General features: G+C 42.5%; 4 protein-coding genes across 4 annotated transcripts; 1 reads left to right on the forward strand and 3 right to left on the reverse strand.

Moving 5' to 3' along the window:
* Nucleotides 1-21,109: 21,109 nt before the first annotated feature.
* LOC308313038 (uncharacterized protein) lies at nucleotides 21,110-29,965 on the reverse strand. Its single transcript, XM_080759907.1, has 5 exons — nucleotides 29,646-29,965; nucleotides 26,680-26,813; nucleotides 25,114-25,198; nucleotides 23,714-24,055; nucleotides 21,110-21,707 (listed from the first exon to the last, which is right to left on the reverse strand). Exons 1-5 carry the CDS (start codon nucleotides 29,836-29,838, stop codon nucleotides 21,226-21,228), a joined length of 1,236 nt encoding a protein of 411 aa, XP_080616033.1. The 5' UTR covers nucleotides 29,839-29,965; the 3' UTR covers nucleotides 21,110-21,225.
* A 704-nt stretch (nucleotides 29,966-30,669) lies between these two features.
* On the reverse strand, nucleotides 30,670-57,827 carry unc93b1 (unc-93 homolog B1, TLR signaling regulator; the record flags this gene model as incomplete). The annotated part of the gene is made up of 16 exons (XM_080759044.1): nucleotides 57,664-57,827; nucleotides 57,476-57,532; nucleotides 55,389-55,592; nucleotides 55,025-55,166; nucleotides 52,366-52,519; nucleotides 51,328-51,489; nucleotides 49,781-49,910; nucleotides 47,547-47,640; nucleotides 45,245-45,369; nucleotides 41,870-42,052; nucleotides 40,535-40,808; nucleotides 39,638-39,762; nucleotides 38,093-38,215; nucleotides 36,680-36,805; nucleotides 34,165-34,408; nucleotides 30,670-30,725 (listed from the first exon to the last, which is right to left on the reverse strand). Exons 1-16 carry the CDS (start codon nucleotides 57,664-57,666, stop codon nucleotides 30,670-30,672), a joined length of 2,202 nt encoding a protein of 733 aa, XP_080615170.1. The 5' UTR covers nucleotides 57,667-57,827.
* A 3,246-nt stretch (nucleotides 57,828-61,073) lies between these two features.
* Nucleotides 61,074-62,580, reverse strand: timm10 (translocase of inner mitochondrial membrane 10 homolog (yeast)). The gene is made up of 2 exons (XM_080756846.1): nucleotides 62,395-62,580; nucleotides 61,074-61,357 (listed from the first exon to the last, which is right to left on the reverse strand). Exons 1-2 carry the CDS (start codon nucleotides 62,463-62,465, stop codon nucleotides 61,162-61,164), a joined length of 267 nt encoding a protein of 88 aa, XP_080612972.1. The 5' UTR covers nucleotides 62,466-62,580; the 3' UTR covers nucleotides 61,074-61,161.
* Nucleotides 62,581-63,334: 754 nt separating this feature from the next.
* LOC308312439 (mitochondrial import inner membrane translocase subunit Tim29-like) lies at nucleotides 63,335-64,057 on the forward strand (the record flags this gene model as incomplete). The annotated part of the gene is made up of 1 exon (XM_080759045.1): nucleotides 63,335-64,057. The coding sequence occupies one exon, from the start codon at nucleotides 63,335-63,337 to the stop codon at nucleotides 64,055-64,057; it is 723 nt and encodes a 240-aa protein (XP_080615171.1).
* Nucleotides 64,058-72,089: the final 8,032 nt, after the last annotated feature.

The following is a 72,089-nucleotide window of genomic DNA, read 5'->3' on the forward strand; positions in this document are numbered from 1 at the left end:
ATGGGCTATATCCCATGGTCCAAAATGATGAGAAACGAGTCTAACTTTTTTTTTCAAATTTTCAAAAACATGGGCTATAACCCATCGTTTTTGTCATTTCGTCATTTTTTTCAAATCCTCAAAAATGATGAAAAACGGCGCGCTATAGTATGCCGTACGATATGGGCTATAGCCCATGGTCCAAAATGATGAGAAACGAGGCTAACTTTTTTTTTCAAAATTTCAAAAACATGGGCTATAACCCATCGTTTTTGTCATTTCGTCATTTTTTTCAAATCCTCAAAAATGATGAAAAACGGCGCGCTATAGTATGCCGTACGATATGGGCTATAGCCCATGGTCCAAAATGATGAGAAACGAGGCTAACTTTTTTTTTCAAAATTTCAAAAACATGGGCTATAACCCATCGTTTTTGTCATTTCGTCATTTTTTTCAAATCTTCAAAAATGATGAAAAACGGCGCGCTATAGTATGCCGTACGATATGGGCTATAGCCCATGGTCCAAAATGATGAGAAACGAGGCTAACCTTTTTTTTCAAAATTTCAAAAACATGGGCTATAACCCATCGTTTTTGTCATTTCGTCATTTTTTTCAAATCCTCAAAAATGATGAAAAACGGCGCGCTATAGTATGCCGTACGATATGGGCTATAGCCCATGGTCCAAAATGATGAGAAACGAGGCTAACTTTTTTTTTCAAAATTTCAAAAACATGGGCTATAACCCATCGTTTTTGTCATTTCGTCATTTTTTTCAAATCCTCAAAAATGATTAAAAACGGCGCGCTATAGTATGCCGTACGATATGGGCTATAGCCCATGGTCCAAAATGATGAGAAACGAGGCTAACTTTTTTTTCCAAAATTTCAAAAACATGGGCTATAACCCATCGTTTTTGTCATTTCGTCATTTTTTTCAAATCCTCAAAAATGATGAAAAACGGCGCGCTATAGTATGCCGTACGATATGGGCTATAGCCCATGGTCCAAAATGATGAGAAACGAGGCTAACTTTTTTTTTCAAAATTTCAAAAACATGGGCTATAACCCATCGTTTTTGTCATTTCGTCATTTTTTTCAAATCCTCAAAAATGATGAAAAACGGCGCGCTATAGTATGCCGTACGATATGGGCTATATCCCATGGTCCAAAATGATGAGAAACGAGTCTAACTTTTTTTTTCAAATTTTCAAAAACATGGGCTATAACCCATCGTTTTTGTCATTTCGTCATTTTTTTCAAATCCTCAAAAATGATGAAAAACGGCGCGCTATAGTATGCCGTACGATATGGGCTATAGCCCATGGTCCAAAATGATGAGAAACGAGGCTAACTTTTTTTTTCAAAATTTCAAAAACATGGGCTATAACCCATCGTTTTTGTCATTTCGTCATTTTTTTCAAATCCTCAAAAATGATGAAAAACGGCGCGCTATAGTATGCCGTACGATATGGGCTATAGCCCATGGTCCAAAATGATGAGAAACGAGGCTAACTTTTTTTTTCAAAATTTCAAAAACATGGGCTATAACCCATCGTTTTTGTCATTTCGTCATTTTTTTAAAATCCTCAAAAATGATGAAAAACGGCGCGCTATAGTATGCCGTACGATATGGGCTATAGCCCATGGTCCAAAATGATGAGAAACGAGGCTAACTTTTTTTTTCAAAATTTCAAAAACATGGGCTATAACCCATCGTTTTTGTCATTTCGTCATTTTTTTCAAATCCTCAAAAATGATGAAAAACGGCGCGCTATAGTATGCCGTACGATATGGGCTATAGCCCATGGTCCAAAATGATGAGAAACGAGGCTAACTTTTTTTTTCAAAATTTCAAAAACATGGGCTATAACCCATCGTTTTTGTCATTTCGTCATTTTTTTCAAATCCTCAAAAATGATGAAAAACGGCGCGCTATAGTATGCCGTACGATATGGGCTATAGCCCATGGTCCAAAATGATGAGAAACGAGGCTAACTTTTTTTTTCAAAATTTCAAAAACATGGGCTATAACCCATCGTTTTTGTCATTTCGTCATTTTTTTCAAATCCTCAAAAATGATGAAAAACGGCGCGCTATAGTATGCCGTACGATATGGGCTATAGCCCATGGTCCAAAATGATGAGAAACGAGGCTAACTTTTTTTTTCAAAATTTCAAAAACATGGGCTATAACCCATCGTTTTTGTCATTTCGTCATTTTTTTCAAATCCTCAAAAATGATGAAAAACGGCGCGCTATAGTATGCCGTACGATATGGGCTATAGCCCATGGTCCAAAATGATGAGAAACGAGGCTAACTTTTTTTTCCAAAATTTCAAAAACATGGGCTATAACCCATCGTTTTTGTCATTTCGTCATTTTTTTCAAATCCTCAAAAATGATGAAAAACGGCGCGCTATAGTATGCCGTACGATATGGGCTATAGCCCATGGTCCAAAATGATGAGAAACGAGGCTAACTTTTTTTTTCAAAATTTCAAAAACATGGGCTATAACCCATCGTTTTTGTCATTTCGTCATTTTTTTCAAATCCTCAAAAATGATGAAAAACGGCGCGCTATAGTATGCCGTACGATATGGGCTATAGCCCATGGTCCAAAATGATGAGAAACGAGGCTAACTTTTTTTTTCAAAATTTCAAAAACATGGGCTATAACCCATCGTTTTTGTCATTTCGTCATTTTTTTCAAATCCTCAAAAATGATGAAAAACGGCGCTCTATAGTATGCCGTACGATATGGGCTATATCCCATGGTCCAAAATGATGAGAAACGAGGCTAACTTTTTTTTTCAAAATTTCAAAAACATGGGCTATAACCCATCGTTTTTGTCATTTCGTCATTTTTTTCAAATCCTCAAAAATGATGAAAAACGGCGCGCTATAGTATGCCGTACGATATGGGCTATAGCCCATGGTCCAAAATGATGAGAAACGAGGCTAACTTTTTTTTTCAAAATTTCAAAAACATGGGCTATAACCCATCGTTTTTGTCATTTCGTCATTTTTTTCAAATCCTCAAAAATGATGAAAAACGGCGCGCTATAGTCTGCCGTACGATATGGGCTATAGCCCATGGTCCAAAATGATGAGAAACGAGGCTAACTTTTTTTTTCAAAATTTCAAAAACATGGGCTATAACCCATCGTTTTTGTCATTTCGTCATTTTTTTCAAATCCTCAAAAATGATGAAAAACGGCGCGCTATAGTATGCCGTACGATATGGGCTATAGCCCATGGTCCAAAATGATGAGAAACGAGGCTAACTTTTTTTTTTTAAATTTCAAAAACATGGGCTATAACCCATCGTTTTTGTCATTTCGTCATTTTTTTCAAATCCTCAAAAATGATGAAAAACGGCGCGCTATAGTATGCCGTACGATATGGGCTATAGCCCATGGTCCAAAATGATGAGAAACGAGGCTAACTTTTTTTTTCAAAATTTCAAAAACATGGGCTATAACCCATCGTTTTTGTCATTTCGTCATTTTTTTCAAATCCTCAAAAATGATGAAAAACGGCGCTCTATAGTATGCCGTACGATAGGGGCTATATCCCATGGTCCAAAATGATGAGAAACGAGGCTAACTTTTTTTTTCAAAATTTCAAAAACATGGGCTATAACCCATCGTTTTTGTCATTTCGTCATTTTTTTCAAATCCTCAAAAATGATGAAAAACGGCGCGCTATAGTATGCCGTACGATATGGGCTATAGCCCATGGTCCAAAATGATGAGAAACGAGGCTAACTTTTTTTTTTCAAAATTTCAAAAACATGGGCTATAACCCATCGTTTTTGTCATTTCGTCATTTTTTTCAAATCCTCAAAAATGATGAAAAACGGCGCGCTATAGTATGCCGTACGATATGGGCTATAGCCCATGGTCCAAAATGATGAGAAACGAGGCTAACTTTTTTTTTCAAAATTTCAAAAACATGGGCTATAACCCATCGTTTTTGTCATTTCGTCATTTTTTTCAAATCCTCAAAAATGATGAAAAACGGCGCGCTATAGTATGCCGTACGATATGGGCTATAGCCCATGGTCCAAAATGATGAGAAACGAGGCTAACTTTTTTTTTCAAAATTTCAAAAACATGGGCTATAACCCATCGTTTTTGTCATTTTGTCATTTTTTTCAAATCCTCAAAAATGATGAAAAACGGCGCGCTATAGTATGCCGTACGATATGGGCTATAGCCCATGGTCCAAAATGATGAGAAACGAGGCTAACCTTTTTTTTCAAAATTTCAAAAAACATGGGCTATAACCCATCGTTTTTGTCATTTTGTCATTTTTTTCAAATCCTCAAAAATGATGAAAAACGGCGTGCTATAGTATGCCGTACGATATGGGCTATAGCCCATGGTCCAAAATGATGAGAAACGAGGCAAACTTTTTTTTTCAAAATTTCAAAAAACATGGGCTATAACCCATCGTTTTTGTCATTTTGTCATTTTTTTCAAATCCTCAAAAATGATGAAAAACGGCTCGCTATAGTATGCCGTACGATATGGGCTATAGCCCATGGTCCAAAATGATGAGAAACGAGGCAAACTTTTTTTTTCAAAATTTCAAAAAACATGGGCTATAACCCATCGTTTTTGTCATTTTGTCATTTTTTTCAAATCCTCAAAAATGATGAAAAACGGCGCGCTATAGTATGTAAGTTAGCCTCGTTTATCATCATTTTGGACCATATCGTACGGCATACTATAGCGCGCCGTTTCTCATCATTTTTGAGGATTTGAAAAAAATGACGAAATGACAAAAACGATGGGTTATAGCCCATGTTTTTGAAATTTTGGAAAAAAAAGTTAGCCTCGTTTCTCATCATTTTGGACCATGGGCTATAGCCCATATCGTACGGCATACTATAGCGCGCCGTTTTTCATCATTTTTGAGGATTTGAAAAAAATGACAAAATGACAAAAACGATGGGTTATAGCCCATGTTTTTGAAATTTTGAAAAAAAAAGTTAGCCTCGTTTCTCATCATTTTGGACCATGGGCTATAGCCCATATCGTACGGCATACTATAGAGCGCCGTTTTTCATCATTTTTGAGGATTTGAAAAAAATGACGAAATGACAAAAACGATGGGTTATAGCCCATGTTTTTGAAATTTTGAAAAAAAAAGTTAGCCTCGTTTCTCATCATTTTGGACCATGGGCTATAGCCCATATCGTACGGCATACTATAGCGCGCCGTTTTTCATCATTTTTGAGGATTTGAAAAAAATGACAAAATGACAAAAACGATGGGTTATAGCCCATGTTTTTGAAATTTTGAAAAAAAAAGTTTGCCTCGTTTCTCATCATTTTGGACCATGGGCTATAGCCCATATCGTACGGCATACTATAGCGCGCCGTTTTTCATCATTTTTGAGGATTTGAAAAAAATGACGAAATGACAAAAACGATGGGTTATAGCCCATGTTTTTGAAATTTTGAAAAAAGAAGTTAGCCTCGTTTCTCATCATTTTGGACCATGGGCTATAGCCCATATCGTACGGCATACTATAGCGCGCCGTTTTTCATCATTTTTGAGGATTTGAAAAAAATGACGAAATGACAAAAACGATGGGTTATAGCCCATGTTTTTGAAATTTTGAAAAAAAAAGTTAGCCTCGTTTCTCATCATTTTGGACCATGGGCTTTAGCCCATATCGTACGGCATACTATAGCGCGCCGTTTTTCATCATTTTTGAGGATTTGAAAAAAATGACGAAATGACAAAAACGATGGGTTATAGCCCATGTTTTTGAAATTTTGAAAAAAAAAGTTAGCCTCGTTTCTCATCATTTTGGACCATGGGCTATAGCCCATATCGTACGGCATACTATAGCGCGCCGTTTTTCATCATTTTTGAGGATTTGAAAAAAATGACGAAATGACAAAAACGATGGGTTATAGCCCATGTTTTTGAAATTTTGGAAAAAAAAGTTAGCCTCGTTTCTCATCATTTTGGACCATGGGCTATAGCCCATATCGTACGGCATACTATAGCGCGCCGTTTTTCATCATTTTTGAGGATTTGAAAAAAATGACGAAATGACAAAAACGATGGGTTATAGCCCATGTTTTTGAAATTTTGAAAAAAAAAGTTAGCCTCGTTTCTCATCATTTTGGACCATGGGCTATAGCCCATATCGTACGGCATACTATAGAGCGCCGTTTTTCATCATTTTTGAGGATTTGAAAAAAATGACGAAATGACAAAAACGATGGGTTATAGCCCATGTTTTTGAAATTTTGAAAAAAAAAGTTAGCCTCGTTTCTCATCATTTTGGACCATGGGCTATAGCCCATATCGTACGGCATACTATAGCGCGCCGTTTTTCATCATTTTTGAGGATTTGAAAAAAATGACAAAATGACAAAAACGATGGGTTATAGCCCATGTTTTTGAAAATTTGAAAAAAAAAGTTAGCCTCGTTTCTCATCATTTTGGACCATGGGCTATAGCCCATATCGTACGGCATACTATAGCGCGCCGTTTTTCATCATTTTTGAGGATTTGAAAAAAATGACGAAATGACAAAAACGATGGGTTATAGCCCATGTTTTTGAAATTTTGAAAAAAAAAGTTAGCCTCGTTTCTCATCATTTTGGACCATGGGCTATAGCCCATATCGTACGGCATACTATAGCGCGCCGTTTTTCATCATTTTTGAGGATTTGAAAAAAATGACGAAATGACAAAAACGATGGGTTATAGCCCATGTTTTTGAAATTTTGAAAAAGAAAGTTAGCCTCGTTTCTCATCATTTTGGACCATGGGCTATAGCCCATATCGTACGGCATACTATAGCGCGCCGTTTTTCATCATTTTTGAGGATTTGAAAAAAATGACGAAATGACAAAAACGATGGGTTATAGCCCATGTTTTTGAAATTTTGAAAAAAAAAGTTAGCCTCGTTTCTCATCATTTTGGACCATGGGCTATAGCCCATATCGTACGGCATACTATAGCGCGCCGTTTCTCATCATTTTTGAGGATTTGAAAAAAATGACGAAATGACAAAAACGATGGGTTATAGCCCATGTTTTTGAAATTTTGGAAAAAAAAGTTAGCCTCGTTTCTCATCATTTTGGACCATGGGCTATAGCCCATATCGTACGGCATACTATAGCGCGCCGTTTTTCATCATTTTTGAGGATTTGAAAAAAATGACGAAATGACAAAAACGATGGGTTATAGCCCATGTTTTTGAAATTTTGAAAAAAAAAGTTAGCCTCGTTTATCATCATTTTGGACCATGGGCTATAGCCCATATCGTACGGCATACTATAGCGCGCCGTTTTTCATCATTTTTGAGGATTTGAAAAAAATGACGAAATGACAAAAACGATGGGTTATAGCCCATGTTTTTGAAATTTTGAAAAAAAAAGTTAGCCTCGTTTCTCATCATTTTGGACCATGGGCTATAGCCCATATCGTACGGCATACTATAGCGCGCCGTTTCTCATCATTTTTGAGGATTTGAAAAAAATGACGAAATGACAAAAACGATGGGTTATAGCCCATGTTTTTGAAATTTTGGAAAAAAAAGTTAGCCTCGTTTCTCATCATTTTGGACCATGGGCTATAGCCCATATCGTACGGCATACTATAGAGCGCCGTTTTTCATCATTTTTGAGGATTTGAAAAAAATGACGAAATGACAAAAACGATGGGTTATAGCCCATGTTTTTGAAATTTTGAAAAAAAAAGTTAGCCTCGTTTCTCATTATTTTGGACCATGGGCTATAGCCCATATCGTACGGCATACTATAGCGCGCCGTTTTTCATCATTTTTGAGGATTTGAAAAAAATGACAAAATGACAAAAACGATGGGTTATAGCCCATGTTTTTGAAATTTTGAAAAAAAAAGTTAGCCTCGTTTCTCATTATTTTGGACCATGGGCTATAGCCCATATCGTACGGCATACTATAGCGCGCCGTTTTTCATCATTTTTGAGGATTTGAAATAAATGACGAAATGACAAAAAAGATGGGTTATAGCCCATGTTTTTGAAATTTTGAAAAAAAAAGTTAGCCTCGTTTCTCATCATTTTGGACCATGGGCTATAGCCCATATCGTACGGCATACTATAGCGCGCCGTTTCTCATCATTTTTGAGGATTTGAAAAAAATGACGAAATGACAAAAACGATGGGTTATAGCCCATGTTTTTGAAATTTTGGAAAAAAAAGTTAGCCTCGTTTCTCATCATTTTGGACCATGGGCTATAGCCCATATCGTACGGCATACTATAGCGCGCCGTTTTTCATCATTTTTGAGGATTTGAAAAAAATGACAAAATGACAAAAACGATGGGTTATAGCCCATGTTTTTGAAATTTTGAAAAAAAAAGTTAGCCTCGTTTCTCATCATTTTGGACCATGGGCTATAGCCCATATCGTACGGCATACTATAGCGCGCCGTTTTTCATCATTTTTGAGGATTTGAAAAAAATGACAAAATGACAAAAACGATGGGTTATAGCCCATGTTTTTGAAATTTTGAAAAAAAAAGTTTGCCTCGTTTCTCATCATTTTGGACCATGGGCTATAGCCCATATCGTACGGCATACTATAGCGCGCCGTTTTTCATCATTTTTGAGGATTTGAAAAAAATGACGAAATGACAAAAACGATGGGTTATAGCCCATGTTTTTGAAATTTTGAAAAAAAAAGTTAGCCTCGTTTCTCATCATTTTGGACCATGGGCTATAGCCCATATCGTACGGCATACTATAGCGCGCCGTTTTTCATCATTTTTGAGGATTTGAAAAAAATGACGAAATGACAAAAACGATGGGTTATAGCCCATGTTTTTGAAATTTTGAAAAAAGAAGTTAGCCTCGTTTCTCATCATTTTGGACCATGGGCTATAGCCCATATCGTACGGCATACTATAGCGCGCCGTTTTTCATCATTTTTAAGGATTTGAAAAAAATGACGAAATGACAAAAACGATGGGTTATAGCCCATGTTTTTGAAATTTTGAAAAAAAAAGTTAGCCTCGTTTCTCATCATTTTGGACCATGGGCTTTAGCCCATATCGTACAGCATACTATAGCGCGCCGTTTTTCATCATTTTTGAGGATTTGAAAAAAATGACGAAATGACAAAAACGATGGGTTATAGCCCATGTTTTTGAAATTTTGGAAAAAAAAGTTAGCCTCGTTTCTCATCATTTTGGACCATGGGCTATAGCCCATATCGTACGGCATACTATAGCGCGCCGTTTTTCATCATTTTTGAGGATTTGAAAAAAATGACGAAATGACAAAAACGATGGGTTATAGCCCATGTTTTTGAAATTTTGAAAAAAAAAGTTAGCCTCGTTTCTCATCATTTTGGACCATGGGCTATAGCCCATATCGTACGGCATACTATAGAGCGCCATTTTTCATCATTTTTGAGGATTTGAAAAAAATGACGAAATGACAAAAACGATGGGTTATAGCCCATGTTTTTGAAATTTTGAAAAAAAAAGTTAGCCTCGTTTCTCATCATTTTGGACCATGGGCTATAGCCCATATCGTACGGCATACTATAGCGCGCCGTTTTTCATCATTTTTGAGGATTTGAAAAAAATGACAAAATGACAAAAACGATGGGTTATAGCCCATGTTTTTGAAATTTTGAAAAAAAAAGTTAGCCTCGTTTCTCATCATTTTGGACCATGGGCTATAGCCCATATCGTACGGCATACTATAGCGCGCCGTTTTTCATCATTTTTGAGGATTTGAAAAAAATGACGAAATGACAAAAACGATGGGTTATAGCCCATGTTTTTGAAATTTTGAAAAAAAAAGTTAGCCTCGTTTCTCATCATTTTGGACCATGGGCTATAGCCCATATCGTACGGCATACTATAGCGCGCCGTTTTTCATCATTTTTGAGGATTTGAAAAAAATGACGAAATGACAAAAACGATGGGTTATAGCCCATGTTTTTGAAATTTTGAAAAAGAAAGTTAGCCTCGTTTCTCATCATTTTGGACCATGGGCTATAGCCCATATCGTACGGCATACTATAGCGCGCCGTTTTTCATCATTTTTGAGGATTTGAAAAAAATGACAAATGACATAAACGATGGGTTATAGCCCATGTTTTTGAAATTTTGAAAAAAAAAGTTAGCCTCGTTTCTCATCATTTTGGACCATGGGCTATAGCCCATATCGTACGGCATACTATAGCGCGCCGTTTCTCATCATTTTTGAGGATTTGAAAAAAATGACGAAATGACAAAAACGATGGGTTATAGCCCATGTTTTTGAAATTTTGGAAAAAAAAGTTAGCCTCGTTTCTCATCATTTTGGACCATGGGCTATAGCCCATATCGTACGGCATACTATAGCGCGCCGTTTTTCATCATTTTTGAGGATTTGAAAAAAATGACGAAATGACAAAAACGATGGGTTATAGCCCATGTTTTTGAAATTTTGAAAAAAAAAGTTAGCCTCGTTTATCATCATTTTGGACCATGGGCTATAGCCCATATCGTACGGCATACTATAGAGCGCCGTTTTTCATCATTTTTGAGGATTTGAAAAAAATGACGAAATGACAAAAACGATGGGTTATAGCCCATGTTTTTGAAATTTTGAAAAAAAAAGTTAGCCTCGTTTCTCATCATTTTGGACCATGGGCTATAGCCCATATCGTACGGCATACTATAGCGCGCCGTTTTTCATCATTTTTGAGGATTTGAAATAAATGACGAAATGACAAAAACGATGGGTTATAGCCCATGTTTTTGAAATTTTGAAAAGAAAAGTTAGCCTCGTTTCTCATCATTTTGGACCATGGGCTATAGCCCATATCGTACGGCATACTATAGCGCGCCGTTTCTCATCATTTTTGAGGATTTGAAAAAAATGACGAAATGACAAAAACGATGGGTTATAGCCCATGTTTTTGAAATTTTGGAAAAAAAAGTTAGCCTCGTTTCTCATCATTTTGGACCATGGGCTATAGCCCATATCGTACGGCATACTATAGCGCGCCGTTTTTCATCATTTTTGAGGATTTGAAAAAAATGACAAAATGACAAAAACGATGGGTTATAGCCCATGTTTTTGAAATTTTGAAAAAAAAAGTTAGCCTCGTTTCTCATCATTTTGGACCATGGGCTATAGCCCATATCGTACGGCATACTATAGAGCGCCGTTTTTCATCATTTTTGAGGATTTGAAAAAAATGACGAAATGACAAAAACGATGGGTTATAGCCCATGTTTTTGAAATTTTGAAAAAAAAAGTTAGCCTCGTTTCTCATCATTTTGGACCATGGGCTATAGCCCATATCGTACGGCATACTATAGCGCGCCGTTTTTCATCATTTTTGAGGATTTGAAAAAAATGACAAAATGACAAAAACGATGGGTTATAGCCCATGTTTTTGAAATTTTGAAAAAAAAAGTTAGCCTCGTTTCTCATCATTTTGGACCATGGGCTATAGCCCATATCGTACGGCATACTATAGCGCGCCGTTTTTCATCATTTTTGAGGATTTGAAAAAAATGACAAAATGACAAAAACGATGGGTTATAGCCCATGTTTTTGAAATTTTGGGAAAAAAAGTTAGCCTCGTTTCTCATCATTTTGGACCATGGGCTATAGCCCATATCGTACGGCATACTATAGCGCGCCGTTTTTCATCATTTTTGAGGATTTGAAAAAAATGACGAAATGACAAAAACGATGGGTTATAGCCCATGTTTTTGAAATTTTGAAAAAAAAAGTTAGCCTCGTTTCTCATCATTTTGGACCATGGGCTATAGCCCATATCGTACGGCATACTATAGCGCGCCGTTTTTCATCATTTTTGAGGATTTGAAAAAAATGACAAAATGACAAAAACGATGGGTTATAGCCAGGGGGGCAGTCAGACAGATATTTTGTGAAGCCACTAAGGAAATGAAAGTTCATATAATGGCCTGTTGTGGCGCTGTCATTGGGCTCAAAAAAACCCATAGCCCCATAGAAGTCCATGTATTTGGGCCCAACTTCACCTAGACTGTATTACCTTAATAAACATGGTCATGAATACTTTTTTCTTCCAGTCACTAGTTTAAAGTCTCATTTCTAATGTCATAATATTCTTTTTGGATAATTATGGTCCCATTTATAAAAAAAATGACTATAAAGTCGCGCATGTTCTGAGGGGCGTGGCTACCGTTACAGTCTATGAACGGGATCCCCCACCCACTCGAGTCAAAATAAAAACCAACGAAGAAGAAGGGGGGAAGTCCCGCCTCGTTGTCTGGGCCAGCCAATGGCCAGCTGGGCCCAAACGGATCTAGAAAGATGGCGACTTCCATTGCAAGGACTGACAGGCTTCATTTTACGTTCATGTTAGACCCGCGGAACGCTTTGTCCATATTTTTTACAGTCTATGGTTATAGCCCATGTTTTTGAAATTTTGAAAAAAAAAGTTAGCCTCGTTTCTCATCATTTTGGACCATGGGCTATAGCCCATATCGTACGGCATACTATAGCGCGCCGTTTTTCATCATTTTTGAGGATTTGAAAAAAATGACGAAATGACAAAAACGATGGGTTATAGCCCATGTTTTTGAAATTTTGAAAAAAAAAGTTAGCCTCGTTTCTCATCATTTTGGACCATGGGCTATAGCCCATATCGTACGGCATACTATAGCGCGCCGTTTTTCATCATTTTTGAGGATTTGAAAAAAAAGACGAAATGACAAAAACGATGGGTTATAGCCCATGTTTTTGAAATTTTGGAAAAAAAAGTTAGCCTCGTTTCTCATCATTTTGGACCATGGGCTATAGCCCATATCGTACGGCATACTATAGCGCGCCGTTTTTCATCATTTTTGAGGATTTGAAAAAAATGACGAAATGACAAAAACGATGGGTTATAGCCCATGTTTTTGAAATTTTGAAAAAAAAAGTTAGCCTCGTTTCTCATCATTTTGGACCATGGGCTATAGCCCATATCGTACGGCATACTATAGCGCGCCGTTTTTCATCATTTTTGAGGATTTGAAAAAAATGACGAAATGACAAAAACGATGGGTTATAGCCCATGTTTTTGAAATTTTGAAAAAAAAAGTTAGCCTCGTTTCTCATCATTTTGGACCATGGGCTATAGCCCATATCGTACGGCATACTATAGCGCGCCGTTTTTCATCATTTTTGAGGATTTGAAAAAAATGACAAAATGACAAAAACGATGGGTTATAGCCCATGTTTTTGAAATTTTGAAAAAAAAAGTTAGCCTCGTTTCTCATCATTTTGGACCATGGGCTATAGCCCATATCGTACGGCATACTATAGCGCGCCGTTTTTCATCATTTTTGAGGATTTGAAAAAAATGACAAAATGACAAAAACGATGGGTTATAGACCATGTTTTTGAAATTTTGAAAAAAAAAGTTAGCCTCGTTTCTCATCATTTTGGACCATGGGCTATAGCCCATATCGTACGGCATACTATAGCGCGCCGTTTTTCATCATTTTTGAGGATTTGAAAAAAATGACGAAATGACAAAAACGATGGGTTATAGCCCATGTTTTTGAAATTTTGAAAAGAAAAGTTAGCCTCGTTTCTCATCATTTTGGACCATGGGCTATAGCCCATATCGTACGGCATACTATAGCGCGCCGTTTTTCATCATTTTTGAGGATTTGAAAAAAATGACGAAATGACAAAAACGATGGGTTATAGCCCATGTTTTTGAAATTTTGAAAAAAAAAGTTAGCCTCGTTTCTCATCATTTTGGACCATGGGCTATAGCCCATATCGTACGGCATACTATAGCGCGCCGTTTTTCATCATTTTTGAGGATTTGAAAAAAATGACAAAATGACAAAAACGATGGGTTATAGCCCATGTTTTTGAAATTTTGAAAAAAAAAGTTAGCCTCGTTTCTCATCATTTTGGACCATGGGCTATAGCCCATATCGTACGGCATACTATAGAGCGCCGTTTTTCATCATTTTTGAGGATTTGAAAAAAATGACGAAATGACAAAAACGATGGGTTATAGCCCATGTTTTTGAAATTTTGAAAAAAAAAGTTAGCCTCGTTTCTCATCATTTTGGACCATGGGCTATAGCCCATATCGTACGGCATACTATAGCGCGCCGTTTTTCATCATTTTTGAGGATTTGAAAAAAATGACAAAATGACAAAAACGATGGGTTATAGCCCATGTTTTTGAAATTTTGAAAAAAAAAGTTAGCCTCGTTTCTCATCATTTTGGACCATGGGCTATAGCCCATATCGTACGGCATACTATAGCGCGCCGTTTTTCATCATTTTTGAGGATTTGAAAAAAATGACGAAATGACAAAAACGATGGGTTATAGCCCATGTTTTTGAAATTTTGAAAAAAAAAGTTAGCCTCGTTTCTCATCATTTTGGACCATGGGCTATAGCCCATATCGTACGGCATACTATAGCGCGCCGTTTTTCATCATTTTTGAGGATTTGAAAAAAATGACGAAATGACAAAAACGATGGGTTATAGCCCATGTTTTTGAAATTTTGAAAAAAAAAGTTAGCCTCGTTTCTCATCATTTTGGACCATGGGCTATAGCCCATATCGTACGGCATACTATAGCGCGCCGTTTTTCATCATTTTTGAGGATTTGAAAAAAATGACGAAATGACAAAAACGATGGGTTATAGCCCATGTTTTTGAAATTTTGAAAAAAAAAGTTAGCCTCGTTTCTCATCATTTTGGACCATGGGCTATAGCCCATATCGTACGGCATACTATAGCGCGCCGTTTTTCATCATTTTTGAGGATTTGAAAAAAATGACAAAATGACAAAAACGATGGGTTATAGCCCATGTTTTTGAAATTTTGAAAAAAAAAGTTAGCCTCGTTTCTCATCATTTTGGACCATGGGCTATAGCCCATATCGTACGGCATACTATAGCGTGCCGTTTTTCATCATTTTTGAGGATTTGAAAAAAATGACGAAATGACAAAAATGATGGGTTATAGCCCATGTTTTTGAAATTTTGAAAAAAATAGTTAGCCTCGTTTCTCATCATTTTGGACCATGGGCTATAGCCCATATCGTACGGCATACTATAGCCCGCCGTTTTTCATCATTTTTGAGGATTTGAAAAAAATGACGAAATGACAAAAACGATGGGTTATAGCCCATGTTTTTGAAATTTTGAAAAAAAAAGTTAGCCTCGTTTCTCATCATTTTGGACCATGGGCTATAGCCCATATCGTACGGCATACTATAGCGCGCCGTTTTTCATCATTTTTGAGGATTTGAAAAAAATGACGAAATGACAAAAACGATGGGTTATAGCCCATGTTTTTGAAATTTTGAAAAAAAAAGTTAGCCTCGTTTCTCATCATTTTGGACCATGGGCTATAGCCCATATCGTACGGCATACTATAGCGCGCCGTTTTTCATCATTTTTGAGGATTTGAAAAAAATGACGAAATGACAAAAACGATGGGTTATAGCCCATGTTTTTGAAATTTTGAAAAAAAAAGTTAGCCTCGTTTCTCATCATTTTGGACCATGGGCTATAGCCCATATCGTACGGCATACTATAGCGCGCCGTTTTTCATCATTTTTGAGGATTTGAAAAAAATGACGAAATGACAAAAACGATGGGTTATAGCCCATGTTTTTGAAATTTTGAAAAAAAAAGTTAGCCTCGTTTCTCATCATTTTGGACCATGGGATATAGCCCATATCGTACGGCATACTATAGAGCGCCGTTTTTCATCATTTTTGAGGATTTGAAAAAAATGACGAAATGACAAAAACGATGGGTTATAGCCCATGTTTTTGAAATTTTGAAAAAAAAAGTTAGCCTCGTTTCTCATCATTTTGGACCATGGGCTATAGCCCATATCGTACGGCATACTATAGCGCGCCGTTTTTCATCATTTTTGAGGATTTGAAAAAAATGATGAAATGACAAAAACGATGGGTTATAGCCCATGTTTTTGAAATTTTGAAAAAAAAAGTTAGCCTCGTTTCTCATCATTTTGGACCATGGGCTATAGCCCATATCGTACGGCATACTATAGCGCGCCGTTTTTCATCATTTTTGAGGATTTGAAAAAAATGACGAAATGACAAAAACGATGGGTTATAGCCCATGTTTTTGAAATTTTGGAAAAAAAAGTTAGCCTCGTTTCTCATCATTTTGGACCATGGGCTATAGCCCATATCGTACGGCATACTATAGCGCGCCGTTTTTCATCATTTTTGAGGATTTGAAAAAAATGACGAAATGACAAAAACGATGGGTTATAGCCCATGTTTTTGAAATTTTGAAAAAAAAAGTTAGCCTCGTTTCTCATCATTTTGGACCATGGGCTATAGCCCATATCGTACGGCATACTATAGCGCGCCGTTTTTCATCATTTTTGAGGATTTGAAAAAAATGACGAAATGACAAAAACGATGGGTTATAGCCCATGTTTTTGAAATTTTGAAAAAAAAAGTTAGCCTCGTTTCTCATCATTTTGGACCATGGGCTATAGCCCATATCGTACGGCATACTATAGCGCGCCGTTTTTCATCATTTTTGAGGATTTGAAAAAAATGACGAAATGACAAAAACGATGGGTTATAGCCCATGTTTTTGAAATTTTGAAAAAAAAAGTTAGCCTCGTTTCTCATCATTTTGGACCATGGGCTATAGCCCATATCGTACGGCATACTATAGCGCGCCGTTTTTCATCATTTTTGAGGATTTGAAAAAAATGACGAAATGACAAAAACGATGGGTTATAGCCCATGTTTTTGAAATTTTGAAAAAAAAAGTTAGCCTCGTTTCTCATCATTTTGGACCATGGGCTATAGCCCATATCGTACGGCATACTATAGCGCGCCGTTTTTCATCATTTTTGAGGATTTGAAAAAAATGACGAAATGACAAAAACGATGGGTTATAGCCCATGTTTTTGAAATTTTGAAAAAAAAAGTTAGCCTCGTTTCTCATCATTTTGGACCATGGGATATAGCCCATATCGTACGGCATACTATAGAGCGCCGTTTTTCATCATTTTTGAGGATTTGAAAAAAATGACGAAATGACAAAAACGATGGGTTATAGCCCATGTTTTTGAAATTTTGAAAAAAAAAGTTAGCCTCGTTTCTCATCATTTTGGACCATGGGCTATAGCCCATATCGTACGGCATACTATAGCGCGCCGTTTTTCATCATTTTTGAGGATTTGAAAAAAATGATGAAATGACAAAAACGATGGGTTATAGCCCATGTTTTTGAAATTTTGAAAAAAAAAGTTAGCCTCGTTTCTCATCATTTTGGACCATGGGCTATAGCCCATATCGTACGGCATACTATAGCGCGCCGTTTTTCATCATTTTTGAGGATTTGAAAAAAATGACGAAATGACAAAAACGATGGGTTATAGCCCATGTTTTTGAAATTTTGGAAAAAAAAGTTAGCCTCGTTTCTCATCATTTTGGACCATGGGCTATAGCCCATATCGTACGGCATACTATAGCGCGCCGTTTTTCATCATTTTTGAGGATTTGAAAAAAATGACGAAATGACAAAAACGATGGGTTATAGCCCATGTTTTTGAAATTTTGAAAAAAAAAGTTAGCCTCGTTTCTCATCATTTTGGACCATGGGCTATAGCCCATATCGTACGGCATACTATAGCGCGCCGTTTTTCATCATTTTTGAGGATTTGAAAAAAATGACGAAATGACAAAAACGATGGGTTATAGCCCATGTTTTTGAAATTTTGAAAAAAAAAGTTAGCCTCGTTTCTCATCATTTTGGACCATGGGCTATAGCCCATATCGTACGGCATACTATAGCGCGCCGTTTTTCATCATTTTTGAGGATTTGAAAAAAATGACGAAATGACAAAAACGATGGGTTATAGCCCATGTTTTTGAAATTAAAAAAAAAAAAGTTAGCCTCGTTTCTCATCATTTTGGACCATGGGCTATAGCCCATATCGTACGGCATACTATAGCGCGCCGTTTTTCATCATTTTTGAGGATTTGAAAAAAATGACGAAATGACAAAAACGATGGGTTATAGCCCATGTTTTTGAAATATTGGAAAAAAAAGTTAGCCTCGTTTCTTATCATTTTGGACCATGGGCTATAGCCCATATCGTACGGCATACTATAACGCGCCGTTTTTCATCATTTTTGAGGATTTGAAAAAAATGACGAAATGACAAAAACGATGGGTTATAGCCCATGTTTTTGAAATTTTGGAAAAAAAAGTTAGCCTCGTTTCTCATCATTTTGGACCATGGGCTATAGCCCATATCGTACGGCATACTATAGCGCGCCGTTTTTCATCATTTTTGAGGATTTGAAAAAAATGAAAAATTTAAAAAAACGATGGGTTATAGCCCATGTTTTTTGAAATTTTGGAAAAAAAAGTTTGCCTCGTTTCTCATCATTTTGGACCATGGGCTATAGCCCATATCGTACGGCATACTATGGCACGCCGTTTTTCATCATTTTTGAGGATTTGAAAAAAAAGAAAAAAAAACGATGGGTTATAGCCCATCTTTTTTGAAATTTTGAAAAAAAAAGTTAGCCTCGTTTCTCATCATTTTGGACCATTGGCTATAGCCCATATCGTACGGCATACTATAGCGCGCCGTTTTTCATCATTTTTGATTTTCCAAGACGAACATTTGACAAGTAATGATAATTCCACTATGATAATGAATTATCTTTTAATGCCCTGGCTGCCATCAGTCAGTTTTAGTTTCAGACTAATGAAAACATATTGCTTATTTTACTGTCCATTGAATGACATGAAAGGGACGGACTCCACAAAAAGACCAACCCCCAAAAATCTTTCTTTCACTGCAAAACTAAACTCAAACTCAACCCAACTTTATTGACACATCACAGGCTCACAAAGTGGGTTACAATCTTTGTTGTACACAAGCTGCTCAATCAGTTGCCATTTCAAGAAAGGTAGAAAGCGATAAAGGAACAAACAGTACACACACACACACACACATGTAATATATACAGTATATTTGAGGACATGAATATGCAACAACACTGTTACATTTCAGTTCATGTAATGGGGGCAATAAAATACCCAATAACGTGGGCCAATAATATGCAAATAAACTATCATACAATACTATCGTACAATATATATTTAAAAAACTTAAAAAAAAAGGTTTCACATAGAATATTTAATTACAAAAAGAAAACATTGTATTAACAGTACTGTGTTGTACATCCATGACACAACATCTTGTCATGGTTCATTCAACCAACATTTCCCCAGTCCAAAGTACCTTGAGAGTGAAATAAAACAAACTAAATGTTTGACTGTTTACAGTACCAATGCAATACCAGTTGGTACAAAACTACATTTGTTTTCTGCTTAAGGTTGCCCATTAAAATCTGTTACAGCTATTCACCCAGATTGAATTACATTGAATCCTATACATTTTAAAAGTTACTTCCCACCAAAAGGAAAACTTGCTGAAACCAATAATACAAAATACGTGTAGTACATCATTCGCAAACTTGTCCCCTGTTCAACTGGGGAGGAAGCCATTTGGAAAACCTTTTTTTCCACCTGTTTAAGGCAATTTTGTCTGTCTATAAAGTATTAACTTCCTGGACACATCAACAGCTAAATAAAACGTTTCATAACATTCAGTCACGACAGGAGGTGGGTTACTTACAGTAAATTTGAGATTATGGCAAAATGTATTCTGAAATAGAAGTTTGTTGACCAAGGAATCACATTTGCAACTTTGCATTAAAAAATATAGACAACCTTAAAGTGGCTGCAATAGTACACTTAGGCTAGAAAGAGTCTGAATGCATACAAACTTTATACTGTATGCGCGCAGTGACAGTCACTGAAATGTTCACTGTTTGTTAAATGTTTAAGGTTTACTAAGCCTTATTTTGTCGAACCGAACACACACACAGTCACACACAGTCACACACACACACAGTCACACACACACACACACACACACACACACACACACACACACACACACACACACACACACACACACACACACACACACACACACACACACACACACACAGTCACACACACGTGTCTCAGGGTAGTTACAGTACATTATAGCTATTTGTAATGTTATCACGACACATAAATCACTCCTTGGCTCATATTCTTGTAAAATGTGACACAACTATAGTTACTGTCACCGACTAGTCAATACATTCAAATGTTTTGTTTTCTTTTCTCAATCATAAAAAAAACGAACCAATTTAGGAGCAAAAGCTGATCTTGAATCACAGTTTTCCAAAACCAAGTCATAGCAGAACCGATACTCTGGGGTAGAGCTAGGCCAGATGGTAACCGCCAGGTTCCCAGTTCGATCCCTGTGGGCTCCCCCAGAGTCAGTGTCGAAGTGTCCTTGAGCAAGACACTGAACCCCCTAATTGCTCCAGATGAGGTTCCTTGCATGGTTTCCTCCGCCATCGGTGTGTGAATGTGTATTTGAACGTTTATGTAAAGCGCTTTGGATGAAGGCGCTAAATAAATGCACCGTTTCACATGGCTCCCGGACAGAGAATAGACCATTGCTACAAGTGTTGTTTTTGGCAGCGAATTTCTATTTTAGTTTTAGTCGGTGTCTCTTGAATAGTTTTCACTTAGTTTTAGTCACATTTTTGTCGACTGGAATGTTCTAGTGTTTAAGTCTAGTCTTAGTCGACTAAATGTCATACGATTTTAGTAGACTAAATCTACAGTTGATTTAGTCGACTAAAATGTGTTTTGACAGGCCTTGATGTCGTTGTAATGACATATTTTACACTTTGGTTGCATGCTGAAAATAGCAGATATACAATCTCTGTATATCTGCTATTTTCAGCATGCAACCCAGCATAAAACTGGATCTCTTGTCCACTGGTCCCTTAATACAGATAATTCTGGAGGTCCTCGACCTCGTGAACATTTTTTGAGAACCACCGGACATAGAAACGTGTTTTTTTTGTGTCAGCATTTTTAAGAAGTCATTTTGTGGAATCGCAAACAGCTTTAGCTATTGAAAAACAGCAGATCTACAAGCTCGTAGCGCACCACTCGGTGGCGCGCTACGAGCTTGTAGATCTGTTGTTTTTTCGAAGATAACGGCTGACATTTTTAGAATCTGATCTCAGGTACCAGAATGGGTTAATCAGACCAGCAGTGTATGTGTCCAGTCAGTGGAAACCTCATCGTATGAATCTGATCTCAGGTCAGAAGAACGGGTTAATTAACACAGGTGCGTCTTCATGTGCCTCTCGAGGTGCGAGGTGCGCGAGAAGCGGCGGTAGCAGACGGGGCAGGTGAAGGGGCGGAAGCCCGTGTGCAGCAGCTTGTGGCGCAGCAGGTGGCTGCGGCGGATGAAGCTCTTGCCGCACTGCTCGCAGTGCTGCGTGCGCTCGCCCGTGTGCGTGACAGCGTGCCGCTTCAGCTCGCTCTGGTAGGAGAAGCCTTTGCCGCAGAACTCGCAGACCACCTTGAACGGAGCGCCAGCGCCGCCGTCGCCGTTGTTGTTGTTGTTGTTGTTGCTGCTCCGTTGCGCCCCCTGGTGGTGGTGGTGGTGGTGCTGGAGGCCGAAGATGATGCCTTCGTCCGAGGCGTGATGGTGTCCTCCTCCTCCTCCTCCTCTCCGCAGCAGAGACAGGTCGGGCAGCATGTCGCACGCCCCTCCGTAGTCGCCCCCGGGGTACATTTGGTGGCCCGCGGCACCTCCTAGTGCAAATGGATGGGTGTCAAGTGTTTGATTTAGGGCCGATTCATACTCCTATTTTACCGCTGTTTCGGCGCTGTAGTGCCGAAATGATTTCGGCTCGTCAGAAATTTTCAGTAGCACCGAAGAGTCGACTTTAGGACGGTACCCCCACCCCCCCCCCCCGAACCTCAAATGACGTCACATTGTAGGCTCTACAGAGCCAAATGACGTCACGTTGTAGGCTCTACAGAGCCAAATGACGTCACATTGTAGGCTCTAGAGCCTACAATGTGACGTCATTTGGCTCTGTAGAGCCTACAATGTGACGTCATTTGGCTCTAGCCAAATGACGTCACATTGTAGGCTCTACAGAGCCAAATGACATCACATTGTAGTCTACAGAGCCAAATGACGTCACGTTGTAGGCTCTACAGAGCCAAATGACGTCACGTTGTAGGCTCTACAGAGCCAAATGACGTCACGTTGTAGGCTCTACAGAGCCAAATGACGTCACATTGTAGGCTCTACAGAGCCAAATGACATCACATTGTAGTCTACAGAGCCAAATGACGTCACATTGTAGGCTCTACAGAGCCAAAATGACGTCACATTGTAGGCTCGAGTCTACAGCACCGAACAGACTTTTATTCGGCTCTAAAATAGAGCTCATGGGGCTATATCTTGCGCAATCCCTTAAAGGAGAATTCCATGCTAGAAGGCTTTCTTACCTTTATTTGTAGTTGTTACGTCCCCACCAAAGAGGTCCAGGTGTTTTTTGTGAAAAAGCTCCATATTGGCTATTTCCCCTACCATAAGCCCTCAATGAATTGCATTGAATGGGAATTGAATGGGGCTATGGGGTGTTATGCTAGTTCGCTTATTTCCATCGAAATAAGTAGTAAAGTGTGCCACTTGGGATATTATTTACATTATGAAGAGAGGATATATACAAATAAATTATAATTTTGAGCGATGGAAATAAGCGAATTAGCACAACACCCCATAGCCCCATTCAATTCAATGCAATTCATTTAGGGCTTATGGTAGGGGAAACAGCCAATAAGGAGCTTTTGCACAAAACAAAACCTGGACCTCTTTGGTGGGGACGTAACAACTACAAAGAAAGGTAAGAAAGCCTTTTAGTATGGAATTCTCCTTTAACTCTTATTCCTAAACTAATTTGCCATTTTTTCTTTTTACCATTAAAAAAAACCCTTAGTTCAAATGTCTCGATGTAGATCGGCTAGTTGAACTATTTTAATATGTTTTTAAAAAGAAACTTAAATCTTTGGAATAAAACTTGATTTAGTTTTTTTTAGTCTTAGTTTTAGTTGCTAGTCTAGGTTTAGTCGACTAAATATATGATCTTTTTAGTCGACTACAGCTGCAGATGTTTTTTTGTCGGCAAGAATGCGTTTTTGATGCCGTCGTATAAATATGGCTGATTTTTACACTCGCTGAAAATAGCCCCCAATAGCAACCAAGTGTAAAATTACTTATACTGGATCTCTTGCCCACTAACTAGTCCCTTCCTAACATTTTAGTCTAGTTTTTATGTGTCGACGAAATTGTCAATATAATTAGTCTCAGCTTTAGTCATCATAGCTCAGTTTTCATTTAGTTTTCAGTGAAAAAAAAAGGTAGTCGAAGAACATTTTAATATACCTGGATTAGAGGTGTCCGATCGGCCCTTATTTGGTCATATCGGTTCATATCTGTATCGGCGAATATGCCAGTCTAACCAGTGATCCGACACAGGGGTAAGCCAAGGGGTCGACACTATGGCAGGTAAATACAAATTTGGGGCATGTGGAGTTTGCTTTCGAGTTGCCCAAACTGCAAGTGCACATTTGACACATATGTAGGTAGGTGGTTGAACGAACACATAGGTAGGTAGGTAGGTGGGCGAACGAACACATAGGTAGGTGAACGCGGACATTGCTGTTCCTTGGAGTGGCCGCAGCACCACATCATAAAGGGGTCGTCATCCCTAACCTGGATGGATAAAGGGGTCGTCATCCCTAACCTGGATGATGCAGCTGGAAGGCCAGATGTACGGCTGCATCGTCCGTATCCTCCCGGGAGGACGGCGGGTCCAGGTCGATGCTCTCCGGCTCCCTCTTGATGAGGACGCCCACGTCGTCGTCGTCGTCGTCGCCGAGCTGGTCGAGACACGCCTCGATGTTGAGCTGCTGCTGATGGCGGTCGTCTGGATGGTGGTCTGGATGGCGGTGGTCTGGATGGTGCTGCTCTTTGCTCTCCTCCGGCAGGTGGAAGTGCCACTCTGCCGGGGAGCCCCCCATGCTCAGCTCGGCTGGGTGGTGGTGGTGGTGCGGCTGGGATACCAGCGGAGAGGCACAGGGTTGTGCTGCAGAAAAGGGAGATGATTTTTTTTATCCCACGATTTTTGTAACCCATTTTTCACCCCTGTGTCAATCATCTACTGTGATCCTGGGCTCTACACACCCTCCACCAACCTAGTCCCCTTATATGGGGGCCAAGGGGAGAGCAACGGACTTGAACTCATGCTTCCTTCATGCCTGAGTGTCCAAGTTGCTCCTTTACACCTGACAGGGGGGGGAGTTTCCCTGGTTGGACGTAGCGCGTGGAAGGAACACGTTATTCCAACCAGTTCCTTTCCCCTCCATCAGGCGCCCCGGCTGGCCAGGGGGAAGCAGTTTAGTGACCAGGATTACTGCATGTTTTTTGTGAGGGTACCTACCCTAGGGGACACGGGGAGAACATGCTAACTCCACACAGAAAGGCCACACGGAAAAGGGAGATGATTGATTGATGACGGTGATCAGAAAATCATGGCTATTCTGACAGAGATAGTAATCAGAAACATGGTAAGGTAATGTTCATCTGGCAGTTCATGACCTGGTTTAAAATCTATTCTGACCTGAGATCAGATTCTAAAAATGTCTTCTAAATCCTTGACAGTTTAAAACAAATAGCAGACCTACAAGCTCGTAGCGCGCCACTCGGTGGCGCGCTACGAGCTTGTAGGTCTGCAAAAAAAAAGTTTTCTATGTCAGCGGTGCTCAACCTTTTTCATGCCAAGGACCGCCAGAATTTTCTGAATTTGGCCGTGGACCCCCATCTGAATATATGTTGTTTCAAGGACCCGTCCCCAGAAACAAAGATTTGAGTTAAAAACGTCTTTGAATATACATTCAAAGACTTGCATTTTTTCATTTTCACATTTTCACGATTTTTTATCAATAGCTAAAAATGGGATAAAACGAAAATAAGACGTCTATTAGACCAAGAAATGCTCAGTGGGAATGCTTAAAACACCCAAAAGGGGTTAAACATGATGATCGTCAGTGATGCGAATGACTGGATATGGACAACAATAACAATATTGGATAATAATAATAATAATAAGCCATGTTTGAAATGGCTCCTCCTCTCCGTTCACACCTTTCTCCGCTGCCTTGTTGCCTCGAAGTCGCTCATTTTTTACGCTTCCCAGTTCAGTTTTATAGTCCGACCGCGTCACACTTCCCTGCAGCACACAAAACAAACAAACAAACAAGTGCAATATTGAGCATGCACAACTTAGACATTCTATTAATTCATTTTGACCCGGGAACGATTCTATGAATTTCTTCTAAATCCTGACAGTTTTCTGAAAAAGCTATGTTTCTATGTCGTTCTTCCTATAGAGGCAGCAGTGGCCGAACGGTTTGCAAAGCGGTCTTGATATCGTGAAGGTCGCTATAGTTCGTATCTCCGGACCGGCACGTTAAAATTATTATTGAAGGGTAACAAGACTACTCGCCCCGTTTCTGTTTTCCTCCCAGTATTTTCCCCAGTGAGGGGTGGGAGAGGCTGGACAGCAGACGGCTGGACTTTGAATTTGAACTATAAACTTTCATTACAGCAGAACAAATATAATTTATGAAAAGCTACTACAGTGAAGTCTGTACACAGAAGTTGTTGTAGGATAATGTGGGGATTATCTGACGAGGTACCATTTGAGTGGGCAAAACCTTACATATACTAAATAATACTAAATTGTTTATAGGTTCAATATAATGGGTTCATTCATTGTGCGTAGAGTAGAATAGAGTAGAGCTTGATACCCGATAAAACAACCTCATTGAGAACCCGAAATCAATAATCTATGGGCTTATCAAGCCCGTTTTCGAGCATATAGCGGCCCATGACGTCATGTTTAAACAATCAAGACAAGAGGCGATCAAGAAATAAATGTAATCCTCCACGCTGGCACAAACATGTCTGTCTAAAAGTGCAGTGATCACAAAAAACATGCAGTAATCCTGGTCTCTAAACTGCCTCCCCCTGGCCAGCCGGGGCGCCTGATGGAGGGGAAAGGAACTGGTTGGAATAACGTGTTCCTTCCACACGCTACGTCCAACCAGGGAAACTCCCCCCCTGTCAGGTGTAAAGGAGCAACTTGGACACTCAGGCATGAAGGAAGCATGAGTTCAAGTCCATTGCTCTCCCCAGGTTGGCGGAGGGTGTGTAGAGCCCAGGATCACATTAGATGATTGACACAGGGGTGGAAAATGGGTTACAAAATTGTGGGATAAAAAATATATTTAAAAAACAAAAAGTGCATTAATACGCCTGCCAACCAGCACTGTAGGGGGGGGGGGGGGGGGGGATTTTAAAGTGACGGTACACATATTAACCCGTTTATTAACAGTTTCTTTAATATTATTTTACTGGTAAAGAGATCAATTGCCTTTGTTAGAAAAGTTCAATCCGTATGTATTTGAAGGCCCAAAAATAATATACTGGTTCTGTTCAGAATGTATCGTCTCTCGTCTTTCCACAGAATAATAGAAAATGCTCGATAAGTGGGCTCGATAAGAACCCGGCTCGATAAGCCTGATCCATGAGGTGCTCCTTATCAATTATAAGGAGCTCCATCCCCACTCATAGGTAACCCATCATTATGATATTCATAACATAAAACATAATGATAAATCAATCAAATTAATTAACGGTAGAACATACATCCTCTTCTGGCTCCTCTTCGGTTTGCGTTGCGGCCACCGCCTTGTTATGGCGCCAGCCAGCAGGGGGCGCTGGGGGACAGCGAGCTGCGCTGCTTTGTGTCAACGCTGCCAGTAGACCTGCTTCATTGTTCCCTATGACAGAGACAGTGATGGAGAGAGGTTTACAATGTCGCCCAGGGGGGGTCTCTATGGAGAATAACATGGGGTGATCTTAATATCGTCTACTATAAGCGTTGTGGTCCAAAAATAAACAAGCTGTCTCTGCGTTATTGTTTTTTTTTTTTTTTTATATATTTTTTATCCCACGATTTTGTAACCCATTTTTCACCCCTGTGCCAATAATCTACTGTGATCCTGGGCTCTACACACCCTCCGCCAACCTGGGGAGAGCAACGGACTTAACTCATGCTCCCTTCATGCCCGAGTGTCCAAGTTGCTCCTTTACACCTGACAGGGGGGGGTTTCCCTGGTTGGACGTAGCGCGTGGAAGGAACACGTTATTCCAACCAGTTCCTTTCCCCTCCATCAGGCGACCCGGCTGGCCAGGGGGAGGCAGTTTAGAGACCAGGATTACTGCATGTTTTTTGTGAGGGTAACTACCCTAGGGGACACGGGGAGAACATGCAAACTCCACACAGAAAGGCCCTTTCGCCAACCCCGCCTTCGGGTATGGGCACTGATGACGCGGAGGAGGAAACACGCCGCCAGCACCCACAGTGCCCCGAGTGGGAATCGAACCCAGGACCTTCTAGCTGTGAGGCGACAGCACTACCAACTGTGCCACCGTGCCCCTTCTCTGCGTTATTGTTAGGGAGGTGTCTCTGTATCGTTTGAGACCGTCAGTCACTCATATAATGATACAGTCTGTTTCTAGCGATAATGTAACTAATTCGACAGCAGTAACAATAGCGTTTTCTCTCAGTCAGTTGATTCTTCATATCCATATGAGTGAAGCGGCCGGGGTGACATGTTTATTTTTCAAACACAGTTCTTATATGAGGCGATCTAAAATCTCCCCTATGGGGATTACAATGCAAATAAAAAGTACATGAACCCGTCGCCCTCTACCAATATTGACATCAAGACTTCGGTGCTCTATTTGCATCACTGCATGCAGTGGTGGGGAAAAGTACTCAAAGAGGTCTTGAAAACGTGTAAAGAGACATTCTGCATAACTTCCATGCCAATACATTTGACATACTTTTAGTCAAGTACACAATATTGGAAGAACAGGTTAAACCGGCTTTGTAAATAATGAGGAAAGGGCATGATGTTGGCTAACTTCAGGCGTTAAGATGGACTTTAATCTCTGCCCGGGCTGGTCGTGACGCATACTGGACTCTGTCCTGGCTATTTATTGACTGACGCATGGAACAGATAGACATGTTGATTGATTGATTGATTGAATGATTGAATTATGGTATTTGTAAAGACATGATCATAATGAACATAAAAAGCTAAAATAGTTTTATTTCATTTTACATACAAGTTACATCCCTTGGACTTCAAAACTCCCGCAATTTGACCTTGATTGCAGTTTGTACGGACGTGCGGTTTACAAAGATTGTTGAAAGTTTGTGTATTCAATTCATTAAGATGCCATGCATATTTAGTGAGAGCCATTCATCAGTACTGTATATACATTCAGAGGCATTTCCAGCTAAAACGGCAGTGCCTTTGTTTATTACATTGCACTTTCAAATGACATGACTTCATTTACATGGATATTTGTGTCTCGAAAAGACATTTTATATATATATAGGCCTAGGTAATAGTAAAAATGAGTTACTGTATGTAAGACAAACTTTAAGTTAGCCTGCATGTTTGAATATCGTTACGGTTTACTTAAAAGCCAAATAGTGGTGGCAGCGTCTGCGACTCAACTGCCATACCACCCATTTTGGGGCGGGAACCCCTTTTGGCGTTTTAAACATTATGTTATAATTTAGCTTTTGAAAAATAGCAGATCTACAAGCTCATAGCGCGCCACCGAGTGGTGCGCTACGAGCTTGTAGGTCTGCTATTTTTGAAAAATCGAAGAGCGACTGACATAGAAGACATTTTTTAGAATCTGATCTCAGGTCAGAATGAAAACTCAGGATGTAGAAGACATTTTTAGAATCTGATCTCAGGTCAGAATGGGTTAACAGTGAAGTTCTCCACAGGATGACCACTCCACACATTTCACAGAGAAGACCAAATCAGACTATAGGTTTAAAACAGCTCTGTTATCATGAGTGGTTTTAAAAGTGGACTCCCGAGATCCCCACAGCCACAGTGTCCTTGAGAGGATTCCCCAGCTAAATGAATTCATATATTTTAGCATAAAAACTAAATCTACTGTAAATCAGTTATTTGAAAATAACCTAAGTATATCTACAAGCTCATTGTCAATACATGCAGGTGTGGTAGCTATAGCCTTGGATCAACCATCATTGATTGATTGATTGAACATTTTATGAAATGACCAGGGTATACATTTCAAGCCAAACACATCTACTCGAGGATAGACCCAGAAAAGGCACAAAGACTATACCTACATTTTCAATTCATCATGGATGCATTTGATCAAGTATGACTTTTGCTTTAGTATCATAGATACGGATGCCAAAAGTCAGACTTGTATTGATTACAATTATGAAAGTCTGGATCCATGCAGAGGGGGGGCTATATATTCATAATAATCACAGCACACACACACACACACACACACTTTTGATTGATTGAAATATGTATTAACAGTTTGCAGAATTACAGTACATTTCAAGCACAACTCAATACAAAGACTGTTAACTGTGAGGATACACACACACACACACACACACACACACACACACACACACACACACGAAAACGTGTGCTTTTGCATGTCCTGCTGCATTATAGCTGCTCTTACAACCAGGCTTATTGCTACACAGTTTATTACTATTATTATTATTATGAATTGGTGTAATAATAGCCTACCTATCGCGGCGTTCCTGTGCGCCTCTTCGTGGGCAGGCTGGTGCACTGAGTGGTATCTGGTCTTCAGCTGGTCCTTCAGGATGACAGCAGCACAATAGTCACTGACCAGTTTGTTGATCTCCGTCACAGCAGAGATCACCAGCTTCTCCATGATGGAGGACAGCTGCGAGTGGAAGATCAGCGTCTCTGACATGGTTGCAGAAACAGACAAATATATAACGGAACACCAGAAGAAAACCCAAATAACAGACCCGATAACAGCAATTAACTGTAGTTTTATTTTATTTATTATTATTATTTTAGGGGTAAAACACGATGCGCCGCCGCGGCCTGTGAGGTAAACACAGCCAGACTGCCTGGGAAATATGGCTTCTTGTTCTTTTGGAGTTGTACTACTAACGGTTGGCAAAGCAGTTAGATGCGCATTACCGCCACCACATGGCTGGAGACAGGTAGTGTCGGTGATGTCTGAGAGGGAAAGGGAAGGAAAGGAAAGGAAAGGAAAGGAAAGGAAAGGAAAGGAAAGGAAAGGAAAGGAAAGGAAAGGAAAGGAAAGGAAAGGAAAGAAAAGAAAAGAAAAGAAAAGAAAAGAAAAGAAAAGAAAAGAAAAGGAAAGGAAAGGAAAGGAAAGGAAAGGAAAGGAAAGGAAAGGAAAGGAAAGGGTAATCGAATGCAATGCAATGAGATTTTATAAGAATTAAGATTCAGAATAATCTTATATTGTCACAGACCAATTGGTTATTGTTAAGTAAGTAAGTAAGCTGTTGTTAAAGATGTTAACGATTGTTAAAGATGTTTATTTTATTGCTTTTATTACTTACTTGTTTCTCTGGCAGCAAACACAGCATCGCTGACTGACTGACTGTTGACCTGGATGTGACGTCATAAATGCAGAGACACTGAACCGAGGAGGATTTGAACCCACATCCTTCAGATCACAGTCAGCCTGGACTTCAGATCACAGTCAGCCTGGACTTCAGATCACAGTCACACAGTCTGGGCACACCTGAACTTCAGATCACAGTCACACAGCCAGGGCACACCTGAACTTCAGATCACAGTCACACAGCCTGGGCACACCTGAACTTCAGATCACAGTCACACAGCCTGGGCACACCTGAACTTCCATGCACGGCCAAAAGAAGCTGCCTGCCGGTGTCTCTTCCGGGTTTTTAGACAGCTGCTGACAGTGAGCCTGAGTCACCATGATGCATATTCGGCCTGATTCATCCCAATTCTCTTTCTCCTTTAACTCAGAACAAACAACACCGGTACAAACAAAATACACATCAAAATATGCTGTTGATTGTGTGGAGATGTTTGATTTAGTTAACAATTAATTTGGCTTTGTGATGCACAGCTCTCAGTGTTAATGCCATCTGCATGATCCAAAGGTCAATTAACACAGCTGTGGCTCTCCGCTCCAAGAGATCAGAAAGAGAACACATTTCACTGCGGACGGTAACGTGTGGGTCTTGATTTTGGTCCCCGAGTTCAAATCCTGACAAATAGCGGACCTGAATTGTGAACGGATCCCACTCTATATAAACTTGTTTACTTTGAAATTGAAATAACAAATGTTATGGATTTCCCTCGCTACATTGGACCTATAGCTCTCACACATGCTCAGAGACTTCAGAGCAGCATTATCTGAGCACAATACATTTACAGTTACGTACCTCTTGGTATTAGCACTTATACGGGACCCCTTGAACCATCAGTATATCTGGTTTAATTTCTGTAAAAACATGTATAATTTTAATTCAGTAATTTGATTGGAAATTTTAGGAAATAAAGATATGACACTCTCTCAAAGATCTATACATTATTAAACCATAACTTCAAAATGGCAATCAAAAACAAATCATCACAAAATATTAGATCGTAAAGAAAAAATACAACTTTTTTTTTTATTGTTTCGAGATGCATCAATCTCATTTCTCCCTCTCCTGTGCAAAAAATACAATTATCTTGCATAATAGAAATATATATTTCCTCAATCAATTTTGTAGCAAAACAAACAAGCAGATACATCCAGAAGTATTGGCACCCTTTCATAATAATTAATATTAATTATGAATGAATGAATTAATATTAATTATTGGCACCCTTTCATAATGATGAACCTGAGACTGTCTAACAAAAAATGCATGATTAACCCATTTAGGATTGACATCAAAATTAAAAAAATCTTTTTAAAATGTATTTTCTTTCCTGAATAACCTCATGTTTCCATATCAGTGGTTCTCAAAAATGATATGTAATAGAGCACCGAAGTCTGACGTTACTTTCAGTAGAGGGCGTCAGTCCCCAGGTTCATGTATAGGGGTATTTTAGATCGCTTCATATAAGAACTGTGTTTGAAAAATATACCGACCATCCCGGCCTTTCTGTCAGGGGGGTGGCTGTGCGTCGTTAATGATGTCCATTAATATTTGATACAGCCAGTTTCTGGAGAACATGGAATTAATGTGGCCGCAAAAGCCTTGAAACTACATATAAAGGCAATGTCGCTGCTAATAATACGTCACGCCCAGCTGTCAACACATTGCGTTCCTGAGATTCCTCATTGACGTAAGCTCAGCTGGTGGTGACTCAACTCGTACTAACCACGAAACATTACATATCAATAAAATAAAAATAAACGTAATTAACATTACATTTCTGTTGTGCGACGGGCAGATGCAGCCACCCGCCTATACCCGGAAATGTAGTCTCTGGGTTGTTTGACTCATTTCTAACGCTTATTTTGTTACTCTTTGGGTATATCTGTACATTTCCAACTTCAGTCGATGCTTCATATCCATATGAGTGAAAAGGCCGGGATGGTCGGTTCTTATATGAAGAGATCTAAAATCCCCCCATGGGGATTATAATGCAAATAAAAAATACATGAACCTGGGGACTGACGCCCTCTTCCGACAGTGACGTCAGGACTTCGGTGCTCTATTGGCCAGGGACCTCCCCAGAAGGGTTTGAGTTAAAAACTGAAACTCTGAAACTGAAATAATTCAAAGATTTAGGCACATTTTCACGATTTTTCAAAAATAGCAAACCTACAAGTTCATAGCACGCCACTCGGTGGCACGCTATGAGCTTGTAGATCTGCTATTTTTCAATAGCTAAAGCATGACATAATGCTAACACCAAAAGGGGTTCCCGCCCAAAATGGGTTGATAATAAGCAATACAGGTAAGATTGTCAGAAGTGCTGCTTAAAGCATATTAAAAAAGGATTTGCTTTCACAGCAATTTATTTTATTTTATCGCAGCTTCATTTAAATTAAATTAATTTAACAATTCCCTTGTTGTTTGGTATACTTCCTTGGCTTTCATTGTGTTCAGTAGCATCAAATACTTCCTGATTTATTGAAATATTTCCAATTGTTTTATTTGTTTTAACTTTACTGGAGTATTTACTCCACTTACTTCTACTCCACTACATCTCAGAGGCGAATATTGCACTTTTACTCCAATTACAATTATTTGACAACATCAGTTACTAGTTAATTATTATAACAAAACATGCATTAACCTCTTCAGCCCTATTTAAACTTTCGCCATTTGAAAATAGCCTACCTACAAGCTCGCATCGCGTCGCGTTGTGAGCTTGTTGTAGGTAGGCTATTTTCAAATTAGAGCTGCTATTTTCAAAAGATCTTTACATGTAAAATGACGTGTATTTGGCCGGGGTTATTTAATCCATTAAAAAAATGTGCCCATCGTTTATGGCGACGGTTACCGACGGACCGGATGTTGTTGTGAATGTGTGTACAGTAGCAGCTACTGTAACAATAGCCACAACACTATCGATGCGATCGACAACTATAACGAGACTGTAGCGACTGGACAGCGGAGGGCCCGTCAAACACAGGATGTTTTTTCATAATTAGACGGGATGATTTAGATCGCGAGTTATTATTAATTAACGTTTTAAGATTTTCGCTGTCGTCGGCTAAACAAGGGAGGGAACATTTTACATTTTCGATGACGTGTCACTGTTGTGCAGTCACTTGGAAATGACTGAAGACATGATGTTTACTGTGATTAGGGTATAAGCTTACATTTTCATGTCACAAAAACACCACCGATTTTTGGAAATATGAATCGATTTTGAAATCGTTCATAACGGGAATGGCGATTCTAATTCGAATGGATTCTTTTTGACACCCCTAGTACTCAACGGGCTGTATTTTGCGTGTCTTAAGTACCAGGTCTTATTCCCTAACTTGAGTAAACTAAAGACCTGGGAGGCGTGATCAATGCCATTTGGCTATTCTATGAGTGGCCAAAGAGCATTGATCACGCCTCCAGGTCTTTAGTTCACTCAAGTTAGGGAATAAGACCTGGTACTTAAAAGACACGCAAAATACAGCCCAATATGTCTGGGTTCACAACGGGGCTCAACTAGACTACTACTGCATCTACTGCATATTCTCCTCCTTCTCCTCCTCCTCCTCCTTCCTCTTCTCTCTCCCCCTCCCTCTCCTCATGCCAGCGGGTGTCCCCCTGTTTCTGACGTCTCCGACGACGACCGCCCCCCCTAGCCCCCCCTCCATCACCCCCCCCACCCCCCCCACCGCCGCCCCTTCTGGGGGCTCTGGGTGAATCATCAGAAGCCTGGCTGGACCCTTCGCCGTCCGGAGGGGGCGAATCCTGTCCGTTCGCCGCGTCTCTCTCGTCCTCCCACCGCGGCTGCTGACGTCGCCTCCTCCTCCTCCTCCTCTTCCTCCTCCTCCTTCCTCCTCCTCCTCCTCCCTCGTGCTATAGTGTTTGTTTTATTTGACAAAGCACATTTAGATTTTTAGTTTTGAATAGTTTTCGTTTAGTTTTAGTCACATTTTGGTCACCTGGCTGGAATGTTTTAGTGTTAGTCTAGTTTTAGTCGACCAAATGTCACGAGGTTTTAGTCGATTCAAATGTGTTTCGGCGTGCCCTCGATTGTAACGGCTCATTTTACACCTGCTGAAAATAGCCGATCTACAAGCTTGTAGATCGGCTATTTTCAGCATGCAACCAAGCGTAAAATGACTCGTCTTTTAGTTCTACTGGAACTCTCGTCCACTAGTCCACGATCTGTTGCCGAAATTGTCAATACATTTGTGACCAGATTTGACTGAGAGCCTGCCATCGCCCAAAGTCCAGCTTTTCACCAAAATGAGTTGATAGCACAGGCAGACTCGTCACATACTAGAGCATGTCTGAAATAAGTGTCAGAGCTGAAATTGACATGTAAATATGAAATAAATGCTTAAACATGTAGCTAGGTGTAATGTTAGAGTCCACAGAAGACATGTAAATATGAAATAAATGCTTAAACATGTAGCTATAGGTGTAATGTTAGAGTCCACAGAAGACATGTAAATATAAAATAAATGCTTAAACCTGTAGCTAGGTGTAATGTTAGAGACCACAGAAGACATGAAAATATGAAATAAATGCTTAAACATGTAGCTAGGTGTAATGTTAGAGTCCACAGAAGACATGTACATATGAAATAAATGCTTAAACATGAAGCTAGGTGTAATGTTAGAGTCCACAGAAGACATGTAAATATTAAATAAATGCTTAAACATGTAGCTATAAGTGTAATGTTAGAGTCCACAGAAGACATGTAAATATGAAATAAATGCTTAAACATGTAGCTAGGTGTAATGTTAGAGTCCACAGAAGACATGTAAATATGAAATAAATATAAATGCTTAAACATGTAGCTAGGTGTAATGTTAGAGTCCACAGAAGACATGTAAATATGAAATAAATGCTTAAACATGTAGCTAGGTGTAATGTTAGAGACCACAGAAGTGAACCTTTCAAGCCTGTTTTCTCAACTCGCTGTTTCTTTGCAAGCCATATCTCCAAAACTGGTGGGTCAAACTGAACAACCAAAATGTCAATGTGAAGCTATGATTCTCTGCTTTCATATGACGAAAAAAAAATGAATCCAATGGCAGCCCCTCAGTCAAATTTAGTCACATTTAGTCATAATTGTAGTCATCATGCCTTAGTTTTTATTTTGTTTTCCTCTGTGAAAAAAGGTAGTCGATGTATAGTCAGGGCCTTGACATTAAGGCTTGTCCTGTTGTCCGGGACCACTAATAAATCTTTCCAAATTGTACTTGGTCCGTTGGTTTCATGTTTTCTAAGCCAACAAAATAGTGTCATTTTGTCAATAGTGACATTATTATGAATAGTACTGATCTATGCCTGTGTATTTGTAATACATGAAATGTATGTAAGATCACAGACATAACATTATAGGGCTATTAACTTGTTAAACTGAGAATATTCATCTAATATCCAAACCAAAAATCCATATCACCAAAACCAACTTACAGTTTAGTTGATTTAAAATGTAGCTGTGTGCTCGTGCTTCGGAACAAGGGAGATTTGTGTCCGGGAACAAGTGAATGGGAAATTATAAGGTGCCTCAAAACGTTAATGTTAAGCCCTGACCAGGGGGGCAGTCAGACAGATATTTTGTGAAGCCACTGAGGAAATCGGGATTTCCTGAAAGTTCATATAATGGCCTGTTGTGGCGCTGTCTGTCATTGGACCCAGAAAAACCCATAGCCCCATAGAAGTCCATGTATTTGGGCCCAACTTCACCTAGACTGTATTACCTTAATAAACATGGTATTCATGTACTTTCTGCTTCCAGTCACTAGTTTAAAGTCTCATTTCTAATGTCATAATATTCTTTTTGGAAAGTTATGGTCCCGTTTATAAAATAAATGACCATAAAGTCGCGTATGTTCTGAGGGGCGTGGCTACCGTTACAGTCTATGATCGGGATTCCCCTCCCACTCGAGTCAAAATAAAAACCAACGGAGAAGAAGGGGGGAAAGTCCCGCCTCGTTGTCTGGGCCAGCCAATGGGCCAGCTGGGCCAAAACGGATCTAGAAAGATGGCGACTTACAATACAAGGACTGACTGGCTTCATTTTACGTTCATGTTAGACCCGGAGAACGCTTTGTCCATATTTTTTACAGTCTATGGCCCTGACAGTTTTAGTCGACGAACACTAGCCTATACCTCGTACTGCCTGTCCTCCTCTTCGTCCTCGTCCGTGGAGCTGTCCTCGTCCGTGGAGGAGCTGTCCTCGTCTTCAGAGTCGGACTCATCAGAGTCGTCCTCTTCCAGGTAGCGGTAGCCTTTGATCTTTGTAAGGAAACAAATCAAAATGGTGACCAGGGCTGTCCGTCAGCACGGCCGCCAAACGTTATCGTGTCTGTGACGACTTATCATCGTCACACTAATAATAATGTTTTTTCTTTTGGCCTTGAACCTTGGAACATGTTACGTACGTGACCACCACAAAACTATTATACTTATTACAGAAGAGAGCAGTGAGCAAAAACATTACCAGTTCATTTACAAGAGCTATCCGAACCCAGTTCAGAAAGTGGGGATAGTTAAATTTGATTTTAAACATAAATTTGCACGGACCACTCAAAGACTGATGTGTAAATAACCATTTAAGAGCTATCTTGAGTATGAAGTGTTGTTTTCCATAAGTGGCTACAGTTACTCAGTTACTCATCCTGGCCAGAGGAGGGCGCTGGCGCCTTTTGGGACAATCTAGGCTTTGGACCTTCAACGTTATGCTGGACTCTGGCTTACTGAGAGACCGGAAGGAAGTGGTTCAGTAAGAGTACTGTTTGGCGCGATATGACAGAGCGATATGACAGAGCAATGTAAACAACTGCGCCAACAAAGGAACATTTCAGTGTTTACAACACAACCAAACGTTTATTATGTTTGCTTTTACTGTAAGCAACCCTGGCTTTTTAAAGGATGGACTTTCAAACTGGTGTTACCAGACTTAAACATTCTACATCATCAGTTTGAAAGTCCATCCTTTAAAAAGCCAGGGTTGCTTACATGATGTGTCCTTCGATAACAGGAATCCCAACGTGGAATTCTCTGGATGACAATTTAAAAGGGTTGTACAAATATTTGCCAATTTAAAATAAATTACAAAAAACCTAATATTTAGGCAATATGAAGCCGACGAATAGGTCATCTATCATTTCTTGCACGTGTCATCATTGCTCAACTTCTTGATTGTTTTGTTTTACTTTTTTGTTTCAAAAATGTTTTGTGCTGGCCGAGGGGAGATTCTCCAGCGCTTTGGCCCGGTGCTGGCCGTTCTCAAATCTTCTATGAACGTCTAGGTGTGCTGTCATGGCCCTTTGAGCACAGCATGAGAGATTATTTCAACCCATTGCCTGTAGTATAATATTAAATATTATACTTCACTCCTACTTTTGTTTTCTTCGCTTGTCTTAATTGGCACGGTGCCAAGATATTTTAGGTATGGTGCGTGACACCGGGGCAAAAAAGGTCTCTCCACCATATTTACTGCGCAAAAAACCCCAAATACAATCCGTTTTCCAGCAGAGGTTTTTGTCATTGTTTAGTTTGTCTGAGATTGTGATTGGTTACCTTGTGCCGTGGGCGGGGGATACGAGGCAGCCTGAATTTCTGATTCCTGGCCAGGCGACGTTCCATCTCCCAATAGCAGTAGCAGGCCAGCAACAGAGTGACCAATAGGATGGAGAGCTTGGCCTATAAGGAGGCGGGTACAAAGAGTGCAAAAGAGCCAATGACACGAGAGCAAAATTAATTTCATGCCACTAAAATGTGGAACGCCCTACCAACAGCCATTAAGAAATGTGAATCCCCAGACTCCTTAAAACCCATTCTGACCTGAGATCAGATTCTAAAAATGTCTTCTACATCCTGACAGTTTTCTGAAAAAGCTATGTTTCTATGTCAGTCGTTCTTCGATTTTTCAAAAATAGCAGACCTACAAGCTCATAGCGCGCCACTCGGTGGCGCGCTATGAGCTCATACAAGCTCATAGCGCGCCACTCGGTGGCGCGCTATGAGCTTGTAGATCTGCTATTTTTCAATAGCTAAAGTATAACATAATGCTAACTTTCGGTATAATACGGTATATGATGAGTTCATTTTCTTCCTCATAGAAGAGTATATCTGTGCGTCTTTAACCCATTCTGACCTGAGATCAGATTCATACGAGGTTTCCACTGGACACACACTGGTCTGATGAACCCATTCTGACCTGAGATCAGATTAAAAAAATGTCAGTAGTACAAAAAATAGCAGACCTACAAGCTCGTAGTGCACCACTCGGTGGCGCGCTATGAGCTTGTAGATCTGCTATTTTTCAATAGCTAAAGCATAACATGATGCTAACACCAAAATGGGTTCCCGTTCAGAATGGGTTAAATGTTCTGATGAATTGAAAATGGAGGACCCTCATGATATAAACTAGTCTTTTTTCCTGGTTTTATCCTCGTAGCAGTTTTATAGTATTGACCTGTATACTTTCGTTGGAACTTTACCCAGTCTGTAAACTGTGAATACAACTTTCAATCAATCAATCAATCAATCAATCAATCTTCTCAGACACATTGTAAGCACACACACAAAATGTCTATTTATCAAATTGCACTACAATTATGGGGACATAGAAGTATGTAAACAAACACGTACGGTCGCACCTTAGAGTATATATGAATAGAGACGGCACCCGAGTTCTCCTCCCGTCCACTTGCATTAAGTTGCTCAAAAGCGCATGAGGCGATTTCACTCCTCCTTGAAGGGTAGGAACAGAGTGCATTCTGGGAAGGATTGGGCCAAATCTTGAACGCGCTGTGCCGCTGACTATCATTGCACGCGTTCACGTGTGAAACAGCGTTCACGTGTCATCATGAACGTTGCGCAATGAGAGTCAACGCCAACGGACCAGAATTGGCACAGCGCTGCAATACCAAATTTGGCCACTATATGTCCATTTCGCCTCAGGGTTTTCCTCCGGGTGCCGTCTCTATTCATATACAGTATACTCTAAGGGTCGCACACACACACACACACACACACACACACACACACACACACACACACACACACACACACGCGCACACGCACCCACACACACACACACACACACACGCATACACGCACCCTCATGGGCATGTAGGGCCCGGACCAGAGGTAGACTATGAAGATGGCGATGGCCTGCCACCAGTGGTAGATGGTGTAGACGAAGTCCAGGCGCTCCTTATCCTCGTACAGCATACCTAACAGGACTGAACAGCAGCACACGGTGCTCAGGTGTTTAGATAGAAGTGTGTGTGCGTGTGTGTGTGTGTGTGTGTGTGGCATTCACTTCTAGTCATTTTTACTAGTTGACTAGTTGCCTAGTTTACTAGTCGACTAGTTTAACTACATATTATGTAAAAAACTGTGTACATTGGTGACTATAACTATAATCTACCTGATCTTGAGGCCTACAAAATCGGGAAAAAAAATATTTTATTTTAAAAATTAACCTTTTTTTTCTCCTTATCAACCAGTCAACCAGTACTAAATCACCTGTAAATCACCTGTAGATTTAGTCGACTAAAATGGCGGGCCTTGTAGCCGTCATAATAACTGATTTTACACGTGCAGAAAATAGCCGATCTACAAGCTCACAACGCGTCGCAATAAATAAATAAAAATCGTGAATGGAAATGGCTGCTTCCGTTACTCAGCTCATGGGGGCTGTAGTCCCAGACCGTTACTCAGCTCATGGGGGCTGTAGTCCCAGACCGTTACTCAGCTCATGGGGCTGTAGTCCCAGACCTTTACTCGGCTCATGGGGGCTGTAGTCCCAGACCGTTACTCAGCTCATGGGGGCTGTAGTCCCAGACCGTTACTCGGCTCATGGGGGCTGTAGTCCCAGACTATTCGGAGATTGTGGAATAGTTGTCTGTTGTCTGCACGAGAGACGAGACTATAGCCAATCCAACCGATGGATTGCTATAGGACTGTCCTAGCGCATTTCCATCAAACGAGAGAATAAACAAACACACTCACTGCTGAGGCCGGTCTTGTTCAGGGCGGTGCCGAGTCCCCAGAGCACGGAGAGCACCAGCAGGGGGCCCAGGAGGTGGGGCGCACGCGGGCTCGGGGACCACCACAGCAGCACCACCAGCAGCGCCAGGTGCACGGCGGCGCCCCCTAGCAGGCCCGCGCAGCGCGGCAGGCGCAGCAGGGACAGGGACAGGCTGGAGAACACGGACGCAGACAGGCCGTACGTCAGCACCAGCAGCCACAGCTTCTCCAGGCCCAGCGCACACACGCCATAGGACTGGGGAGAGAACACACACGCCATAGGACTGAGGAGAGAACAGAACACACGCCATAGGACTGAGGAGAGAACACACACGCCATAGGACTGAGGAGAGAACAGAAAGATCAACAACAATGTAACCCGATACGGTGTAAAACCTCACGTCAATTTCCAGGCTTTCCACCTCGAAGGAAAGCCTGGTCTGTGTTACTAAATTGCGTTCCGGAGCCACATTGACATATTACTGTCGTAGATCTACAAGCTTAAAGGGACACTTCACCCTTTTTGTAAAAAGATATATGTTAATGACGTTTAGAAGCTTTAGAACACTTTCCTGGGGGTCTTTATGTGGGTAATATGTGGTTTTAGATATTTTAAATTGTAGCAGTGAGCCCGGTGTCTCTGATGTCATGGACACTGGGCTCACTTCCTTCCTGGACTACATGTTGTCTCAGTAAGACAGCTCTCCCCCTATCCACAATGAGGAGCAGTGCACCAAATAATTATGGGAATTGTAGTCCAGGAAGGTAGTGAGACCAGTGTCCCTTTAAAAAACGCACTGCAGTGCGACACATTTTGAGCTTGTATAGATCGGCTATTTTTGCTATATTTGAATTGAAAACGTGAATCATTTTTTGCTATTTATTTTATTGGAATCCTGAAAAGTAACGTTGTTATTGAATTTCAAATGCATTTAGTTATAGTTATGTTAACTTTATGAAGACAATAACATTTTAATTATATAGTCAAGTACTAGTCATTTAATACTAGTCATGAAGTAATTGAAGCGGGTTTGGAATCTGAAAACATCTGAAATCAATACTATATCAATATCAATACTATCAGGGCCAAAACCCATTTTGGGCGGGAACCACTTTTGGTGTTAGCATTATGCTATGCTTAAGCTATTGCAAAATAGCAGATCTACAAGCTCATAGCGCGCCACTCGGTGGCGCGCTATGAGCTTGTAGATCTGCTATTTTTGAAAAATCGAAGAAAGAATCTGATCTCAGGTCAAAATGGGTTAGGTGAAGGTGTGCCAGCCAGTCAGCCCAACCCCTGATACGGTAGGTTCATACCAGGGAGAGTCCGGTGATGGCGAAGATCATCTCGAAGCCGCTGTACACAAAGAACGGGCAGAGCAGACGCAGACGGTAGTCTCTGAGATGTTTGAACGGAAGCTGGAAGATGTTCCCCCAGCCGATGCTGCGCAGGTCGATCTCCTCTGTCGGCCGGTACGCAGCACCGCACAGGAACAGGAACTATTGGACAGAGAACAGGAACTATTGGACAGAGAACAGGGACTATTGGACAGAGAACAGGAACTATTGGTCAGAGAACAGGAACTATTGGACAGAGAACAGGGACTATTGGACAGAGAACAGGAACTATTGGTCAGAGAACAGGAACTATTGGTCAGAGAACAGGAACTATTGGACAGAGAACAGGGACTATTGGACAGAGAACAGGGACTATTGGACAGAGAACAGGGACTATTGGACAGAGAACAGGAACTATTGGACAGAGAACAGGAACTATTGGACAGAGAACAGGGACTATTGGACAGAGAACAGGAACTATTGGACAGAGAATAGGGACGTGCCTTAGAGTATATACCAGTAAGACGCGCAAACGCGGGAAGCGAACGCAGCTGAGACCCTGCAGATCATGTCTGTCTGTCTGTCTGTCTGTCTGTGTGTCTGTCCCGCTGTTACTGTATATGTGGACCTGGCCCCTTTTGTGCCCATATATGGAGCTGAGTGATTTACACACTTCATATTTGGACGTATTGATGCAACACACTCCATATTTGGACGTATAGCGGGACAGACAGACACACACACAGACAGACAGACAGACATGATCTGCTAGGTCTCATAGTAAGTGCTCACTGCGTTCGCAATGAATAGAGAGGAAACCCTGAGGCGAAATGGACATAGTGGCCGAATTTGTCATTGTAGCTCGAGCCAGCGCTGCTCCGTTGACTATCATTGCGCACGTTCATGTGATTGGGGCCATGACACGTGAACGAATGTTTCATACGTGAACGCGCACAAACGGCACAATGATAGTCAACGACCAGCGCGTTCATGTTATTGGGACAATCCATGCAACTTAATGCAAGTGGATGGGAGGAGAACTCGGGTGTCTTCTCTATTCATATACTCTAAGGGAATACTGGAGAACTCGGGTCGCCGACTGTTCTTCATCTTTGCCGAGATTTCTTCCCCTTTCGCCGACTCTTCGTCACTTTCCGGTCCGAGTTCTGTCTGAGAACTCGGACGGAAAGTGACGAAGAGTCGCCGAAACGGGAAGAAATCTCGGCGCTGGAGCGCGCATCTAGCTACTGCATGATGATCATGCACGCTGATCAGACAGCAGATCAATAAAAGCATGCAAAAGCATGGACCGCTACTTTGCATTCATATTCATGTCATATTTACAGTACTACGGCCTTCACAGTGTGTGTGTGTGTGTGTGTGTGTGTGTGTGTGTGTGTGTGTGTGTGTGCCAGGAGGCGGTATGTGTGTGTGTGTGTGTGTGTGTGTGTGTGTGTGTGTGTGTGTGTGTGCGTGTGTGTGTGGGCGCGCACACAAAGTGACCTCACAATCTCCGATCATCTTAATATATTTATATACGCTCCAAAAAGCGTTCATATTTTGCGGGACAGACGGATGAGGAGCAGAAATGAAGCGCCAGCATATCGATCCATTTATCACCACGGAGAGCGCCCTGGATGAGGAGATACGAGTCATTCATGGGAGTCAATGACAAGCTAATAGTTGCACAGAGCATTAGCATACGGCAAGCGAAAAGCGAAATGCCAAAAAAACAAATAGGAATCATTCTGAATATTCTTATCTCGCCCCGTGTCGTTTGGACGTCGCTAGGACGTTACTTTAGCTTAGCTCCTCAGTGTTAGCGTCTTCTGCATTGTTAGCGTTGCTATTCAGATGTAATTCAGTCAGGAAGTAGACAGCTATTTTTCTGGTTTGGGTTTGTTTTGGTTATCGTCGTTAGCACAGTAGCTAACATTCAGAAACTTGCAGCTGCTGAAAGTGCCCCGAAACGTGGAGAATAAGCGTTGCTATTCAGATGTAATTCAGTCAGGAAGTAGACAGCTATTTTTCTGGTTTGGGTTTGTTTTGGTTATCGTCGTTAGCACAGTAGCTAACATTCAGAAACTTGCAGCTGCAGCTGCTGAAAGTGCCCCGAAACGTGGAGAATATTCGGCAGAATCTTAAGAAGATTCGCCGCGCGACGACTCTTCTTCAGATTCTGCCGAATATTCTCCACGGTTTGCCGACTTGTCTTGAGAAGTCGGCAAAAAGAGTAAATCCGCCGAGTGTTCTTGTTACCCTCTAAGGGACGTGCGCACATATTAGACATCAAAGGGGGCTTCAGCCCCTGCCCTTTTACCCGTCTGTAAAACAACTGCCCTCTCCTCCAAGACCACAAAGGCAGCATTTACTACTACGGTGAAAGAAATGTGCAGCATTTCGCGTTGAACTCATTTGTTTTTCCAAAATCCATGTCGTTTACACCTGATCAGAAAATATTCGGCAGACATTTTTAAATGCATTTTCGGCCTATTCGGTTTCGGGCCCGAATAGGCAGAAAATATATCACCGAATAGTGAATGCAATAAATGCATTCAAAAGAGCTGAATAAATGTTTTATGGACCCATAATAGTGATTATTATTTAAGTTAGGTTTCGCCATAACCATTTATTTTGCCATAAATCAGGTAGCTTTAACCCATTCTGGGTGGGAACCCCTTTTGGTGTTTTAAATAAGCATTATGTTATACTATCTACGATCTACAAGCTCATAGCGCGCTATGAGCTTGTAGGTCTGCTATCTTTTTGTTATCGTGAAAATGCGCCACAAATCTTTGAATATATATTCTTTCAGAATACTTTTTTTTCTTTTTTCGACGTCAGGTCTAAATGGATGGAAGGTACAATGCAATTGTAGGAAAGAATATATAATATTAATCATATTCGGGCCAAGAATTTCCTTCTGCTACATGGTACACATCTGCTACATGGTACACATCTGCTACATGGTACAGATCTGCTACATGGTACAGCTCTGCTACATGGTACACATCTGCTACATGGTACAGATCTGCTACATGGTACAGATCTGCTACATGGTACAGATCTGCTACATGGTACACATCTGCTACATGGTACACATCTGCTACATGGTACAGATCTGCTACATGGTACAGATCTGCTACATGGTACACATCTGCTACATGGTACACATCTGCTACATGGTACAGATCTGCTACATGGTACAGATCTGCTACATGGTACACATCTGCTACATGGTACACATCTGCTACATGGTACACATCTGCTACATGGTACACATCTGCTACATGGTACACTTCTGCTACATGGTACACATCTGCTACATGGTACAGATCCAGGCTGATCACTTACGATGATCATGGACAGGTAGGCGAAGCCCATGAGGATGCTCTCCACCTTGATGAGAAGCATGGAGCGCGGCAGCCTGGTCAGCACGGTGACGTTGAACCCTGGGATGACCCCGGTGACCGTGGCACCTGGGGGGGACAGGGAGGAGAGGGGAGGTTAAATGACCGTGACCCCTGGGGGGGACAGGGAGGAGAGGGGAGGTTAAATGACCGTGACCCCTGGGGGGACAGGGAGGAGAGGGGAGGTTAAATGACCGTGGCACCTGGGGGGGACAGGGAGGAGAGGGGAGGTTAAATGACCGTGACCCCTGGGGGGGACAGGGAGGAGAGGGGAGGTTAAATGACCGTGACCCCTGGGGGGACAGGGAGGAGAGGGGAGGTTAAATGACCGTGACCCCTGGGGGGACAGGGAGGAGAGGGGAGGTTAAATGACCGTGACCCCTGGGGGGACAGGGAGGAGAGGGGAGGTTAATCGGCGGAGATGAGGTTAGGGGATATTGCACTTGTTTGACTTTTGAACAAGTGCAATATCCCCTAACCTTTCCCCCTATATGCTGCTATAAGGACTCCTGTTGTGCAATATCTGTCTCTCAATGAACTAATGGTGCTTTTTAATTTATTTGTTTTTAAGTGGATTTTAGATTTTAATAGTATTTTTGCTCTTTTAACTAGCATACTAAAAGCCAGTGAAACGACATTTTGTTCTCTTATGCATTTTATGTATCTGCTGAAAGACAATAAAGCTATCTATCTCTTTTCAGAAAACTGTCATTGTTTGCATGTTCTCCCCGTGTCCTCTAGGGTAGGTAGGTACCCTCACAAAAAACATGCAGTAATCCTGGTCTCTAAACTGCCTCCCCCTGGCCAGCCGGGGGGCCTGATGGAGGGGAAACTCCCCCCTGTCAGGTGTAAAGGAGCAACTTGGACACTCAGGCATGAAGGAAGCATGAGTTCAAGTCCGTTGCTCTCCCCTTGTCTCCCATATATGGGGACTAGGTTGGTGGAGGGTGTGTAAAGCCCAGGATCACATTAGATGATTGACACAGGGGTGAAAAATGGGTTACAAAATCGTGGGATAAAAAATATATTTAAAAAAAAGAAAACTGTCATTATTTAGAAAACATTCTTTTGTCCTAAATGGGTTAAGTGTTTCCCCCTCAGTTGTATTCCTTCAGTCGCCACTAGGTGTCACCAGTGGGATGCTGTACTTATACCACCAGTGTTTTGACAGTTTAGTTTTAGTCATAGTCTCTTGAATAGTTTTTAATTTAACCCACTCAGGCCTGACGTCGAAATTTAATTTTTTTATTTAATTTTCTGGAAAATTTGAGCCACATTTTAAGGATTTTTCAAAAATAGCAGACCTACAAGCTCGGTGCCGCGTTACGAGCTTGTAGATCTGCTATTTTTCAATAGCTAAATTATAACATAATGTTTAAAACACCAAAAGGGGTTCCCCGCCCAAAATGGGTTAAAAGACAAAAAATGTGACACTTGTTTACAAGAGGGTCCACCTTGTACAAAATAGACACTTCTATATAGCCAAAGAACAGAACAGGAATTAACCTGTCCTGAATTAACATAAAGGACGTAAAAAATAAACATATACAGTGAGGGGATTTTACGGGGCCCAGTTTCGAATTGCAGCCGTCCGTAGGTTCCCTTTCAGCGCGGTTTTGAAGGAGCCAAGGGATTTGCATGTCTTTCTTTTTTTTTAACATATTTTTTATCCCACGATTTTGTAACCTATTTTTCACACCTGTGTCAATCATGATCCTGGGCTCTACACACCCTCCACCAACCTAGTCCCCATATATGGGGGACAAGGGGAGAGCAACGGACTTGAACTCATGCTTCCTTCATGCCTGAGTGTCCAAGTTGTTCCTTTACACCTGACAGGGGGGAGTTTCCCTGGTTGGACGTATATCACGTGTAAGGAACACGTTATTCCAACCAGTTCCTTTCCCCTCCATCAGGCGCCCCGGCTGGCCAGGGGGAGGCAGTTTAGTGACCAGGATTACTGCATGTTTTTTGTGAGGGTACCTACCCTAGGGGACACGGGGAGAACATGTGAGGGTACCTACCCTAGGGGACACGGGGAGAACATGTGAGGGTACCTACCCTAGGGGACACGGGGAGAACATGCAAACTCCACACAGAAAAGGCCCTTTCGCTAACCCCGCCTTCGGGTATGGGCACTGATGACGCGGAGGAGGAAACACGCCGCCAGCACCCACAGCGTCCCGAGCAGGGAATCGAACCCAGGACCTTCTAGCTGTGAGGCGACAGAAATGGACACGTCTTACCACAGCTCTTGACCTGGTACAGCGTGTGGTTGTAGTCATGAAGGTAGTCCTGGAGGAAGAGACGCATCGGGAACTCCGCAAACACGAAACTCAGCTGAATGAGGAAGAAGAAGAAGAGAGGCAGAGATCATCTCATTTACTTTACTTTATGTACTGTAGTATATGCTTTAGATCAGGGGTGTCAAACTCAACTTGGGGCGATCGAGGGCCGCATTGGTCAAAGGGTCACTTGATGGGGGCCACAACCAGTTGCGGACGCACGCTCGATGTCTCAGTCAATCTATCTATCTATCTATCTATCTATCTGCTAATATGCAAAGTATCTGCAGTTTATACTCGTGATATAATTATTAGCCTACAATGACAACTAATTATCTAAGGATTTAACTACCCATTGAGACCTGACACCAGATTCTACCTGAATATGGCATACTGTATACAGTACCAGGGGTCTGCGACCTTTTTGTGCCATGTTTTTATTTTCTAGATCGTCATTGTGCCATATCAACATTAACCCATTCTGACCTGAGATCAGATTCATACGAGGTTTCCACTGGACACACACTGGTCTGATGAACCCATTCTGACCTGAGATCAGATTCTAAAAATGTCAGTCGTTCTTCGATTTAAAAAAAATAGCAGACCTACAAGCTCGTAGCGAGGACCAAAATGGGTTCCCGTTCAGAATGGGTGAAATGAAGTGCCATGTTTTTATTTTCTAGATCGTCATTGTGCCATATCAACATTAATTCATTTTAATGACACCACGTGAAAAATAATTCCAACATATTTTGCTTGTCCACAAATATAAAGTTTTTCCTTCTTTTTTTTAATATTTCTTTCACATTGTTATAATGATCATTATAGAGTCAGGGTAATAACAAGAGTTCCGTTTGAATGAATGTAGAATGCAGGATGTAATTTACACACAAATGTGAGGGATTTATTTGACTGCATTCTTTTAAATAGTTTATTTAAAACCAAAGATACTCTCTCACACACTTGCGAGTGTGCCAGTGAACACTCTCCTTTGTGCCAATGTTGGCACTGGTTCCCCTGGCATATACTGTATATGCAGCATAGGCTATATTGAATACATAGGACCCAAATGGACACAAAACGTTTTGGTGAAAGGGCCTTTCTGTGTGGAGTTTGCATGTTCTCCCCGTGCCCCCTAGGGTAGATACCCTCACAAAAAACATGCAGTAATCCTGGTCTCTAAACTGCCTCCCCCTGGCCAGCCGGGGCGCCTGATGGAGGGGAAAGGAACTGGTTGGAATAACGTGTTCCTTCCACGCGCTACGTCCAACCAGGGAAACTCCCCCCTGTCAGGTGTAAAGGAGCAACTTGGACACTCAGGCATGAAGGAAGCATGAGTTCAAGTCCGTTGCTCTCCCCTTGTCCCCCATATATGGGGACTAGGTTGGTGGAGGGTGTGTGTTGGTGCTATCCTTATGGCTCTATTTTGGTCCATACTAAACCCCTTATCCCTAAACTACGTTGCCTTTTTTTTCTTCCTTTTTACTATTTTGAAAAAAACAAAAACATTTTTGAATAGTTAAAATAGCCAATCTACAAGCTCACAACGTGTCGATGTATAGATCAGCTATAGTTGAACTATTCGAACGTGATATGGACGAAAACAGATGATATAGATATTCCTGTTACGTTCTTAGCTTAATTATACATGTTTCATGACTACTTTTTAGTTTTACGTATGTAATGTATTTCCATGCTTTTTGTTATTGCTTAACGTAAATCGCTCTGGATTAAGAGCGTCTGATAAATGCCTAAATTGTAAATTGTAAGTGTTTGACTGTTGCTGTTTTACATTTCTGTCTAATAAAGTATTTAAATCAATCAATCAATCAATCAAACCAAACAGGTTCAGCCACCATTAACCCATTTTGGTTTTAGCATTGTGTTATGATTTAGCTATTGAAAAATAGCAGATCTACAAGCTCATAGCGCGCCACCGAGTGGCGCGCTACGAGCTTGTAGGTCTGCTATTTAAAAGAAATAGACTGAACGACTGACATAGAAACATAGCTTTTTCAGAAAACTGTCAGGATGTAGAAGACATTTTTTTAATCTGATCTCAGGTCAGACTCACGTAGAATATGACGTAGAAGACTTTTTTTTAAATCTGATCTCAGGTCAGAGTGGGTCAGACTCACGTTGAATATGATGTAGAAGACATCTTTATAATCTGATCTCAGGTCAGATTAACTCACGTTGAATATGATGTAGAAGACGGACTGGAACACGATGACGTAGCCGTGGCTCGCCCCTTTAGGAAGCTTCTTCTGCTCCTGGAACTGCTCGTCTTTGTAGTTCACAAACTCATAGTACTGTTGGGCCATCCTGGGGGGGGGGGGGGGAGAGAGAGAGAGAGAGAGAGAGAGAGAGATGAGAGAGAGAAGAGAGAGAGAGAGAGAGAGAGAGAGAGAGAAAGAGAGAGAGAGAGAGTAAAATTAAGCAATAAGCCACGAGAGGTCTCAGGTTACCGGGTATTTTACACTTATATTTTTTATCCCACGATTTTGTAACCCATTTTTCACCCCTGTGTCAATCATCTACTGTGATCCTGGGCTCTACACACCCTCCACCAACCTAGTCCCCATATATGGGGGACAAGGGGAGAGCAACGGACTTGAACTCATGCTTCCTTCATGCCTGAGTGTCCAAGTTGCTCCTTTACACCTGACAGGGGGGGGGAGTTTCCCTGGTTGGACGTACATATAGCGCGTGGAAAGAACACGTTATTCCAACCAGTTCCTTTCCCCTCCATCAGGCGCCCCGGCTGGCCAGGGGGAGGCAGTTTAGAGACCAGGATTACTGCATGTTTTTGTTAGGGTACCTACCCTAGGGGACACGGGGGAGAACATGCAAACTCCACACAGAAAGGCCCTTTCGCCAACCCCGCCTTCGGGTATGGGCACTGATGACGCGGAGGAGGAAACACGCCGCCAGCATCCAGTGTCCCGAGGACAGCGAACCCAGGACCTTCTAGCTGTGAGGCGACTGACCAGCCAATCAGAATCAAGTATTGGAACTACCCGTTTTAGAACAAGACTTTTATATCGTCGCTGTCAGGCAGAAACCTTGTATGTTCAAAACGGTCACTTGTCAGGAAACAGAAAACCATTACCTGTTTCCCAATGAGAGAGAGAGAGAGAGAGAGAGAGAGAGAGAGAGAGAGAGAGAGAGAGAGAGAGACAGACAGAGAGAGAGAGAGAGAGAGAGAGAGAGAGAGAGAGAGAGAGAGAGAGAGAGAGAGAGAGAGAGAGAGAGAGAGAGAGCAAATATTGACTGATTGATTGAACATTGTATTTACAGTTTGCAGACTGGGTACAGTTAAAACGAAAGTACAGGTCAACACAAAAGGATAAAGCCAGAAAAAGCACAAAGGCTTTTGTTTTGTTTTACATCAGGGTCCCCCAACTTCAATTCATCAGAACATTTAACCCATTTTGAGGCGGGAACCCCTTCTGGCATTATGTCATGCTTTAGCTATTGAAAAATAGCAGATCTACAAAGCTCATAGCGTGCCACCGAGTGGCGCGCTACGAGCTTGTAGATCTGCTATTTTTGAAAAATCGAAGAACGACTGACATAGACACATAGCTTTGCTTTTTCAGAAAACTGTCAGGATGTAGAAGAACATTTTTTAGAATCTGATCTCAGGTCAAAATGGGTAAAGACGTACAAATATACACTTCTATGAAAAATCAAAATAAATCATCATACAGTTACAGTCTCTCTATCTCTCTCTCCTCACCTTGTGATATAGTGCCCCAACGAGGCCCAGAGAGGCACAATGGCTACACCAATGGCGACGGCCGATGGAACGAGGGTGTAGTATCGCTCCCAGTAATTGGTCGATACAAAGAGGGCGTAGATTCCAGAAGCCAGGAACATCATCCACTTAGTACCTAAGAATCTGAGAGAGAGAGAGAGACAGAGAGAGACAGAGAGAGAGAGAGAGAGAGAGAGAGAGAGAGAGAGAGAGAGAGAGAGAGAGAGAGAGAGAGAGAGAGAGATTAAAGAAATATAAAACCATTACCTGTGTCTCCCAATGCATCAAGTGTTGTTAGTGCTTTTATGGTTCAATATTAATAAAAGCAACAGACACACTTAACCACCACAACTAACGATTATTTTCATAATTGACTCATCTGCCGATAATCGGTTTAATCGGATTATGACACTTATTTAGCTATCACCTTAAACATATATATTTTAGGTTATTTTAGACATTCAGTTCTAACTAACAAAAAATATAATTCATTCAAAAATTAATTTGATTAGCTGCTGATTAGGCTGCTATTCAAATAAAAGACAAAATAAAAATGTATGAAAGCAACTCATGGTGTCTTTAGGCTTATTCATACATTTGATTAAAGAATAGCTACACATGTGTCAGTCTAGAAGGAACAGAACTCTTCTGAACTCAAACAGGTAATTTAAAAATAAACATTCAAGCCATATGTTTTATACTTGATACTATAATCGTTATGTGTCATATTTTGCTCTGCAGTCGCTACTGTACAACTATCATCAGATTGTAAGGGAAGAGAGATGGATCACTTCTCTTTAGTTTAGTCGCACTTAACACTGGAAAACTATGGTTATAAACTATGGTTAAGTGGGAAATAAATATCATTTATAATGATGAATTGCAAAAAAACTAGTGATTAGTTGCCGATTCGATTAATCAATTACCAAATTAGTTGATGACTAATTGAATAATCGATTAATCGATGAATCGTTGCAGCCTGTCTTGTACAGCAGTGTGTGTGTGTGTGTGCGTGCCTACCTGATGAGTACAGGCGTGTACAGTAGGCCTACGATAGGCGTGACGTTGATGCCCATCATCATCTTGTGGTCGATGTCCTCCAGGCCCATGTTACTGTACTTCACCTCTCTGTAGGTGATGTCATAGTGCAGGATGAGCTGCATCTGCAACAGGCCTGGACGCACGCACACACGCACGCACGCACGCACACACACGGACACATGCATGCACGGACACACACACGGACACGGTTAAGGTATAGAACTGCCAATCATAGATTGTGCATTCACTGTATCAGGATATATATATACGATGTGAATATATTGGATCACGATACAATACTTATAATCTTTCTTATCCCAAATAATTATGGAGCCTGGCCAGGGAGAGAGGCCTTCTGTGGCCAAGCGTGGGTCCGACCGACTCAACAGCGGGCACTCCACCCCCCGCGGTGGAACGTCTGTGTCGAATTTGAAGTTGGTGGGGCGAACGGTTCTCGAGTTACGTGGATTTCAGATGTACACACACACACACACACACACACACACACACACACACACACATTGGCCCTCATTTATCAATCGAGTGTAAAATCTGCCACAGATTCGAGTGCAGGTTTCGTAGTACACCCACGTCGCCAAGGCATTTATAAAGTGATCGCAAACAGCTGATCCTTCCTTAATTTCGTCCTGACGTTAATAAATGTGACGGCTGAAATCTATCTGGCACGCCCTATGAAATCAAGCCTCGCCCTCGTTTTTGCGACATGAACAATCACAATACGACGGCTGGTAAGTTTGGTAACTAGGGTTACAGGAAAAAATACGTTTCTCCCGTGCCTTGCTGCCCACACCCCCCTCTCGACACACACACACACACACACACACACACACACACACACACACACACACACACACAAACAGACGCACACGCAACTTGCAAGCCGAACTAACTGGTGTCTTGTTAAATAAATAAAGAACGAACACCTGCATGAATTAAATAAAGTTGTAGGCCTAGCTGTCTATTTCCCTCTCACCTCGCTTGCCTTGCTGTCATGTCCACGCATGCACGCATATACAATTATACATGACACATCGACATCGCATCGCCATGAATGGAATTAGGCTGGCCTATATTAATTTTACCCATTTGTGCGCAGTGCACGGCGAAGACTGCGCACTGCTGTGATATTAAAGTCCTGTAGGTGACTGCCGACATGATAGCCTAGCTCTCTCATGCACACAGACGCACGCACGCACACGCAACTTGCAACTTGTTGTATCTTAAATAAATAAACCTGCATGAATTAAATAAAGCTGTAGGTCTGTTTCTCCTCTCGCTTCGCTTCCCCCTTGCTGCCCGCCTCACCCCCCCCCGCACGCACGCTGACGCACATATCGCAATTTGCAAGCAACTGTCACTGTGTGTTGTTAGTTGTACAGTTATATTAAATTATTAAAGTATTTTTAATTTAATATACAACAAGATCTATTAGTGAACGAAAACCTGAACCTGTGAACCATGAATTAAATAACAAATAGGCGCGCGCGCACACACACACACACACACACACACACACACACACACACACACACACACACGCTGCTGTTTTGCATAGGTGCTGCTCCTCGATCCTGATCCTGTCCTGTCTGCCTGTCTGTCTGTCCGTGACACCGTGATCAACTGACCATGCACGTTCGACAGTCTATTTAGATTGCCTCACAGTCGCTAGTCGCTGCAGTGGATAGGCTGTCAACTCAACTCAACTGTCAATATATGAATGTGCAGCTAAAACCGTAGCCCATGTGGCTGGCACTGGAGGAGTGGTGGTGGTGGGCTGGCTGGGTAGCCTACATCTCCGATGCGGTTCCCACTTGCGCTGGCGGTACATTTGGCATTCGAGCGACGCTTCGGGTTTATTAAACGAGGAGGAGATTGCACATGTAACTCCAGAAAGACATCGGCCTACTGTAGATTAGGCTACAGTATATAGGCTACCCATGCATGTTGGGACTCTCCGCAGCTGCAGGCAGCACTGCACTATAGGCTATACTTTCCAACGTCATGGAAATATTCCAGCACAGACAGCCCAAATCCTCGCATGTATGCGCTCATGCAAAACACTGTTTAAATGGCTTAAATCAAGTGCGATTTTAATTGTAAAGTTGGAAAGCTCCTATAAATTTAATATGACACAAAGACACATCTTGTAGGTCCATTCCTTTTTCTTTTTCTTTTTTTACATGTAGCCCATATACATACAGTTTTATATTAACATTTTAGGAGTGAATACATATGTTTCGATGCCTTTGGCAGCCTCTCAGCTGGTCAAACAATGCTGCTCCGCCGTTCTGCGACAGAAAAACATGCGTACGCCAGCTGAGGAGCAAACGTGGAAATTGAACGTTGTCACGTTCAATTTCAAGCTTTGGCGGAAATGGTAAATGTCAAAAATGTCGGTAATTTCGGCGTGCACCCATATTTTGGCGTACGCACGGTTGATAAATGAGGGCCATAGACTTGGTGCATTTAAGACACACACACACACACACACACACACACACACACACACGCACAGACTTCATCCAACACACCCATGTAGATGCTAGTGTAGACCATCATGCCTCCCACACTGACCCATGTAGATGCTAGTGTAGACCATCATGCCTCCCACACTGACCCATGTAGATGCTATAGACCATCATGCCTCCCACGCTGGCTGCCAGGACGTTCTTGATGACTTCCAGCCTCTTGCGTCGGTAGAAGCGCCTCTCCTCCTCCTCCTCGTCATACTCTGCCTGAGGGCCCAGGAACTCTTCCATCTGACACACGGGACAGACAGGAGGGAGGAGACGAGGGGGACATGAGGACATGAAGACATGGTGGAGGACATGAGGACATGATGGAGGAAGGAGGGATGAGAGGGGGACATGAGGACATGATGGAGGGATGAGAGGGGGACATGAGGACATGATGGAGGGATGAGAGGGGGACATGAGGACATGAGGACATGGTGACATGATGGAGGAATGAGCAGCTCTTACCGGTTCCTCTGCGTTCCCCTCTGGGTCGACGTTAACCAGTTGGGCGTCAGGCTGGTCCATCTCTGGGGCCATCTCCTCTGGGTCGGACTCGAACAGAGGGGCATCAGGGGGGTCCATCTCTGGGACTATGTCCTCTGGGTCGACCAGAGGGGCATCAGGGGGGTCCATCTCTGGGACTATGTCCTCTGCATCCGCTCCCTCCATCTGACAGCCAGGAGGAGGAGTTTACACTGAGTTTAATATCATATCGTTCATCTTTATCATATCATCTTTATCATATCATTGCTGTTGGGAGGAAACCACCTATTTTTAAGGTGTTGGCATAAATCAGTGCTAGCTTTAGTTTATGTCTGTGTGTTGGTTAAAAAACAATACATTGAACCAACACAAAGCGCTCTGGACAACACCTCTTAACTCTATCATTGGACCCTCAAACTCCACCACCTCTCTCTCCCCCTCTCAATATATAAAGTCACAATATCAACTTTGATGAGGCAGTATTGCCTTATTAAAACATATATATATATATATATATATATATTTTTTAATAAGGCAATACTGCCTTATTAAAAAATCTTCATTTCCAGAAAGAAATACATTTTGGAGTTACGTGGTTAGGTGGTTAGTGTGTGCTACAGCTGACATTTATGCATCCATTTGGAAGTTATCCAAGATTAAGATTCATTATACATACGGTACATTACTGCTTTTGACATCATTGACTGTTATAAAACAGCATTCATAGGCAACATCCTTAAGATACGTCTGGGCAATTTTAGGCAGGCGCGATTCATACTCCTATTTTAGAGCCGAATAAAAGTCGGTTCGGCTCTGTAGAGCCTACAATGTGACGTCATTTGAGGTTCGGGGGGGGGGGGGGGGGGGGGGGGGTGCTGGCTTTTTGTGATTGTCTTTTATTGTCTCTTACTTACATAATTTTAATCAGCCAATATTTATTAGTATGGTTTAACTTGGGGATAAATTATGATAACAATAAATCTCAGCTCACTGAGACAATGCCGCTGCAGTGTGGTCCCATTCTGTAAGGGAAGCCCTTTTGGTGTTTTAAGCATTATGTTATACTTAACTATATGCTATTTTTTGAAGAATCGTGTAAATGTGGTGCAAATCTTTGAATATATATTCTTTCAGAGCGAACGTTTTTAACTCAAATCTTTGCTTCTGGGGGGGGGGGGGGGGCCCTGGAACTATTTTCAATATTACATATAGTTTTTGGGGTCCTTGACATGAAATATTGAGCACCACTGATATAGAAACATGAGGTTTTTTAGAAAACGGTTAGGATTTAGAAGACTTTTTTTTAAATTCCGACGTCAGGTTCGATGTCAGGTCTAAATGACCATCATATTATGGCAATGATTTTCTGGAATCCTGCCAAGTTATGAAATGGGACTTATAATTTCCTCCCTCTTCCACAGTAGGCTTACTACTTGTATAGTTGTTACTGTCGCTGTCTGTCACTTTATATTTTAAACACGGCTTCGTGGGTGAGAGCAGAGCTAGCTGGTCCATAGCTCGCCTCTCGTTGCAATGCCGTTGGCTAGAGCTATGGACCAGAGGTAGGTGCAGCAAACTCTCAAAACCTAATTTTCAATGAGCCTACATTGCATGAAATCATGTATAGGCCTACTGTGGTGATATTTAAGATTAATTAATTTTATATTTATTAAATTAAACTGACATGAAAGTCAATTAACTCATGAGAAATTGTACACTAAATTAATAGAAAATAAATATTAACTCAGTTGAAAACCAGTTAGGATTGCGTATGTGTGTGTGTGTGTGTGTGTGTGTGTGTGTGTGTGTGTGTGTGTGTGTGTGTGTGTGTGTGCGTGTGAGACTGTGTGGGGGACTGTGTGTGGGTGTCATTTTTATTACGATAGGCCAAATGTTAGTAAATGCAAAATAATAAGAGTTAAAAATAGAAGCTAATGAATCCGTCGATAGGGTATTGATTGATAGGTGGGCGGTCAAGTGTCATTCGTCAAGAATGAAGTTCATTGCAGACGTGTTTATAGCTACGGGTGAAACGAAACTTAACAGTAATAATAAAGATTATAACTTACATTAGTCGATGTAACTTTGTTTGTTATATGCCAGCATCTCTGCAATACTGCTCCATACTGACAGCCACACACACACACACACACACACACACACACACACACATACAGCACAGTTAATTATTACCCTTTGTTAGTGTTTGTTATTTAACAACAACAATACATACTACGAGAAAAGGATTTGGACTTACCATCTTTGCTGGTGCGCGCTGCCTGGATCATGGGTCTCTACAGTACGTCTCATGATAGAACTGCACGATTATTTTATTGGTACACTTCCCCTTTCTCACGTAAAAGTGAACCATAAATAAAATAAAAACTCCCGGCGGTGGAAATGAAACCTGTTCGTCTTCACTTCCCCAGAGAAGAGCCAAGAGAGGCTGTCCGCACTTCCCCAAACTACACACACACACACGCTGGATTCTCTTAAAGATACAGAGCCCTATTTGTAATTCTGATATAATATTTATGATGATTTCCTCTTTTGACTATAGTTGTGTATATTCGTACGTCTCTTAATGTTTTGATGAATTGAAAATGGTGGGCCCTAAGTGTAATGCTTTAGTTTATAGTGTCGTCCACTCAGTTAACAGCTTTTGTATGGAGTTGTAGGCTACTTAATTGAAATGTACTGTAATTCTGCAAACTGTTAATAAATCAATCAAAATGGTTCTCTAACTTTTTCATGTCAAGGACACCCAATGTAATGTAGGCTATTTAATCACGAAACCCCCGTACAATATATGTAATGTTAAAATTTTAAACATTAAAAACCAATCAGCTATTTTCAAAATAGCTTTAGGGTAAAAGTGCTTCAACTGATTTGGAATTTTGGATGCTATATTTTTAAACCATGAGGAAAGCAGCAGCAGAGTTTTTGCACTGGCAGCCTATTCAAAAATACCAGATTATGGACTCCATTTTACACCTAATCTTAATTGCCAATTTTTACTATTTTAAAACATTAAAAAATAGTTCAACTAGCCAATCTACATCGACATCGGCTATTTGTACTATTTTAAAATAGTACAAAAAAAAAGCAAATACGTTTAGGGATAAGATATTTAACTCATAGGGCATAGCCTATAAACCACAATTTTGTAATAATCTTGAAAGTGTGAGAACTAGTGATTTAGAAGGCATTAGTAGAATGGACCTTAACTCAACTGACCCCTGGTTCCCCTTCAAGGACTTCTTTGAGAACTCTTCTAACGCGCCCATTTCCATTAAATAGCAAAAGGACACAGATTAACGTTTATTACACACATTTTTGTGCAGTTGTAACAATAATGCACATTTAAACAACTCCATTTATATGGCAATGTAAGGACGATAAGTAAAACCCAACCAGTGCAATGCCACTCAACAAACATGGTCCACAAATATGATGCAGTCTATCTTATACCATAAGCTCTCAGTCCATCATAACCAAAGCAAATGAATGACATACATTTTTAAACTGATTACCGTACATGTAAAACAAATCAGAAATCAGACACACATTGTCATATTATTAGGACAGAACTGACTGAAAGTGTAAATTAAGTATAGTGTCTCTGGTATAAAAGAAATAGTTTTTGCTGAACAGTATTTTGTTGTCTCTCCAATGCTCGGCTTCACCTCTGCAAACTCAAGCTTTTCCAAATAGTTCCTAGACTTGTTTTACCTGCTTGGGGGAGGAGGGGAGGGGAGGGGGGATACGACAGGTAGGCATAGGCAAGGCTTTAAGACGATCCCAGAGGTCATTCAAAAAGGTCTGTTGATGACATCCTTGAGGAGTGGGCTGGCTCCCAACTCTGGACTCTCAGGTACAGTACAGGTGAATGCAAATTACATAGAAGTAACTGTAACTGTACCAGACATCCTCGAGGTCAGACCCTCACCTCACGGCTTCTTCCACCTCCAGGGCACCACGCCGGTTTCTCTCGCTCTCGACGTCAGCATGATGATATCATTTAAAAAGAGGTGTAGTACCCCCTGTGTCCACCGGTCCGTTCTCTCATTTGGACCAGTTACTCAACGTCGGGTCAGGGACCAACAGGGGTAAAAAAAAAAAATCTCCAAATGGACCACACTCGACGTTGCAAAATCACAGGTCTGTAACTCTTGAGGTATAAATGGGTTGTGTGGGGGGCTGGGTGTAATTGAAAGCAATGGCCTAACCCCCTACAAATTTGTTATTCAAGAAAAGTACATCAGCACACAGACACTACAAGCCTGCTCCATAGTTCCAGCAGTTGGCACAATACTGGGGGTTACGCGTGAGCGAGCGCAAAGCTGAAGCACAGCCTATATATCCAAATGATTACGCACACTGCATGCAGAGTTCAGTGCAATCATTTATTGTCTTACCTAGTTTATACGTAAACATAATTTTTGTGACCCACGTCACAATCAACACTAAAACAAAAGACTGCATCCTTTTTAACATAATTATTATTACTCCAGACCAGAGTAATCTAGTAGGAGAGTGGCGACAGTAGAGTTGACTCCCATTGTAACAATGGAATGAGGAAGTGCTCATTCTGTCTCAATGGGATAGTTCCAGCCATAGGCGCAATGTTTGGAACTATAGCCCATAGGTCACCCGCTTTGAGGTGAGATCAAAGCATGTCGCTACTCTCCTACTCTACACTCTGCTCCAGAAATGCTTGCTTCTTGTAATAGGCCAATAAGTGGAACAGGATTGTTTGGTGATTTCCCCCAATTATCTTGGTGGGGAATTCTGATCAAATAGGCCTCTTGGTATTCTCCAAGATCGACGGATACCCATCATGTTTATTGCCGAGTTTCTAAATGAATGATCAATCACGCGACAGGTGACATGACACATGAAGCAGGAGGCGTCCGGAACTGGACACAAGTCATATGAAAAGAAATGTATCATTTTACAGGACTATTCTAAAATCAATTTATTACAAAACCTAATGGAATTCAGATGTATTTCTCATGATTATTTTTATTTTGTCAGTTGTATAATGTAAGAATTTTTTTTGAACATAATTTAAAAAAGAAAGTTGAGGAGCACTAGCCCCTATCCTATGTCCAGCTTTGAGGGTGTCTACAAACACAAACATTGTCCTAACACAGACATTTAATGCCATTGAAAATGTTCGTGTAAAAACGCAAACATTGAAGACATAAAAATGAGGACGCAAATTGTGATTGGCCGGAATGAGATGATGTCATGATGATAAGAGCGCCGCTCACTTCACACGGGTGTGCTTTTATTGAACATAGTGTTCAAGCCGCCCTCTCAAATCCAACCAAGGGATCTCAGGTCAAAAACGTATCAGGGGCCACCCCTGATATGGACCCTCCCTCTCAGAATACTCACCCCGGAAAGTGAAGACATCTCACCCCCTGTCTGGTGAGTTGTCTTCACTTTCGGGGTGAGTTGTCCGTCGGACAACGCACCAAAAAAGTGTAAAAGGGGTGAGTTGTCTTGTTACTCCCTCTCAGAGTTACAGACCTGTCCTGTAGGCGTCCCATTTGGACCCCGCGTTGAGAACCAGTGATTTATTTTTTTATATACAATCCAGAATGTTTAGGAACCCCTTTTCCATCGCCCCCCCCCCCCCTCAAAATGGCCGCCCTTCCTTCCTCCCCAGACTCCCCATAGACTCTCTTAGCCACTGCCAATGGCCGCCCTCCTCTCCTTTCCCCTCCCAGACTCCCCATAGACTCTCTTAGCCACTGCCAACGGCCGCCTTCCTCATCATCTCCTCGTCTTGGACCGACAGCTCGGTCAGCTTGCGGCCCAGCCTCTCGTGCAGGTCGAGGTATTTGGCCACGCAGCGGTCCAGGCACACCGCCTCGCCCTTCGACAGCTCCGCCTCCTTGTAGTGCGGGGGAACGCATTTCCTGTGGCACGCGTTGGTCATCCTGGAATATATGGAAAGGAAAGGTATTATGTTTAGTTGTTTACCCTGCAGGGTAACTGGATTAAGCTCAAGAACTTGTTTACAGCCAGGCCCTGCTCATAGAACATTTCATGGTAGGGGTTGAATGCCTTGTCCAAGGGCACTTCAGCGGTGGTCATTTTAACGTGCCGGTCCGGGGATACGAACAAGCGACCTTCCGATATCAAGACCGCTCCGCAAAACGTTTTAGGGGAGGAGGGGGGCATACATTATGCAGTCCGTTTTTGAAGCACATAATGCATGCAACAACAACAATAATAGTCTGATGAATTGAAAATGGGTGGGACTTATTTGTAAACAAGTGTAATGCTTTATGCATATTGCAGTTTTTGTATTGAGTTGTACTTGAAATGTACTGTAATTCTGCAAACTAGCATGACAGGTCATTTTTACCGGGTTTTTTTTTTTTTTTGAAGTTGATTATCTTTGATTCCATGAAGCTTTCAGAAGGTTCCCCTTCCACCATCATCATTCCATCATCTCAGAGATGTTTGACATCTGAAACATGTTCTAAATATGAATTTAAGCACATGCTACTTGTGTCTGATTTTGCTAGTGCTTTAGTGTTAATAAATCAATCAATAACATTTCTAGACTAGCAAGAGAGGCGAGACAGTTTGATATGTTGTTGTGTTATTAAAATAATGGTTTTGTATAAACGTTCATACAAGCAATATGAATAAAGCCATTCATTCATTCATGTATTGATTGTGCAACATTTTGTCAGTCAACGATGCCTCAGTGCTTCAGCCTGCTGCGACAGATAGCATGCATGTCACAGAATACAGATCAGTCTAAAAACGTAAGCTGTCTTATACCAAATAGGCCTAATCAATTCTTTTTTTTAAACCAAAAAACATGCACAAATGTAAATTTAAGTCGGGGAATACTGCAGCTCGTGCCGTGATGCCATTAAGATGCATGGACGGGTATAAATAAGGCTAAATCACCGGTTATTAGCCGGCTTGCTACTTTTAGCATTATAAAGCATTATCTTACCTATTGTACATATCAGCCATCATCTCCACTTCTAACTCCGCCGCCAGCTGCTGCGCTTTCATGGGATCCATGTCTTCTTGGCACTATAGTCTGTGAAGACCCAACAACAACCGACACCGAACACGGACACCGGGTCAGCTTCTGTTCTGCTGCTGCTGCTTGTGTCCAGAAACGGATCCGTTTCACTGTAACCTTCAAATCCTCTCTCTGCACAGAACACACGTGCGCCTTGTTTCACCCGGTCCGCAACAGAGGACGCACACACTTCCGCTACCAATAAAGTTATGATTTCAAACCATAGAGTTCATAGTTTCAAACAGCTGAGAGGGAGGGGAAGAAAATAGAAAAGCACCACCGCTGTCTCTTATTACTGTTATTAGTATATTAAGAAGAATCACAATTGTGTGAATAATAAATTGAGGGGCGCAAGCCATATGTACGTAATTGGCTGATGCATGTATGACGACGTGCATCTTACATCATCATTTTAGCCTTGAAAAATCCCGTGGCCCGCCCCCTTTCATGGCCTGGGATTTAATTTCCGATTCACTTTTACATTTATTTAAAGGCCTCGACAAAGCCAACTCGGCGCCTGACAAATCATGACAATAAACACAATGTTTGGGGGCAGAATAAATAATTAGAAAGGAGAAAAACTCTTACTCGATCTGAGTGACGTCGTCACACTCATGTCACCATGACTCAGCCATAAGTTATGGCCCATAATAACCATATAAGGAGCTTACACCCAAATATGGTCTAACCTGAACCTCGTGTGTCAGTGTCATGATGGCACCACGGAGCAATGCTCATATACAGTATGGACATAAAGTGATGAAAATGACATCACGTATCTCTATATGATCATAAAAGGACCGGCAGATAACAGAGTATTTCGCTGGCCTGTGTGTTGGTGTCACATTTGAAGAGCTCATGGAGGATGAAGGTGGTGATGATGATGATGATGATGATGAGGAGGTCGTTGTGCACCGCCGTCACTGCGGAGGTCACCGTGACCCGGTGGTGGGAGAGGGTCAAACGCAGCAGAGCGGGCGCGTGGTGTGGCGGCCTGGTGTCCGACTACGCGGTGGCGTGCCGGGAGGCGGCTGTCGGCGTCCGGCGGCGACCGCTCGCGGCGCTGACGTGCCTGGGCCTGGGGGGCGGGGCCTGGGCCGCCGCGAGCACCAACCCCGACGCGGACTCCCTCCTCCGGGGGGCGCTCCTCCGAGCCTCCAACCGGCTGGCGCTCCTGTCGCCGGGGACGCGCAGCGGCGCCGCCCACGCCCACGTACAGAGCCTGGCCCGGCTGCGCGACGAGGGCCGGCTGCGTCACCTCGACCTGGGCGTGGCCTCGCTGGCGTGGTGTGCAGACCACGCCCCCGGCGTCTGTCTGTACGAGGCGGCCGGCGGCTGCGCCGACCTGGCGCCCCCGTGGCGGGAGCTGCCCGGGCGCGTGTTGGACGTGGGCGTGGCGGGACGCTGGTGGGCGCTGGACGCCAGGATGAAGGACTGCGACGTCAACGAGGAGGAGTTCGAGAGCCTGCCGACGCACATGCGTGCCACGCTGCCCCCCACTGTACGGGAGGTGGAACGCAACGAGAGCTCGCACAAGGCGTCCTGGATGCCTCTGAAGAGGATGGAGGAGGAGGAGGCGGAGCTATAGAAGACAGCCGCCAGGATGCTGTTGTTGTAGCACCGGAAATAGTAGAAGAGCAAAAGGAAAGCACAGCGTAGTGACGAGAAAAATAACAAAAAAACTAATAAACATTAGCCCCAAATGCAAAGCAGACATACAGTATAAGCTCAAAACTGTCACATAAATCCATCATCAGCCTCAGCCTAACATCAGGGAGGTCCAGACGACCCACAGTAGTCCTAAGTGTGCCTTATTTACGAACGACCACAGCTGTGACGCTATCACATCGAAACACACCGGAAAACCCCAGCTTCAGGGTAGGGTCGCTCAGTGGACGACCCCAGCTTCAGGGTAGGGTCGCTCAGTGGACGACCCCAGCTTCAGGGTAGGGTCGCTCAGTGGACAACCCCAGCTTCAGGGTAGGGTCGCTCAGTGGACGACCCCCAGCTTCAGGGTAGGGTCTCTCAGTGGACAACCCCAGCTTCAGGGTTAGGGTCGCTCAGTGGACGACCCCAGCTTCAGGGTAGGGTCGCTCAGTGGACGACCCCAGCTTCAGGGTAGGGTCGCTCAGTGGACGACCCCAGCTTCAGGGTAGGGTCGCTCAGTGGACGACCCCAGCTTCAGGGTAGGGTGGCTCAGTGGACGACGCCAGCTTCAGGGTAGGGTCGCTCAGTGCGGGCACTCGGCACACACACTGCACGGCGCACTGGATTTTCGAACGACAACGTAACGAGTGCACTGAATAAACAAACGACAAGAGAGCACACCAGTGCGTTCAGGGCACATTTCCGAACGCACCCATAGAAAAATAGTCATCTGCAAGGAATTTCTTGACAGGGAGTAAGTAGTTCATAACACGTCTACGGTGGATTTCTATGAAACAAACACTTTGCAGATAGTAAGAGTATAATTCACGCTTTTCGTACAGCTGCAATGTTGGTGAGTTTGACGTTGTTTAATACAATTAAATAGGACTGTTCTGTTTGGATGAATGTGGGAAGTTGCACCTGGAAAGATGGCGGCCGTGTGCATATCATCAATATGATGTAATCTTCAAAAGCCATGCATTGGAGGGCTCAAAAATAACACCAATGTTAGTATTCAAGTCAAGACATTTATTTTAATATAAAACATGCATTCGCAAACCCAGATAAGTGCAAAATAGTATTGATATGTAATACAATATTATTTTAGAGTCAAAAGAAGATATAAGTGCTTGTTTATGTCATGATTCTACACTTCTCATCACAGGCTGACTGACAGTACGTTGGGGTTAGCCAACAGGCGATGGTCGGGGCGACGTCGCCCGAAAAGATACAAATAATTCATCTTTTTGGGCGATGACGGGTGCTTGGGCGATGTGTCGGCCGATGCTCGATGCCGCTGTTAACCCCTTTTGGTGTTAGCATTATGTTATGCTTTAGCTATTGAAAAATAGCAGATCTACGAGCTTGTAGGTCTGCTATTTAAAAAGAAAAATCTAAGAACGACTGACATAGAAACGTAGCTTTTTCAGATAACTGTCAGGATGTAGAAGACATTTTTAGAATCTGATCTCAGGTCAGAATGGGTTAAAACGTACTGTCAGCGAGCCAGTATATAGCAAGTATATATGTATAGTATATATATGTATGATGAGCCACAGCAGGTCTAATATGAATCCAACCTTAGGGCCGATTACTCCTATTTTAGAGCCGAATAAAAGTCGGTTCGGCGCTGTAGAGCCTACAATGTAACTTCGGGGGGGGGGGGGGGGGGGGGTGGTACCGTCCTAAAGTCGTCTCTTCGGTGCTACTGAAAATTTCTGACGAGCCGAAATCATTTCGGCACTACAGCGCCGAAACAGCGGTAAAATAGGAGTATGAATTGGCCCTTAGTCTGACTGGTTTTCTCATTTCACTCAATGTTAAGGAAATATGAAGAATAAATGCCATTTGTCATCCGTCTCCTCTTTGCCATGCAGACAGACAGACACGTCATGTAATGTTCATGTGACTCGTCATCATAACCCCACGCCTCTCTGAGCAACAGGTCTGGGGGAGAAAAAAAATATATATCCACCTTCTCTTACATGCGTTTCCTGTCGTAGTTCAACCCCATGGCGATGCTGCTGCGGAGCCCAGCGTAGAACGACGTGTCCTTAAAGTCTAAAGTGTTCGAGGGGTTTGTGTCTCACTCGACGCACACGACAGTTTGCATTCCTGGAGCATGAGGATGAGTCTATGGATGTAGTCCTCTGTGGTGTCTGCAGGTCGTTGGGTGTCTGACTCCCTGGTGTCTGCAGGTCGTTGGGTGTCTGACTCCCTGGTGTCTGCAGGTCGTTCGGTGTCTGACTCCCTGGTGTCTGCAGGCCGTTCGGTGTCTGACTCCCTGGTGTCTGCAGGCCGTTCGGTGTCTGACTCCCTGGTGTCTGCAGGTCGTTGGGTGTCTGACTCCGTGGCAGGCACTTCCAGAGCTATAAGAGGGAAAGAAGGACGTTAGAATTGTTTAGATGAAGCTTCTCATTTACCAGAATCTCAGTCAACCTCTCACCCCCCCTAAATATATTGACAATTTCGTCAACAAATAGAAACTAGACTATAATGTTAGGAAGGGACTAGTGGACAAGAGATCCAGTATATAAGTCATTTTACACTTGGTAGCATGCTGAAAATAGCAGATCTACAAGCTCACAACGCGACGCACTAACACATTCCCGGTGACTAAAATGTGACTAACTAAAATAGAAAATTTGCCACCAAAAACAACACTGCCAAATACTGGTAACATACTGACAGAATGCAGGGACACACATATCTCCATATATGGGCATAAGAGGGACAAGGACAGACAGACAGAATACAGGGACACACATATCTCCATATATGGGCACAAAAAGGACCGGGGGAAGGTTAAAACGGGTGCTACGACGATGGATATTGCGTACAGTAAAATAAAATTGGATACTAGGGTGGGGTATGCGTTCCCGGTTTTCATTGTTAAAGGGATAGTTCCGATTTTCTTTTGTGTATGAAATACTTGCCATTAATATCCCACCACAGGACTCTGGCAATCAATTAATACAGTTACAACCACTATATCAATGGCAAGTATTTCATACAACTTAAGTTCAAAAAATCTGAACTATCCCTTTAAGTAAGCCGGTGTTCGACGGGGCACTGTAGGTCTAAACGCTGATTATAAACTACATATTTTAAACACACCTGGATAACGTTCAAACTAATTAACCTTTTCACAAACGGTTTTAACTTTCCCATTTACCATTTATGAGCAGCATAAGGTTCATCAGAATATCTCAAGCAACTCACGATACTTAAAGGGGAATACCACTAATTTTCAACATTAATATACCTTTGAGCTGTTGTGTGGACATAATAAAAAAGTCCCCCCCCCCCCCCCCCATTCTGTGTTTCCTAGAAAAATCATTAACATGGTGAATCACATATTGATGACATCATCAAGATGTTAATGATTTTTTTCAGACCTCCAGTTCTAGGAAACAACAGCTCTAAGGTATATTAATGGGACACTTCACCCTTTTTGCAAAAAAATATATGTTAATGACGTTTAGAAGCTTTAGATCACTTTCCTGGGGGTATTTATGTGTGTAATATGTGGTTTTAGATATTTTAGATTGTAGCAGTGAGCCTGTTGTCTCTGATGTCATGGACACTGGTCTCACTACCTTCCTGGACTACAATTCCCATACTTCTTTGGTGCACTGCTCCTCCTTGTGGATAGGGGGGAGAGCTGTCTTACTGAGACAACATGTAGTCCAGGAAGGAAGTGAGCCCAGTGTCCATGACATCAGAGACAACAGGCTCACTGCTACAATCTAAAATATCTAAAACCACATATTACACACATAAATACCCCCAGGGAAGTGTTCTAAAGCTTCTAAACGTCATTAACATATATTCTTTTGCAAAAAGGGTGAAGTGTCCCTTTAATGACATAGTCAAATGTTGAAAATGAGTGGAATGCCCCTTTAACCCATTTTGGGTGGGAACCCCTTTTGGTGTTAGCATTATGTTATGCTTTAGCTATTTTTGAAAAATCGAAGAACATAGCTTTCTCAGAAAACTGTCAGGATGTAGAAGACATTTTTAGAATCTGATCTCAGGTCAAAATGGGTTAAATACTGCATTGATTTACCTTCATCGGGATGTCCCATTTCTCCTCCATTATCTGCCACCTTTAACAAATAAAAGAAATTCCTCTGTAGTGGCAAAACAAGGCAATGGCTGGTTCTGGGAGGGAGATTCTGTTTGTTCGTCCTCTTTTCCACTTACTTGGCAGGTTGCTTCCGATGGCACATCGTTTACCACTGCCTCCTTGGAATTAAACAACTCTTCATCGTTTACCACTGCCTCCTTGAAATTAAACAACTCTTCCCCTTCTTTTTCTGTCACACTTTCACTCAATATATAGTTTTTATTTTGGCTCTGGTGTCCCTGTTGCTTTTCCTCGTGCTGTGAGCGTCTGTCGGCTTCTCGTGGTCCACGAGTCTCGGCTGTGATGATCCTGTGGCTGTGGGGGTTCTGATCAAATGGAAAACCATGTACGGTACCGATCGTTTTAACCTCCCCTTTGCCTCGCATCTGTGCACGACTCTCTCTTTCAAGTTCTGATTCCCTGGCAGATTCTTCCTGACTGCTAACCTCCTCTTGACTTTCAGCACCATCATTGGACCCCTTTGGTTCCCTGGTCCTCCCGTGTCTGTGTTGGATGAGCTCCTGAAACTGTCTGAGAGTCACCGTGGGTGGCCGTTTACTTTTGGCGCGCTCTGGAGTCGACTCGTTCTGCTCTTCTTCCGGAGTCGCGTTCGATTTGGGAACGAGGAGGGAAGGCTCGTCGGAGATTTGGGCTGCGATGTCACACTTCAAGGCTGAAGTGGGGGGGATGTGACTCGAATCGGAGGAGGGAGCAACAGGGAACACATGATGGTCCTGCTTTATCTTACGGGGTCTCCCCACTTTCCTCTTTGGGGCCATGGGGTCTACACTGTGAACGCTAGAGCTCGTCCTTACACAGGGGGGTCTTCTACGTTTCCTCTGTGGGGCCATGGGGTCTACACTGTGAACGCTAGAGCTCGTCGTTACCCGGGGGGGTCTTCTACGTTTCCTCTTTGGGGCCATGGAGTCTACACTGTGAACGCTTCTGACCAGGGTGGAGTCTCCAGGGTGGAGACCAGAGCTTCTGACCAGGGTGCTGTGACCAGAGCGCTCTGGAGTCGACTCGTTCTGCTCTTCTTCCGGAGTCGAGTTCGATTTGGGAAGGAGGAGGGAAGGCTCGTCGGAGATTTGGGCTGCGATGTCACACTTCAAGGCTGAAGTAGAGGGGATGTGACTCGAATCGGAACAGGAGGGAGCAACAGGGAACACATGATGGCCCTGCTTTATCTTACGGGGTCTCCCCACTTTCCTCTTTGGGGCCATGGGGTCTACACTGTGAACGCTAGAGCTCGTCCCCGGGGCGCTGGGACCACCGGAGGGGCTGTTGGAGCTCGTCCCCGGGGCGCTGGGACCACCGGAGGGGCTGTTGGAGCTCGTCCCCGGGGCCCTGGGACCGGAGCTCGTCCCCGGGGCGCTGGGACCGGAGCTCGTCCCTGGTGCGCTGGGACCGGAGCTCGTCCCCGGGGCCCTGGGACCGGAGCTCGTCCCTGGTGCGCTGGGACCGGAGCTCGTCCCCGGGGCGCTGGGACCGGAGCTCGTCCCCGGGGAGCTGGGACCGGAGCTCGTCCCCGGGGCCCTGGGACCGGAGCTCGTCCCCGGGGCCCTGGGACCGGAGCTCGTCCCCGGGGCCCTGGGACCGGAGCTCGTCCCCGGGGGCTTCATCTTCTCCTTTCTTTTGTTTTCCGGTGGTTTCTTTTCCAGCAGCATTCTCTCGGCCATCTCCCTTTCCTTGGCCATGACGATGCTGCTCGACAGACGGACTGAACACGCGCCCAGCCGGAGGACGCTCGGACATCGCTCGCCGAGTTGAAAAGTCGTGCGCGACAAAGTATGGCTTCTTTTGCCGCTATCTTCGACACTGCTGCCCGTAGCTACTTCAGCGGCGCTCGGCCCGGCGTCGCCACGACGCTCCACGGCGCGTGCGGCGCCACAAGCGGAGTTTCTCTTAACGTGCCGCGGGAGGGACGGACACGACTCTGCTCTGTGAACACGAGAGGGGACGACGAGAGGAAACTGCAACACTCCTGGCTTTGCCGTCAGCCAAGATGGCTGAACCGTGTTTCCGTGGTCCGCGGGGCAGTCGAAGGAAGGTCGGCGGGGTTTGGCCGTGTCAGTACGTGGCTCTGACGGTCGGGAAGACTGAGGACGAGCCGGGGAATGTCCACGGGAAGGTTGACCGCCGTGGGGGAACGGAGCACTCTGGGGGACGCCGGGTGTGTTCTGAGAGCTCCGTTCGTCCAGTCGGGCTGGGCATCTCAGAGAGTGGGCTGTTGAGGAAGCAACAACATGTCATTTATTTATACAACATACTGTACAGTATAAGAATTCATCGTTGCTGTCAGAAACCTGTACATTAATGACCTACTGACCTACTGTACATCATACAGGAGTGTTGTCGCACGGAAGTAATGAAAAGCACATCTACGAGCTCACAACGTGTCACGTCGCGACGAGTTGTGACCTTGTATTCTCACATAATAATATTATATATTAACCCATTCTCGGGGCGGGAATCCCTTTTGGTGTTTTAAGCAAACAGCAGATCTACAAGCTCGTACGAGCTTGTAGATCTGCTATTTTTGGAAAAATCCAGAAACTGTGGCGCAAAGCTTTGAATATATATTCTTTCAGAGCCAACGTTTTTTAACTCAAATCTTTGCTTCTGGCGTCTGAGTCCCTGGAACTAGATAGTTTCAGATGGGGATCGGCGGGCCGAATACACGTGAATTCTGGCGTCCTTGACATGACATTGTTTTAGCACCACTGACATAGAAACAGAGGGTTTTTTTTCTGAAAACTGCCAAAAGATATCTCGGTACCTGTATCTGCTAATGACGCGCCATGGCTTGCTGTCCGGCCTTCTGTGCACACTGCAGGATGTGGCTTTGATACGCTAAGGTTTGGAACTGAAGACTGGTGGGTGGCGGTGGTCATTGTTGCTCCATCTAGGTTTGGTTGGAGGTGGTTGTGCGGGCTGATGTAGTTCCTCTCCAGACTCATAGAGGGCAACATAATATTAAGACCAATATCCTCCAGGAGCCTCTGTATCTCCTCCGGAGATTCCTCTGGGTCGGCGTCCGCTGGTGCTGCTGGGCTGCGTGGGGGAGGGGCAACAGGTCCACGGGAAGGTTGACCGAAGCTCCTTTCGTCTAGTCGGGCTGGGCGTCTCAGAGAGTGGGCTGTTGAGGGATGGCAGGAGGTGGAGGGGGAGCGCTGTGGAGTCTCGGGGTGGAGTGAGGGATGGTAGGAGGTGGAGGGGCAACGCTGTGGAGTCTCTGGGTGGAGTGAGGGATGGCAGGAGGTGGAGGGGCAACGCTGTGGAGTCTCGAGGTGGTAGGAGGTGATGGGGCAACGCTGTGGAGTCTCGAGGTGGTAGGAGGTGGAGGGGCAACGCTGTGGAGTCTCGAGGTGGTAGGAGGTGATGGGGCAACGCTGTGGAGTCTCGAGGTGGTAGGAGGTGATGGGGCAACGCTGTGGAGTCTCGGGGTGGAGTGAGGTGATGGGGCAACGCTGTGGAGTCTCGGGGTGGAGTGTGAAGTCTGGGTAACGCCCAGGCATGCGTTTTGCAGGGACAAAATGAGAAGTGCATGCAGAGTGGAAGCCTAGGATGGAAAAAAGGGCACGAGAAAGCAAATTTAAGTACATTTTTATACCCATTTGGGAAAACGATACATTTGTAACAATAATACAGTGTAACATATTATTATATTATACACAATGATCTCAACCAGCACAAGGTTGAGATCATCCTCTATCCCCTCTGAAAAGTTGTGTTAAATATAACTATTGCTTGCACAATAAAAGGCAGAACTCTTTAAAACAACACCCAGGGCAGAACATAAAATATTCATTCTCCTCACTCCTCAAGCCAGCAGACACATAAG

The sequence above is a fragment of the Protomyctophum bolini genome (genome assembly GCF_963924005.1).
Source record: "Protomyctophum bolini genome assembly, chromosome: 3".
Classification (NCBI taxonomy): domain Eukaryota; kingdom Metazoa; phylum Chordata; class Actinopteri; order Myctophiformes; family Myctophidae; genus Protomyctophum; species Protomyctophum bolini.

Coding starts and splice junctions, on each gene's coding strand:
- LOC308313038 (XM_080759907.1), bottom strand. CDS start 29,838: ATGTCAGAGACGCTGATCTTCCACTCGCAGCTGTCCTCCATCATGGAG. Junction 25,199..26,679: donor AAGAGGAGCCAGAAGAGGAT/GTATGTTCTACC, acceptor TGTGTGCTGCAG/GGAAGTGTGACGCGGTCGGA. Junction 24,056..25,113: donor CAACAAGGCAGCGGAGAAAG/GTGTGAACGGAG, acceptor CCTTTTCTGCAG/CACAACCCTGTGCCTCTCCG.
- timm10 (XM_080756846.1), bottom strand. CDS start 62,465: ATGGATCCCATGAAAGCGCAGCAGCTGGCGGCGGAGTTAGAAGTGGAG. Junction 61,358..62,394: donor ATGGCTGATATGTACAATAG/GTAAGATAATGC, acceptor CATATATTCCAG/GATGACCAACGCGTGCCACA.